At 40.2% G+C, this 72,089-nt stretch overlaps 1 protein-coding gene across 1 annotated transcript; it reads right to left on the bottom strand.

Moving 5' to 3' along the window:
* Positions 1-26,961: 26,961 nt before the first annotated feature.
* LOC114662561 (NACHT, LRR and PYD domains-containing protein 12-like) lies at positions 26,962-54,946 on the bottom strand. Its single transcript, XM_051931451.1, has 9 exons — positions 53,220-54,946; positions 49,758-49,931; positions 48,121-48,294; positions 47,560-47,619; positions 46,813-46,986; positions 40,283-40,456; positions 34,034-34,207; positions 31,846-32,019; positions 26,962-27,067 (listed from the first exon to the last, which is right to left on the bottom strand). Exons 1-9 carry the CDS (start codon positions 54,824-54,826, stop codon positions 26,962-26,964), a joined length of 2,817 nt encoding a protein of 938 aa, XP_051787411.1. The 5' UTR covers positions 54,827-54,946.
* Positions 54,947-72,089: the final 17,143 nt, after the last annotated feature.

The raw sequence follows: 72,089 nt of genomic DNA, 5'->3' as shown, positions 1-72,089 counted from the left end.
TTGAACAACAGAAAGCCGCTGCTGTCAAAAACAAACTTGTAGGTGGCAATAAGATGAGGTCAGACCTGCTCAGATTGTACCACAGGTTTATACTTACACTTAAATTCATTAATATTTGGATAGAGCAGGTCCATCTTGTAGTGCCCATGAGCTGAACACGCCAAATAGACACTTGATTCCTTGCTTGAAGTCCCGCATCATTCAGAATGATTCATCATTGAGATATTGGTATAGAGTGAATCATTTCTGTTGCTGAGTCAGCCAGGATGATGTAACTCCTTTCCTGAGCAGTGAAGTGGACAAATTCCGTCCGCATTTTAATGTCTGGATCACACATTTTAGTTTAAATTCCTTTCATTAATTGAAACATGGGGTTTTCCTTCAACATCCTAGAGACATGCTTGTTTGGTTCATTGTCAACTCTCCGGTGGCCCAGTCTGTGTGAGGCAGTCAGATAAAGGACTTGCATCCCGTCCCAGGTTGATTCAACCTTAACAGGCAAAATACTTTGACTTCTACTGACGATGATGTTAGCGAGTTGAGCATCAGAGTAAAGCTCAACATGGCAACAGCAAGCTGTAGTAGGACAAGAAAGGCAGGAGCTCAGTCAGTGTCTTGTGCACATCACTTTATCGTCTTCACGCTTAATGGAAGTTGGACTTTACAGTACAGTACTGTGAAACTGCCCAGTGAGAGCAACTGACTCTGCCCTTTCTGGTCCCTGACCAATAAAAGCATGATCACCTGGGAGGAGGCGTTACTTCACAACCAAGTGACCAGAGAGAAGGAGCTCCTCCATAACTTAGAGTAACATGTAAAATCAGCCAGTCCCGTGATAACTAGAGGCTATTGTTTTTAACGCCATTGTGTGTTTGTTTTTTGCTCTCCTTTAAAGTAAATGGGGACGGCTGAGTTGCTGCCCAAAATTAATTTTTGTCAAGTCTGTCATTCCCTTGGATGATCACACACTTAAGTCGGAGTTTTATTTGAAAAAAGTGATGAACAGATGTGCTTTATATAAAAGAAAATGCATCTTGTAACGTAATACTGAGAGCAAGGTGTGGGATTCAGTGGGCTCCCTAAACAGCTCCATGGACCCCCTGAAAGTCAAAATTGAAGCATGTGTCTGAAGATGAATTCTGATTTGGTGTTATATGCAGGTTAGGTGGATTGGTGATTCTAAATTGGCCCTAGTGTGTGCTTGGTGTGTGGGTGTGTGTTTGTGTGTGTCCTGCGGTGGGTTGGCACCCTGCCCGGGATTGGTTCCCTGCCTTGTGCCCTGTGTTGGCTGGGATTGGCTCCAGCAGACCCCCGTGACCCTGTGTTCGGATTCAGTGGGTTGGAAAATGGATGGATGGATGGATGGATGTTATAAATCACTCAGTATCCATATAAAGGTTTGCAAGAAAATTTATTAAAATGACCCAGGGGTGCAAGGAGTCGGAGGAAGGAATTTAGCACTCTGTGCAAATCTGGTGGTAGATGGCCCTTTGAAGGACTGTTATGTGGCAGGACCTGCTACCTTATGCATCCGCTGCTGCACACCCCTCAGGTCTTCTGAAGCTCCTCACACTGTTGTCCCTGTGTCTGCACATTCACGCTGTATTTGTAGCACTTCAAGAACCCATCTGCTGCACTTTAGCAGCGGGGTAATTCCTCCAAAGAGCTGTGTCTGCTGTCCCAATTACACCCCCTTGCATGCTGCTACACTCGATCTTAGCCAAAAGGACAAGAAGATGATCTCCCTCTTCCATGTTCTCAGGAGCTGCTTTTATGGCTGGTTTCTATGGGGTAGTCTAGCCCCTTGTGACGGTCCTTGGCCACATGAGTAACCAGAGGGTCTCAGGTCCAGACCGAGGACATCACAGTATAATAGCAGTTGCCTGACAGCTCTTCACAGGCAGTCTGGGAATGCCTGACAGACCTGGGCGGGTGGACGCATGAGTGGCCCATCCAGTGAGGAAGGGAACCCCATCTTTGGACAAGCTTTGAAAGAATTCTAGAAGGAGGGCAGACACTTTGTACGACAAAACATGAATTGAAGCCTCAGGCACACGGCTGTCAGAGCTTGTTGTGGTCTCAGAGATGCTGAAGAGTGTGATGGCAGATTGCTGATCCCCTCATACTGACTGAGCACTGCTTTACCGTCCAAATACCCCGCTGATTACTACTATGGGAGCTGCGATAAACCTGGTTACTCTAAATTTTCATTGACTAATATGATGTGATTATCTAGGAGTACAAGTAGGTGCTGAGTTTTATTAAAGTGCACAATGTCAGTAAACAAATGAAGCATAAACAGCTGTTCCTATTTTTAAATATAAGGTTGGCATCAAGTCCAGCAGGGCAGGCACAAACACTGAAGCGGGTGCCACTCCATTACAGGGTGCACTTCACACTTTACCTAACATGCATGTCTTTGGGAGTAAACCCTGAAGGCACGCAGGGAAAAGACACAGCCAACTCCTTTTATTAATACAGACTCTTTATACAATTGCTTCCATATTTTTGTGCAGGTTAAGCGATATGCTCAGGGTCACACTTGCTTGGTTACTTTTCTTCCAGCACTTTTACACTATGAAGCCTGACTGGGTTGCAGTGCTAAAGTGGAAGAGGCTTATACTGTACACTGTTACTGTTGTTGCTTAACACTGTTATCAAGCACAGAAGCAGCATGTGTTTCTCTTGAAAGTAAAATCATATTTATTACACCTTCCAGACCCAATTTCCGTTTTTGTGTCAAAAGGCTCAGTGGCTTTTTTCAGACAACACAATTGACAAGGTGGGGACTAAAACAACACCCTTATGGGTTTCAGCCCAACACTTCATCTTGTGCAATACACTAACTTCCAAACTTTATTTCATATAACGCCTTTATATATTAAACTCTTCAGATATACTGTACACTACAGTGCATATTGGTGGAGTGTGACTGCTGGCTAATCAAATGAACTACCCAGGGTCAGACGGGTAGGGGTGAAGTGACAGCCTGGCGCTTTACAGTTCAGTGCGTTGACCACCAGCTCAGACCAACTAAACATGCACAGAGCGTTGTTTGTCCCCTGTGAATATGCGAGTTAAAGAGGGATTGCAGTGTTCCCAATAACGGAGATCGCTGGAAGCTGCTGACTTTTCTGTGTTACCTTGAAAAGACTTCCCTGTCGGTGAATATCAGAGGTCACATCGCATTTGAGACGTTTGATATACTTCCGTGGAGGCAGCATTCATTAAGTGCAAGGCCGTTTTCATCAATTTACAATCGTTAATCCTCCAGCCCTGCATGTCCCTCGGGATGAAGGAGAAAACCAATTACAGGGAGACCATGCATATGAACACCGTATCCGTGAGCTGTCAAACCTGAGCTAATCGTCGTGACGCTCGTAGTCTGAATGTTTATTATGCTACCGCTTATATGGTGGAGCCCCCTACCTGCCATTACAGGACACAACTATTAGCCGAACTAGCACACTACGGTCAAAATGGGGCCAGAATTGGTGCATTGATTGAATGACTTAACTAAAATCGATTGATCCCATCATGGTAAATACTAAGATGCTAGAAAAGTATTTCTACGCCAGGCTAAATAAATCAGCAGCACCAAATATTTATTGAAAGGATAAGTCACGTCGGGAAACTTCTGTCTGTGTTTGTTTTACAAGATGAATATCACGGAGTTTAAATATCACGTGTGCAGAAAAGTCAAAAGCGGTTTTCAAAATCCTGTTGTTGCCCACAATACAGGCATAAACTTAAAAGAAGTGGTGAGGCGGCCTTCTGCTGTTATGCACCTAAAATCTGGAATAGCCTGCCAGTAGGAATTCGCCAGGCTAATACAGTGGAGCACTTTAAAAAACTACTGAAAACACATTACTTTAACATGGCCTTCTCATAACTTCACTGTAATTTAATCCTGACACTCTGTATATCCAATTCATTATAATAACTATTCATTCAAAATTTGTACTAACCCCTACTCTCTCTTCTGTTTTCTTTTCCGGTGTCCTATTAGCCACCACCATCTACCCAAAGCACCATGATGTTCCAACAATGATGGATGGATTAAAAGCCAGAAGTCTGTATAACCATCAGCATCAAGTGACTCCGTGAGAACCCTAACTACAAAGAGGACTATTTCATTTATGTTAGGTAGAATGCCCAGAGGGGACTGGGCGGTCTCGTGGCCTGGAACCCCTACAGATTTTATTTTTTTCTCCAGCCTTCTGGAGTTTTTTTTTGTTTTTTCTGTCCACCCTGGCCATCGGACCTTACTCCTTTCTATGTTAACTAATGTTGTCTTATTTTAATTTCTTATTTGTCTTTTATTCTTCTTTTCTTCATTATGTAAAGCACTTTGAGCTACTTTTTGTATGAAAATGTGCTATATAAATAAATGTTGTTGTTGTTTCAACAGCCATCCATCCATCCATTGTCTCCCGCTTATCCGAGGTCGGGTCGCGGGGGCAGCAGCTTGAGCAGAGATGCCCAGACTTCCCTCTCCCCGGCCACTTCTTCTAGCTCTTCCAGGAGAATCCCAAGGCGTTCCCAGGCCAGTCGAGAGACATAGTCCCTCCAGCGTGTCCTGGGTCTTCCCCGGGGCCTCCTCCCGGTTGGACGTGCCTGGAACACCTCACCAGGGAGGCGTCCAGGAGGCATCCTGATCAGATGCCCGAGCCACCTCATCTGACTCCTCTCGATGCGGAGGAGCAGCGGCTCAACAGCCTTTCAACAGCCTTTACCGGAAAAAGCTGTATGGCTTGTAAAAGGTGCCGGCTACGCAGCACCTTAGCAACAGCTGAGCCATGGGCTGTTTCAGCCACTTGCATCAGCAAAGCAGAGCCAATCAGCAAGGTCGGCGGCTTTTTGTGGGTGGTGACTGTCGCGGAGTGCGGTGGTGTGGGCGGTGCCGTGGACAGCCGCGCAAACAGCTGACAGAAGCTTCTTTAATGCAAGGCGGCTGGTAAACAGTTAAAGCTGTGTAGGTTAAATGACTCCTTGCAAATTTATTTAGTAGTAAGTGGTGTCTGTCCGAGTTCTTTTGGTTACAATTCGCTGGTTAGCCAACAAGACAAATTACAAAAACCCCTCGACATCAATCAGTTATAATGATTTGTGGATTGATATTATTGTGCGCATACTTACATATGAAGTGTACTGCTGTAGTGAGGTCCTTCCATTGATTACGAATGCGCACAAGGACCCGTTACTTTCCAAAATGTGTATCGGTGCAGTGATTATACAGTTTGCAATACAGTTTATTTTTGTATAGCCCAAAATCACACAGGAAGTGCCGCAATGGGCTTTAACAGGCCCTGCCTCTTGACAGCCCCCCAGCCTTGACTCTCTAAGAAGACAAGGAAAAACTCCCAAAAAAAACCTAGTAGGGAAAAATGGAAGAAACCTTGGGAAAGGCAGTTCAAAGAGAGACCCCTTTCCAGGTAGGTTGGGCGTGCAGTGGGTGTCAAAAAAAGGGGGTCAATACAATACAATACAGTACACAGAACAGAACAATTTCTCAATATAGTAAGAAATAAAAAATATACATTTTAGAAGTACAGAGCAGAATTTAACAGTAGATGATATATCCCATAATAAGATAATTATGAACTGAGTGATGTACGCCCTCTGCTGGACTTTCTAGTTGCTGAATGCTGCACCTTCATTTCCCGTTATTGTCGGAGATACTCTATTTCTATTGTCTCAGTTCAATTCAAAGTAGCTTTATTGGCGTGAATCAACATATTTTGAAAGATCAGAAGTAGTTACAGTGCTAACAAGAATGAGAGTATAAGAGCAAGTGAATAAAAGATATATAACGAGAAGTGCAGATGATGACGATACAATAATTAAAGTTTAGAAATTATTGAAAAATTATATGCATATATATCTACATATACATTAGCATAACTGCACAATCAATTATACAGTCGGCCAGTCAGTCATTCTCCAACCCGCTATATCCTAACACAGGGTCACGTGGGTCTGCTGGAGGCAATCCTAGCCAACACAGGGCGCAAGGCAGGAACAAATCCCCGGGCAGGCTGCCAGCCCACCACAGGGCACACTGACACACACATCCACACAGCAAGCACACACAATTTAGGATCGCCAATCCACCTAACCTGCATGTCTGTGGACTGTGAGAGGAAACAGGAGCACCCGGAGGAAACCCACGCAGACACGGGGAGAACATACAAACTCCATGCAGGGAGGACCCGGGAAGCGAACCCAGGTCTCCTTACTGCGAGGCAGCAGTGCTACCACTGCGCCACCGTGCCGCCCACTCAATTATACATGAATATAAAAAAAAAAACTAAACACAAATGTGGAGCGGTGGTAGTGCTGCTGCATCGCAGCAAGGAGACCAGGGCTTGTGTCCCAGGTCCTCCCTGTGTAGTGTTTGCATGTTCTCCCCATGTCTGTGTGGGTTTCCTCCAGGGGGTCCAGTTCCTCCCATAGTCCAAAGTCATACAGGTTAGGTGAATTGGCTCTCCTAAGTTGGCCCTATTGTCTGTTTAGTGTGTGTGCCCTGCGACGGACTGGTTCAAGGTTTGTTCCTGCATTGTGCTCCATGCTTGCTGGGATAGGTTCCAGAAGACCCCTGTGACCCTGTTTAGGAAAAAGTGGGTTAGAAAATGAGTGACAAACATGTACATGGTCTATTCATGATATTTTGAGCTCATTTTGCTTTCTTCTCTTGGTCTCTGGCAGGTAGTAATGTATCTGTTTGCTTTCTCTGCTGTCCAGGAATCCTCCCTCAAAGAGTGGCATGTTTTCTTATGGTGCCCTGTGCTGGGAACTTTGGGATCACATCTAACAATGTGGTGAAACTGGAGTGCCTCACTGCCCTATGTTTGGGGTCAGGCAGTTGGAAGTGCTCTTCATCTTCCACCTCTCCTAAATCACACTGCTCACCGAGTCTTTCTTGCCTGTGTCTCCATGTTTGATGGCAATGTCCAGTTTCTACTGCCAGACTGTGGCAACTCAGTCTGTACCTGCTCAGTGTCTTTCTTTTCTTTAGAGTCTTTTATTGTGACCAGATATGGTGCCAAGGAGTAGTCCGCTTCAGGTTCCGGAAGCATGTCCACTTGTTTTGCTACTGTACTTGGTTAATGTAACATCTTCTGATGCTGATGCCTGCAGCCTTTTCCATGTCACTGGTATGGTTCAGTGCCCCAAGGGACTGTCCCAGGGAGGTGATGCCACATGGTTTCATATTTGGCTCCATGGTGTAGGAGTTTGTAGTAGGAGTCTGGGCTGCAGTTTTTCAACTGGTCCCCCTATTTCTTTTGTGTTGTGAGCAGCAGTGTAATGTTTCCATCTCCACTACCTACTCACAGACACACAGATACACATCCACCCAATCCTTATAAGCCATCTCCAGTGATATTTTCATAATGAAAACGAGAACTAGAACTAAAAATATTGTTTTTCATTTTACAAGAATGAGAACTGAAATTAAGGCAAACTGAGAAACTAATACTAAATAAAAATAAAATTTAGTGATATGTGCTAAAATGAGAACGAAAACTGAGTAAAGACGAAAAAAAAACAGCAATAGCATTTTCGTTCAGTCTGGTTCAGTCGTGCAGAGGAGTTGTTTGTAGGTCGCCCTGAGCCTTTAGTTATGTTGTGCTGTTGACAATGCGGTGATCCTATAACTTGAGCTTACTATAGTCACGTGGCACAACTTCCGTAAATGACTGTGTAGCTATCAGTGCAATGGACGTCGTTGCAACATGAACAAATCTCTCGAAATGCGTGCTTGTTTAAAGCTTAACAGTAACGTGCTCACACAGACTGGTTTCTTGGGTTGAAACATTTGATCTTGCTGACTGTACTCATTAGGTCACCTAATCTGTTTGATCATTGATAGTCAAGCTGTGTTTAACAGCATTATGAACTGTGAGTGCATTTTGTTGACTGAAATATTACACTGAAATATGTGTAGGCCAGGATTTGTGGTCTTGCAACAGAAAAAAAAAATAAAATTGTACTAATATTATGTCAGGTTCATAGCTAGAAATTAATTCCAGAGGGATGAGAAAGTACATGAATCACAATTCCATCTGTCAAGAGGTTGGAACAGTAATGAAATATGTCGGGGAGTTTCAAACCTCAAATCCAACTCCCTTTGTACTCCTATTCTCCATATTTTGATTGCTGTTTGCACTACAGTGATGCATTCATGTTTTATCCCTGTTATAAAAAGCTTCTTAAATTTCTCTGAGGCCAAGTTCACTAGTTTGTAATTGACTTTGGAAAAGTTGGTGCAGCGATACTTCATTTCATGAGTTAAAATTCTGGAGCCCCAATGTGCATAAACCATGCCTACATTTAATTGTTCATGAAGAAGAGTTTCAACTGACCCCTAACTAATGCTGTCAAGACCACAAGTCAAGTCAAGAAGCTGGGTTATCTTCAAGAGACTTCTTGAAGCCCATCTCTTGACGGTGGCATATGAAGGGGACTGGTAAATATTGATAAGGCAAGAATGAATACACCAAGTGAATGTTATTGTCCTGTATTAGCAATGATACTTGACTTGGATGTCCTCATTATCCATGTTGACTTGATTGTAAATCTTAAAAACACACACTAAACCAGTGTTTCTCAACCTTTTTGGTGCTGTGACCCTCATTTTTCTCATGTTAGTTTCTTTGCTACAGGTGTCTTCATGATCCATGAGAGTGGGGTGTCCCCCTTTAGGCAGAGTGGTGGCTCTGAGGCTAGGGATCTGCACTGACAATTGGAAGGTTGCTAGTTTGAATCCCGCAAATGCCAATAGGGACTCTGCTCTGTTGGGCCCTTGAGCAAGGCCCTTAACCTGCAATTGCTGAGCGCTTTGAGTAGTGAGAAAAAATGCTATATAAATGCAAAGATTTATTTATTTATTTAGTGAACTGACCATGATTATCAGAGCTACGACCCATTACCATTATAATTTACAATAGAAACTCGTGACAAACCAGCGGCAGTCCAAAACCCACTTTAGCGATTGAGAAACACTGCTCTAAACCACAAATATTATGCACTTTCAGGTTCAGGCTCAAATGTTTCTGATCAGTCTCAGAGAATGCTTTAATAAATAAAATAGAATCTAGTGAGTGGCAGTTTAATGGACAATATTACCTTGTTAATGAAAGGAGAATGAACAGACTCCTTCACTATAACAACAATAACAACAAAAATCTATATATATAAAATCCCTGTTTGCGTCCAGGTGTCCGTGTGTGGGTGTCTTCTGGTGAAGTGCGCATGCGCGGGGCACGGTGCGATGCGCGATATTACTGTCAGAGAAAGTTAGAGGCGTTTTACGGAAATACAAACCAGTATTACTGCGAGAGGAAATTAAAGGTACACAATACAGTGACGCATATTACAGCCACATACAAGCCAGTATTACTGTCAGAGGAGATTAAAGGCATATTACTGACACGCACGCCTGTATTACCGCCAGAGAAAAATAAAGGTATATTACGGACGTACAAGCCAGCGGACGTACGAGACGGTATCCTTCAATAAGGGCGCGCACAAAAAGGCGAGCCTCAAAAGGGCGACCTCAATTGGGCGCAGCGAATAAAGGCGCGCGTAAATAAAGATCTGCACCTTTGTTGCTCTTCACATATTCCAGAGCCATTTGAACTAAATTATCTAAGAACGCCTTTATTCGCCGCGCTTAATTGAGGTCGCCCTTTTGAAGCTCGCCTCTTTGTGCGCGCCCTTATTGAATAGAGCCGTACAAGACAGTATTACTGTCGCAGAAAATTAAAGACACACAATACACGGCGGCAGCCCACGAAGAACGGTCAGCTCAGCAAGTAAACATCAAGAAAAGAAATTCTGAAAGAAAAATATGACCAACAAAAAGAATGAGGTCAAAGTCCCTTGCCGTTTAATATAGACTGTTCCTACTAATGTTTATGCACTACTGTTCTAGCGCCCGTTATTGTAACGGGTTAAATGACTAGTTCATTTATAAAGCACATTAAAAAACAGCCAATTCTGACCAAAGTCCTGTACAATCCAAAATAAAATAAATAAATATCGGTCACATAGAATTAAAAATAAACAAAAATAAAGGAAAATAGAATAAATTAAAATAGCAGCAACAAGATAACAATAACAGAAAGTCAGAAGTTAGTCTTCAGTAATGACTTAAATGTGACTAAAGAGGGGGCTATTCTGATAGACTCTAATAAATTATTCCACCGAGAGAGAGCAGCTACCGGTCACCTCTCCGTTTATACCTTGATCTAGGGACCACTAGGAGCAACTGGCTAGACGACCTAAGTGCCCTCTTTGGGGAGTAAAATTTGAAAAGATCAAAGAGGTAAGAAGATGCCAGTCCATTTAGGCATTTAAAAACCTATAACAAAAATTTTAAAATCAATTCAAAACCGAACTTGAAGCCAGTGAAGACAGGCGAGTACTGGAGAAATATGGTCACATTTGAGAGTGTGAGTTATAAACGCGTGAAGTGCTTTTTCGAGATAATTTATGATAACAAGGCCCTGATCTTTGATAAAAGTCTCAACTGATAAAAACAGGATCTAACTACAGCATTGATTTGTTTATTGAATTTAACGTTCTCTCAAATATAACCCCAAGTTCTTGGTATAAGGTCTCTCATATGATACCAGAGAACCAAGAGCATTATTTAGAGAAGTTGAAATTTCAACATTTCAAAAACCAGTATTTCTGTTTTCTTTTTATTGAGCTGATGAAAATGTATTGCCATCCAGGATTTTATTTCATTTAAACACTCATGTAATAGGTGTGCTGAACCTCCCTGTAATATTTTAAATGGCAAGTAAAGCTATGTATCGTCAGCATAGAAAATGAAAAGAAAAGCCATATTTCTTACTAATGGAACCTAAAGGCAGCATGTAAAGATTAAAAAGTAGAGGACCAAGAATGGAACCTTGTGGAACACCAGAGGTAAGAGGGCTGAGGAGGATGAAGAATCAGCAAAGTGTACAGAAAAACTACGATTTTTTAAATAGGACTTAAATCATTCAAGGGCAACACCCATATACTGCCTCAAATGTGATAAGAGAATTGTGTGGTCCACAGTATCAAATGTTGCTGCAAGATCCAACAGAATCAAGATCAAAACATCACCAAATCAGTTATTAAAAGAAGATTATTACAAACTTTTAAAAGTGCAGTTTCTGTGCTATGATGAGCTCAAAAACCAGACTGAAAAATCATCCAAAATACCATTTACATTTTAAAAATCTTCAAATTGGATTAGAACAAATTTTTCAAGAATCTTGGCAAGAAAATGCAATTTAGAAACAGGTCTGCAATTGGACAGAGTAAATCAATCTAAATTCTGCTTTTTTATCGGGGGTGTTTAAAAGCTGCTGGGACATTACCTGAAGACAAGCTGGGATTTATCAAGGCAAGGATACTCGAACCAACAGTAAAGGGGATATTATCAGTAGGACAATTAGAGGGCCTCAGGCACCTAACCAGTTACTTTAACTGTAACAGTGACATGGGCTGAAAGTGATCAAAAACAGCCAAACACACTGAAGAGCCATAGTTATCATATACAGGTAAAATAACAGATGATCAAGTGGCAGTGATCTTAGAAAGTCTTCACAAACATTAGGAGATGCTATGAACCTGTCTGAATCACCTGAGTTAACTACAGAGTTTATGGTGTTGAATAAAACCTGGGGCCTATGAGAATTATTTGAGACCAACATGGAGAGATAATGTGACTTTGCATCCTTAACTACTTACTGATATTCTCTTAAACAATCAAATAAAATGGCATGAGAAACGTGCAAATTGCCTTTCTTCCATCTTTGTTCAGCACATCTACATGCATGTCTGAGAGAATGGTTTCATTAAGCCAAGGTTCTGATTTAGGCTTACAGTGCTTACTCTAGAGTCTAAATAAAATGCGCATGTATATTCAAACTGGCTGAAGATTTCATCTACACTCAAATTAGAGTATTGTACAGTGTTATATAAAGAAGATTCTTCAAAAGCAGAAGAAAAACAGAAAGTTTGCTAATGCTCAAATAACATCTCTTTACCACAGAGATGTGCAGGACACGCTGGACCTCAAAGTGGACAAGCTACAGCAGCAGACCATGCTGAGGTCCATTACTGTCACCCAGGAACAGAAAAATCAGCCCACTGTGGACATGTGATCATCAAAGCCGGGTGACAGGGGATTGGAAAATATCACCTACTCTGAAGAGACGATAAGAATTCAGGATAAATACCATGAATCTACAGATCCATCTTGCCTTGTTTTGACAGACCAGGCTAACAGCGGCAATGTAATGGCATGGCAATGTTTTCAAGGCACACATTAGACCTCTTAATACCAACTGAAATGCCATTGTGCCCCTAAATTTTGTTACTGACCATGTTTATCTCTTCTTCTTCTTTTTTCGGCTGCTCCTGTTAGGGGTTGCCACAGTGAATCATCTTCTTCCATATCTTTCTGTCCTCTGCATCTTGCTCTGTTATATCCACCACCTGCATGTCCTCTGTCACCACATCCATAAACCTTCTCTTAGGTCTTCCTCTTTTCCTCTTGCCTGGCATCTCTATCGTTAGCATCCTTTCCCAATATAGCCAGCATCTCTCCACTGCACATGTCTAAACCTACGCAGTCTTGCCTCTCTGACTTTGTCTCCCAACCGTCCAACTTGAACTTACCGTCTAATGTACTCTTTTCTAATCCTGTCCATCCTTGTCACACCCAGTGCAAATCTTAGAATCTTTAACTCTGCTAACTCCAGCTCTGTCTCCTGCTTTCTGGTCAGTGCCACCGTCTCCAACCCATATAACATAGCTGGTCTCACTACCGTCCTGTAGACCTTCCCTTTCACTCTTGCTGATACCCTTCTGTCACAAATAACTCCTGACACTCTTCTCCACCCATTCCACCCTGTCTGCACTCTCTTTTTCACCTCTTTTCCACAATCTCTGTTACTCTGAATTGTTGATCCCAAGTATTAAAACTCATCCACCTTCACAAATTCTACTCCCTGCATCCTCACCATTCCACTAACCTCCCTTTCATTTACACACATGTATTCTGTTTTATTCCTACTGACCTTCATTCCTCTCCTCTCTAGAGCATATCTCCACCTCTCCAGGGTCTCCTCAACCTGCTCCCTACTATCGCTACACATCACAATGTCATCAGCAAACATCATAGTCCACGGGTACTCCTGTCTAATCTTGTCTGTTAACTTGCCCATCACCATTGCAAATAAGAAAGGGCTCAGAGCTGATCCCTAATGTAATCCCACCTCCATGATGAATGCATCTGTCACTTCTACCGCAGACCTCACCACTGTCACGCTTCCCTCGTACATATCCTTTACAACTCTTGCGTACTTCTCTACCACTCCCGACTTCCTCATACAATACCACAACTCCTCTCGAGGCACCCTGTCATATGCTTTTTCCAGGTCCACAAAGATGCAATGCAACTCCTTCTGGCCTTTTCTATACTTCTCCATCAACACTCTCCGAGCAAATATTGCATCTGTGGTGCTCTTTCCTGGCATGAAACCATACTGCTGCTCACTAATCATCACCTCACTTCTTAACCTAGCTTCCACTACTCTTTCCCATAACTTCATGTCTATCGCCATCATTTTCAAATGGCTATTTCCTGTAGGATAATGTGCCATAACACAACACACTCAAGCTGGCCCCAAAAACATGACAAGGACTTCAATTTTTTTTTGTTCTTTATTTCACCTTATACAATTTCTTGTATTAGGAATTTGTTAGTTTTTGCATACCCCTTGGGGTCAGAGCGCAGGGTCAGCCATTGTACAACACCCCTGGAGCAATTGAAGGTTAAGGGTCTTGCTCAAGGGCCCAGCAGAGTAGGATCTCTTTTGGCAGTGACGGGGATTCGAACTGGCAACCTTCGGAATACCAGTGCAGATCCTTAGCCTCAGAGCCACCACTCTGCCCACATCTCAGTCCAGTAAAGCACCTTCTTTAGGATGTGGTGGAATGGGAATTACGCATTATAAATGTGAACCAGAGAAAATGGCCACCGAGTAAAGCACTAAAAGAAAGGACAAACTTAGCCTGAGATTTGTAATGGTGGCTTAAACTGCCAAGTCAAAGACCTGAACGGCTAGATTTCATGAAAGAGCCCCTGTCAGCTGGTGCTGCTTACTTCTGTCTTCTCAAGGCTGCCAGCAGGAATGTTTAATCTCTTCACAGATTTTGGGTTTTGTAGGTATTGTTGTACAGTTCTCTGCTTTAGAAAGTCTATATTAAAATATAAAAAAACAAATTCTAGGAAGGCTGCTTGAGGTAGTGATAAGGCACTTTAAATCACAATGTTGATAATCCCCAAGTCCAGGAGACTCCGAGGAGGACACAACTCCAATTCAGAAAACTATGAATCTTAGAAATAAATGTGCAACTTTACAGTGTACTCCATTAACATACAGTATGTGCTTCTTTTTCTAGTATTCTCTAAGATCTTTCTTAATCAGACATTTATGAATGAGTAGAAAGTACTGTCCTCCTTTACTAATCGTACCTCAGAAAGTAGTGAAATAAAAGTAAAAGCTTGGTGAAATGCAGCAAAACGTGACTGAAAAGAATAACACTGATAACACTTTCATTATAAGCTGTGGAGTTTGGTCCTTTGGCAGGGTGAAATAAATATGTTAAATACAATATGAAGTAAATGTGACATCACAATTTAATAACTAATTAAACTAAAGTGTATAAAACAGGCACAAAATTGAATGCCTAGATGAAAGCAAAAAGAAATGACAGATAGGCACTGTAAAAGAGACACGTGTCTTTCTAAAGAAGAGCTCATCATTCTGTCTAATGGATGTCTAAACATGCTTTTTCTCCGCTGAGATTGAGGTCACAGCCTATTGTTTTGTATCTTTAGCCCCTCTAGCACCTGTTTCAATAACCTCGAAATTTCCAGCTGTAGCGATTTCTGTTTTCTTCGGGAGTCTGCTGTTGGTCAGAGGAGAAGGAAAAAAACCCACACCAGACATGGGGAGAACATACAAACTCTAGATAGAAAAATGAGTCACGCACAGGATGCAAACCCAGCAGCACTACCTACTGCAAGGTCCTTGTATTGGTCTTTGGTGTGACAAAGCAAATGAGCAATTTATAAGGAATATGATTGAGGGTCTGATGGGGTCCATAAGTGCAGAGGTTAAAACCCATCCTGACCAACAAATCCAATGAGCTTTTGTGGAGAGTAATGAGTAGTAAGTGCTCTGCTAGTTGGAGGAAGAGAAACCAGAGAGGGCAGAAGGAGACCGAAAAAGTCACATTTAGGCTGGCAAATTAATCAGCTACCTAACCCCATAATCATGATTTTAACTCCACTGAGATAGCCTGATAGAGGTGCATATTTTTTACTGTGTTCATGCATTCTTTGTCTCTAAAACCCTTTTACCCTTCTTTATTATTATTTCTGCTATGTATTATATAAGTATTTTGGCCTCTTAGTCATTCTTTCAGGTCAGGGTCTGTACAATAGTGCCCAATATTTTCCATATACTCACAAATAATTGGACATTAGCTTACCTGCCCATATCATGGGTTGCTTTGAAAAATTTATAGGCCAAGAACAGCTTACAAATATCATAGGTGTTCAAAAAAAATAGCCCAATATCTGAGATAGCCAAAGTTAGGCACCACAAAGCAGGCAGTGACGTGGATATTGAAGGATTAGGTACATTCCATTAAAGTATGTGTAACACCCCAGAGATATTTGAGAGGTTTGAGAAGGACAGAATGGGTATATACCATCACACAATGGGGGTGGGGGGGACGGTAACCCCTTGGAGATTTTCCAACAGTAAAGTACATATACAAGTGTGAATAGCAGGTAATGGAGTGCAACTTACTCACATGATAATGATGCCGGAAAAATACCCCAAAATACCATGTTAAATTTTGAAAAGTAGCTCAGAAAACCACAACCAGCAAAATCCCTTCTTTCACTGCAGACACAGATTAAAAATTGTCCAACTGGGCGGGTAAACTGTGGACATAACAACGCTGGCCCATATGTGAGAAGTTAATACAGATAAATAAACCAAACTGCCACTGGATGAGCTGCATACAGTTAGGTCCATAAATATTTGGACAGAGACAACTTTTTTCCAATTTTGGTTCTGTACATTACCACAATGAATTTTAAATGAAACAACTCAGATGCAGTTGAAGTGCAGACTTTCAGCTTTAATTCAGTGGGGTGAACAAAACGATTGCATAAAAATGTGAGGCAACTAAAGCATTTTTTTAACACAATCCCTTCATTTTAGGGGCTCAAAAGTAATTGGACAAATTAAAGAACTGGAAATAAAATGTTCATTTATAATACTTGGTTGAAAACCCTTTGCTGGTAATGACAGCCTGAAGTCTTGAACTCATGGACGTCACCAGATGCTGGGTTTCCTCCTTTTTAATGCTCTGCCAGGCCTTTACTGCAGCGGCTTTCAGCTGCTGTTTGTTTGTGGGCCTTTCTGTCTGAAGTTTACTCTTCAACAAGTGAAATGCATGCTCAATTGGGTTAAGATCAGGTGACTGACTTGGCCATTCAAGAAGTTTCCACTTCTTTGCTTTAATAAACTCCTGGGTTGCTTTGGCTGTATGTTTTGGGTCATTGTCCATCTGTATCATGAAACGCCGCCCAATCAATTTGACTGCATTTAGCTGGATTTGAGCAGACAGTATGTCTCTGAACACCTCAGAATTCATTCGGCTGTTTCTGTCCTGTGTCACATCACCAATAAACACTAGTGTCCCAGTGCCACTGGCAGCCATGCACGCCCAAGCCATCACATTGCCTCCACCGTGTTTTACAGATAATGTGGTATGCTTTGGATAATGAGCTGTTCCACGCCTTCTCCATACTTTTTTCTTGCCATCATTCTGGTAGATGTTGATCTTGCTTTCATCTGTCCACAGAATGTTTTTCCAGAACTGTGCTGGCTTTTTTAGATGTTCTTTAGCAAAGTCCAATCTAGCCATTCTATTCTTGAGGCTTATGAGTGGCTTGCACCTTGCAGTGCACCCTCTGTATTTACTTTCATGCAGTCTTCTCTTTATGGTAGACTTGGATATCGATACGTCTACCCCCTGGAGAGTGTTGTTCACTTGGTTGGCTGTTGTGAAGTTTCTCTTCACCATGGAAATGATTCCGCAATCATCCACCACTGTTGTCTTCCATGGACGTCCAGGTCTTTTTGCGTTGCTGAGTTCACCAGTGCTTGCTTTCTTTCTCAGGATGTACCAAACTGTAGATTTTGCCACTCGTAATATTATAGCAATTTCTCGGATGGGTTTTTTCTGTTTTTGCAGCTTAAGGATGGCTTCTTTCACCTGCATGGAGAGCTCCTTTGACCGCATGTTGTCTGTTCACAGCAAAATCTTCCACATGCAAGCAGCACACCTCAAATCAATTCCAGGCCTTTTATCTGCTTAATTGATAATGACATAACGACAGACTTGGCCACACCTGCCCACGTTTAGTGAGAATGACCACTGCATACCCACCTCATTCTGCATTTTTATATTTGAGATAGATCTGTGTACATGGAATACGGCTTCTCTCCTGTGTGAACTCGCTTGTGAATATAAAAAGCACTCATCTGCCTGAATTGTTTGCCACATGGTCTCTTCCCGATGTGAATTCTCCTGTGCGTCTAAAGGTGAATTGTCTGCATAAATTACTTGCCACATTCCGGACAGCAATACTGCTTCTCTCCTGTATGAATTCTCTTGTGTGTCTGAAATCCACTTGCATGTCTAAATGTCTTGCCATATTCATGAAAGCCATATGGTTTATCTCCAGAATGAATTCTCCTGTGGGTCTAAAGTTAAATTTCCTGAAGGAAATGCTTGCTACATTCTGGGCAGAAATACAGCTTGTCTCCAGGGTAAATTATCTTGTGTTTCCAAAGTGAATTTATGTGTCTGAATCTCCTGCCACAGTCTGTACAGCAGTACGGCTTCTCCGTAGCAAGTATTTTGCCATGTTCAAAAAGATAACTCTGTTGTCTGAACTGTATACCACATTCACTGCAGCAATGTGGCGTCTCCCCAGAATGAATTCTCTCACGTCTCTGAGGACAGCTTTTCGTTATGAACTGCTTGCCACATTCAGTGGAAGTGTACAGTTTCTCTCTGATGTGAACTCTCATATGTACCTGAAGGGTATATATCCGTGCAAACTGCTTGCCACATTCTGAACAGCAATATGGCTTTTCTCCAGTGTGAGTTCTCCTGTGCAACTGAAGGCTACTTTTCTGTATGAACTGCTTGTCACATTCGGTACAGCTATAGGGCTTCTCCCCAGTGTGAACTCTTTTGTGAATGTAAAAGACACTTATTTGTCTGAATCGCTTTCCACATGCAGTACAGCAGTATGGCCTCTCTCCAGTGTGGATTCTCTTGTGCGTCTGAAGGTGACTTTTCTGCATGAATTGCTTTCCACTTTCAGTACAATGATACAGCTTCTCTCCAACATGGATTCTCTCATATGCCTGAAGTTTACTTTAGTGAAGGAACTGATTTAATGAAGGTGCAGAACAGTCACTGTCATCTTGAAAATCTGGTTTATTGACAAAAAAATAGTTACATTAAAAGGTAAATTGATACCATTGTGTTAAGTAAAACAGATCCTACTTGAGCTTAAACTGAATAGATTAGGTCATGCCATTTTTTTAGCCTGCTTAATCCAGACCAGGGTTGGTGTCTAGAGTCCATTCCAGCTATCAGATTGCACAAGGCAGAAACAAACCCTGAAGAAGGCGAACACAAACACAATTTAGTGTCGCCAATTCACCTAATCTGCATGTCTTTGGACAGCGAGAGAAAACTGGATAACTCTCAGAGAAAACCCAGGCAGACATGGGGAGAACATGCAAACTTCATGTAGTGAGGACCCGGGACGTGAACCCTGGACTCCTTACAGTGAGACAGCAACACTACCACTGCACCACCATGCCACCCTACCTTAAGTCTCATACAACTAATTCTTGCTACAACATTCACAATATACAAGGTGCTGTCACATGGTTTATTTTTAATATATACAGTAAGTAAATGCCCAAGAGATAAACAGGAGCAGGCATTATTCATCAGAATAAATGCCTTGAATGAGTCAAGAGTCCAATAAACAGCTGGTAAAGAGAAATGTTTTGGTCTCCTTGATTGTCTTCTTGTACGAATCTGCCTAATGCATATTTGATTTTCCAACACAAGGGTCTCATAATATGACATTTCACGACTGGCAATGAAATTCTGCCTTTGCTCTTGACTCTACTTGTGACACAGTCATTGCTAACTACTGTAGTGCAATCTAAGTTAATGTCTTATAAATGGCTTTAAAATTAAAAGCATACTGTACTTTTAGAATTCTGCAGTCGATACTGATAATGCCAGCATTTACATGTTCAATATAATAATAAAGACACTTGGGTCAATCATATCAGCCCAGGCTGTATAATTTTTTTTTAAATATTCACTTCTTCCAAAATGACTTGGAGATGATGGTTGAGCTTTTTTCTTTACTCTGCATATTTCTTCAGTCTTTTTATTTTCAAACTTCTTAGGGACAAAATGCGCCTGTGCAGAGCCAAGTCTACATTCATCAGAGCTAAACTCGTCACGTCTTCTTCTGAACACAAACATTTAGAGGCAGACTCCTTTTTAAGGTCACAGTCTTCTTCTTTGACTGCTACTAACCTCATATTTCTGCATGTCAGTACTTACAGATGTCTGCTCACATCCTTCTGTGATACATATAGCCCCCTGTTCACTATCCTCCTCTTTAATAAAAAGATATTCCTGCTTAGTTGGCACCCTGCCCGGGATTGGTTCCCTGCCTTGTGCCCTGTGTTGGCTGGGATTGGCTCCAGCAGACCCCCGTGACCCTGTGTTCGGATTCAGCGGGTTGGAAAATGGATGGATGGATGGATATTCCTGCTTATGGTGGATAGATTCCCTTTCACAGTCCTTTTCTTTTATGGGCAGTACTCCTTTTCTCCATGTTATATGTGAAAAACAAGTCTTTACCTAATTTTGAATTTCTCCCTTCTTTGTCATTGGTCTTCTCTTTAAATGCATTTTCCATATCCAGAGGCACTGGAATAACCTGGCACTTCTCCTTTGTCATGCCCATCTAATAGTTCCTGGAAATGGTTGGTCCCCCTTTGTTTCTGCACAAACATATAAATAATAATTCCTTCAGACCTCCATCAAAATATTTTTTAATCCTTGTAATCTCTTTTCAATAAAGAAATTAGTCAAACTGTCTACATAAGCATTACTAAATGTGCATGAGTTGTGTTTCATATAACATCATGAAGACCTTGGAGAGGCTTGTCCTCTTGTGGTAGACCACCTGGACCCTCTGCAGTTTGCCTATCAGACATAGGTTGGAATAGAAGATGTAGTTATTCATCTGCTGCACAAGGCTTATTTCCATCAGGAAAAATCCGTCAGCTCTGTGATGACTGTGATTTTTGATATACCCAGTGCTTTCAATACTATCCAGCCATATCTGATAAAGGCTAAACTTGGAAATATGCAGGTCAGGTTAGCCTATAGTGTTCTAGATAATGAACCATCTGTTGGGCAGGCTGCAGGACTGTGTATCTTATGTAGAAGTGAGCAACAATGGAGCAGCACAAGGAACAGTCCTGTCTCTTTTTCTCTTTGCTTTGTATACCCATCCATCCATCCATTTTCCAACCCGCTGAATCCGAACACAGGGTCACGGGGGTCCGCTGGAGCCAATCCCAGCCAACACAGGGCACAAGGCAGGAACCAATCCTGGGCAGGGTGCCAACCCACCGTAGGCTTTGTATACCTCAAACTATAAATACAACACCAGGTCATGTCACTTGCAGAAATTCTCTGGTAATTCTGCACTAATAGGGGGTATTGACAAGGGTTCGGGGGAAGTGTATAGGAGTCAGGTGGAGAATTATATGCAACATCAGCAAAACCAAGAACTGGTTATTGATTATCACTGCACAAATAAGTCACTATGCCAAGTCAATATTCAGGAAGTGAATGTGGTGCACTGCTGCAAGTACTTCGGGTTCCATATCTGTGACAAACTAGACTGGTCTTGTACCACAGAGGAACAACAGGAGAAAGGGAAAAGGTAACACTTTTTTCTTAGGAGACTGCATTCCTTTAATGTGGGAAGTGACATCCTTCACATCTTCGACAACCCTGTGATGGCCAGTGTGATTTTCTAAGATGTGGTGTGTTGGGCTGGTAACATCACTTCAAGAAAGGCCCACCAAACTAGCAAGTTAATTAAAAAGGCAGGCCAGTTACTCACCAGTTAGAGAGTGCCATTATAAAAAGCTGTACATCGTCTGACACTGAGGACTTTTGGCCAATGAATCATTCAACAAAAATGTGTTAAGAAATGCTACTGGGATTCTGTTGTACCTATGGCAATATGCCTTACTTAGACGGCTCTATTATCTTAAGCCAAGTCAGAAGTGTTTTTCTTCCTTGTGCTGCTGCTGTTTTTTCTATATTTTTAAGCTTCTGAGAAAGGCTATTTGTCCTGATATGGGAAAGTACTACCTTGCAATTAATAATAAATTAAACATTCTCAAAAGAAATGGTAAAAAGGATATGGTTTCCCACAAGTCTTTGCCAACAGCAGTCAATACAACATATACTGTATGCATTCAGTTAAGCCTGACACGAGCTACAAGATTTTAAAAATGTACCAAGAATTAAAAAGTTAGAAATGCCATACAAAAGTTTAATTAACTTTTTTTGTCTTTCTGCATTTATTGGAGCACACCCAGTAGAAGATTATGTCCACAAAGAACATCGCACATTGACATATTTATGCTTAGGTTTCTGAGAGAACAAACTCTTCAAATCTGGGATCCTGCAAAACTTCTTCAAACAAGTTTAAAATGTATGATTTCAGATTGGGGTGGTAATGGATGGCTTGTCATTAAGTTGGGAAGGGTCAGATTAATCCCCACAGACAACACATTACAAGATATTCTGGGAAGATGATCTTGTAAGACTTGCCTGAAAAAAAACTGTGATTTGCTACACATTTATTTATTTGTTTATTTTTTATTAATTTTATTGTAATCATTCCGTACATGTAGATCAATTTTTACAAAAAATAGGATTGAAAGCAAATCAAACCCCACACCTGAGAAGGAGAGCATGGCCAAAGGAGTAATACTTAAGGCTTGTAAACATGCCTAAATTATTGAGTTTAATAGGGCAATAAAAATAAAGGAAAAGAAATGCGGAAATAATTATTTCTTCTTATTCTAGAGAAAAACCAAGCAAAATGACACCTTTTATTGGCTAACTAAAAAGATATTGATTAAATCCTGCCAGGTTTTGAAAAAATTCTGTACAGATCCCCTAACTGAGAATTTGATTTTTTCCAATTTCAAATAATATAAAACATCGGTTTCCCACTGACTTATTAGAGGAGAGTTAGGATTCTTCCAATTTAACAAAATCAGTCTGTGTGCCAATAGTGTAGTGAATGCAATCACCGTTTGCTTGTCCTTCTCCTTTTCAAACCCATCTGGAAGAACACCGAACACAGCTGTTAGTGGGTTAGGAGGGATTGTGACACCAAGGCTGTCTGAAAGGCACTTAAACATTTTGATCCAAAATGATGCTAGTTTGGTGCAGGCCCAAAACATGTGACCCAGTGAGGCAGGAGCTTAGTTGCAGCGTTCACAGGTTGGATCTTGCCCTGGAAACATTTTGGACAGTTTTAAGCGAGACAGATGAGCTTGATATATAATTTTGAGTTGAATAATTCTATGCTTTGCGCATATGGAGCTCGAATGAATTCTCTGCATTGCTACCTTCCACTCCTTTTCTGATATATTAATTAAGAGATCTTTTTCCCATTGTTCTCTTGGATCTTTAAAAGGAAGGGACTCTAATAAAATTTTATATATTGCAGAAATGGTGTCCAAGTCCTCGAAGTTGAGCAGTATTTTTTCCAGCATGGTGGAGGGTACGAGATGAGGAAAATCGGGCAGGTTCTGTTTGACAAAGTTTCTAATTTGAAGATAGTGAAAGAAATGTGTAGCTGGAAGGTTAAATTTGGAATGTAATTGTTCAAAGGATGCAAAGATATTGTCTATATAAAGATCTCTAAGCAATTTAATCCCAAAACTTTTCCAGATATTAACAACTGGATATGTTTGTGAGGGTTGAAAGAGGTGGTTCTCTTACAAGGGTGCCACAGATAGAAGATTTTCCATCTTAAATTGCATTCTAATTTGGTTCCATGTTCTGAGTGAGTGAAGCACAATTGGGTTATTAGTATATTTGTGATAACTTGCATTTATTGTGTATGTGTACTTTTCTATCTATCTATCTATCTATCTATCTATCTATTGGAGCACAGAGCAGGGAATATAAAGAAGTGCTGCAGGATTTTACTTCTATTGCGGACCAGGCCAGTGCATGTTCATTTATTTGTGTCCAGGATTTTACGGCTTGTATGTTTGCTGCCCAGTAATAAAACTGAAAATTCGGTAGAGCCATGCCACCTTCTATCTGAGGTCTTTGTAGGGTCGCTCTTCGGATAAGTGAATGTTTTGAGTTCCAAATAAATGAGGTTATGGTTGAATCTAATTGCTTAAAAAATGATTTATTGATATATATTGGGATGTTTTGAAATAAAAAAAGAAGCTTAGGAAGGTTATATTCATCATAACAATGTTAATTCTTCCGGCTAGAGTGAGATGAAGGGTTGACCATCTATGCAAGTCTTGCTTAATTTTTTTTCATATAGACGGCAAACTTTTGTTGATAAAGAGCTTTATGTTTACTTGTGATATTTACCCCTAGGTATTTAAACTGATCTGCTCTGGTAAAAGGTAGGGTGTCCAATCTAATATTATATGCTTGTGAATTCACTGGAAAGAGTATACTTTTATTCAGATTAATTCTGAGACCAGAAATCTTTTGAAAATTAGAAAGTGCTGTTAAAACTGCAGGCACAGTGTTTTCTGGGTCTCATATATATAAAACCATATCATCTGCATATAGAGAAATTTTCTGTTCCAGTCCTTCTCAGATAATCCCCATTATCTGATAAGAATTTCGACAGTGGACCGCCAGTGGTTCAGTGGCGATTGCAAACAGCAGTTGTGACAAAGGGCATCCTTGTCTGGTGTCACGTTCTAGTTTAAAGTAGTGTGAACAAATGTTGTTAATACAGACTGAGGCTTCTGGATTGGTATACAGTAGATTGATCCATGCACAAATATTCAGGCCAAACCCAAATTTCTCCAATGCAGTGAAAAGGTAATTCCATTCAATCATATCAAATGCTTTTTCTGCATCCAATGATAATAATATGTCTGGGGTGTTTGACTTTGCTGGTGAATATATTACATTAAACAGGCGTCGAAGATTGGAAGATAAGTGTCGGCCTTTAATAAATCCAGTTTGATCCTGTGATATTACCGAAGGCAGCACTTTCTCCATCCTTCTAGCTATGATTTTTGAGAGTATCTTAACATCATTATTCAGAAGTGAAATTGGTCTGTATGATGCACATTGTAACAAGTCCTTATTTTGTTTAGGAAAGATGGTGATTAATGCTTGATGAAAAGTTTGAGGTAGAATTTGATTGTCTCTAGCTTCTGTAAATGTTGCCAATTTGCCACACATTTAAAGCCACAGTGAACGCAATTCAAACCGCAGATTGTATTTATTATGGTACGGGTCACGAAATGCTGTCCGACTTCTTAGGTGACAGGTAGTTAGTTGCATGCAACACGTCCATGGCGACATGAAAAAGAGCACTAGCACTTGGCATGCCGGACGTTAGATTTAACACGATCTATTGACTGCGGATATCTTCTAAGAGTTTGTGCACAAAAATGCTTTCAAAAAAATGAAGCAGTCCAAATGAGCATGTACCTCTCTGTTGGTTCTGCTTTAAAGCCACCCGTGTTCCAGGCGGCATCTGAAGACTTGCCAGTAATGGCATTCCACCTGTTCACTCTGCATAGTAAACCTCTAAAAATCCCTTCCATCTCGCTCCCCCCAAGCTAAACAAGGAGTATATACATTGAAACAATGTGAGCAGGTGTGCGGCGCTGCGGTCACGTGACAGTGATGAAGCCGATTCATGACGTCACTGGAGTGGTAATTTAACATTTTTACGACATTGGCGCTGCTGCTGTTTCATGTTATCATTGCATACTCTGGTCTGCTGACCAGGCTAGGGATATTATAATGATTGTGGCTTTGTGATTGACTGTTATTGCATTGTGACGACGTGCAGGCAGTTCACTTTGTAAGGGCGGACATTCCTCCTAGGGTGTGAGTGGCAGGGGTAGGGCTTAAGAGGGGGAGAAGTGCAGGATGAAGGATATCTGTATACCTCTATTTAAAAAAACTCCAGCAGCACGACTTTAGAGGCGAGTTCCTAAGCACAAGAAAACATGACATAATTGCAATGTGCGCATGCGCAGTAACCATTAGCGGTGCTGATAATTAGGATATGTCTACAGAGCCCCTGCCGCTATATGAGCTGAGGTCAGTGTGCCACCACTATTAAAGATGGGCTGAGAAAAAGTACTCATGTCCACCTTTGGATTACCTAGGGTATGACTAGTGATAGCTCTAAGAAAGCAGAAGATAAAGATGATAATAAGTAATTTTTTTTTTTTTGGTGTCAACTCATTTTGACTTTTTCTTAGGAAATTTGATTAATGTTTGGCCGTGTTGGTAGTGGAAAGTGCTCTCTTTATGTAACTTGGAAGTTAGTCATGGATCACTATAATGAAGTTTAGAGCCACCTGAATATAACCTACATGCCTGTACAATATGAAGAAAACCCCACATGTACTTGTACATAGGAAAAACATGAAAACTGCGCACAGACTAGTGATCATAACTTGAACCTGAATTTCCAAAGTTGTGAAGCTGTAGTGCCAAGCATAGCACCTTCTGCCATTTATGGCATTTGTCATTCTTTGAGGTTAGCAATGATTTTATCATCCATCCCTTTTGTAAACCTACTTATCCAGTGTAAGGTCACAAGGAAGCTGGAGCCAATCCCAACAAACATCAGGTGCTGGGCTGAAACAATCCCTGCAGGTCGCTAGCCCAGTGCAATTTAACATGAAACAGGACAACACATCGAGTGACTGCTGAGGACTTCTGCGCAGCACCTCCTCCATCGTGAGAGAGTTTCCAGAAAATCTCATCTTGCCTTTAGAAGATGGATGACAATTGCTGAAACCTTTTCTTTAGTAACGATGAAGGTTGTATTTTTCTTTTCGGCCACTGTTCTATGTGAAATTTTCCTCAAATAATCAATGAACTGTGAGGCTCTGCCATGGACACTCAGAAAGGTGAGATCATTTCAGCAAAGGGTGAATTTTCTAATCTACTTTATATGAAACAATGATCAAAAATGGGTGTAAGAATTACTGCAATGATTTAAAATATATAAAACAAAAAGGACAACACCCCTCTCCACTGGCACCAACACACACCTAACCTTAAGTTGCTGAAAGAAAAAGAAAAAAAAAACTATGAAGCCAATGGGAGAACACAGGGGATCCCACAGCAAAAAAAACAAAAGTAGTTTAAAAAAGTGAAATAGGAGAAATCAGATAACTGGTAACTCCTAACCAGTCCTTGACTAAATGCACAGCATCAAGGCCAAATTGGAGTAGGAGCTAGAAGAGTTGTGGATTTGGGATGTGGAGAGCTCAAGAAAGACGGCATCATAGAATAAAAACTTCCAAAATTGAGAGGGCAATATGAGTAGGAGGCTAATGAAAGTTACATGATGTTTAAGTTTTAAAAAGATAAAAAGCAGAGGAAAACCCAAACAAAAGCATTCAGTAGATTCTGTGGGGAAGTGAGCTAGCAGGAGGCCCACTCATGGAATGGCCAGTTTGAAAACGGAAGCAGCTATTCCCATGCATTGACTACAATCTGCAATCCAAACTGGCTGAGCTCCTCTTCGAGTGACTCCAAGTTCCTCTTCCCACTGTTGCTGATTCCACTAGCGCTCAAACTGTGAAAGAGACACAAGTGTGAGATATAAATATTTTGGGGTGCCCCTTCAGTTCATGTTTGCCAACAGAAATCTCTGAGCAGCATGCTGGTATCATATTTATGTTCACCTTTTCAAACTTGCCTAATGCAATGCCAAAGTCATGGAAGCATGGGAGGAACCCACGTTGTATGGTATACCAGTTCATCTCAGGGTACACTCATACACATACCACTCATTCATATGTACCAATTACCTTAACATGCATGAGGAGCACAGAAGTACATGAAGGAATACCAACAGATACATGGGGAGATTGTGCAAGCTGCACACACATAAATGTAGGTTACTGGAGCTGAGAAACTACTCCACAGACCAGTGAGCTACTGGGCCACTCCACCCTGATGACACTTTGAAACTGTAACTGAGGGTCTAACAGGATCCATCTCAATTGGTCCTCGCTGTAGACATCCTAGTAAGACAGTTGAGATGAGGTCCACTTGTGGCAGAGACAGGTTTGATCCACCCAGTTTATATACAAGATTCACATATTGGTTTATTACCTCAGAGGATTTTGAGTTTTTCAAATAACAGCAAACGTTTAGAAAAGATATATCTATATCTGTTACTGCAATGAGAGATTAAAAAAGGCTTGATTGGTCCTAATAAGACGTACTGAGTACCAATGACCCACATTTGCAATAGCAGATACCCATAATGCACCAGTTAGTCAGTACTGTCACCTGAGATGACAGATACCTGGTAATCAGTGAATCACTGTTACTGGAATGAAAATGACTTCCCTGAAGATGACCATACAATTGGCCAAGACCCCACTGACACATCAGAAACTATTCTGTTGCCCTAAGCTTTTATTCAGCTGGATGTAGATGCTGCATTTAAAAGCAACTTAAACATATGCTTTGTTTACCTTAATTTTCCTGCTTTAAAATCTCCACTGTGGTAACTGGGAAGGGATATATTGGTGATAGCATGACTGAAATTCTAAAAGATAATACTCCCATAGTGCATGCATTGTTATGACTGGAGTCTTTCTTTCACTTTTCTCCAGGTTTCTATAGCCCTTCCCTGCAAAGTATACATTGTTTCTGCTTTTTTTTTTTTTTTAACTCCAAAGAATTCAAAATTGCCATTAATAAAATTTTTTGATTTACCATTTGAAAGTTTTATACATTTTGTTTCATTGTTCCACAATGCCATGTTTCTTTTGATGTGTTCTTCACCATCATTAGGAAATAAGATTCCCATTACTATGATGACTCTCCCATTGTTGGAGGTAGAGATTGTTGATGTCATCAGCATGACGGTATTTAGCTCGCCACATGAGATCTGGATTCTAAGAGCATTAAGTGTGATCATTTTTATTTAAAGTTTTCCTGATTACTGAATGTCTGCTTGTTTTTACCATACTTTGATTTTTTTGGTTAGTGGTTAGGATTGATGAAACATCGGTTTGACTTTCAGGGCCTGGCTTTTGATCCTGGTTAGGGCTGGCATCACCGTTAAGGTAAATTAGGCATTCACCTTGGGTGCAGATCATAAGGGGGAGAAAAACCCAGCCACACGGGTTAGCTACTGGTTGGTGCACTAATAAGCTTGGCCTAGGGCACAAAATAACCTAGCACTGGCACTTACCCTGGCACATATTTTTTGACCATGTGTCATGCTCCCAATCCTTTTACTTAAAATCTTATGTCTCTCATTGAGAACAGAACAATAATCACACACTGTTATCTAACAAGCCCTTAACAAAGCCTAAGTAAGACTAATTAATAGATGTGCTATAAGCAGCCCTGGGAGCCCCTCTGACCAAGAGCAGTCCCTTATATTTTTGTAACAATGGCAGATTTGCTGAGCCATCTTCATTTTGGTGTACATTTCCTCAATTCCTTGTGTACCCACTCTATTGATTTAGACAATTTCCATCTGTCTAGAGCAGAATCTAGGCTGACTGTAATATCCATCTGCTTTTTCCAAGCAAAAAGGTGAGAGATCTGGAGGCAATGGTGACCTTAGGAACCTTAACCTACACCCTCAGTTCCACACCACTGGGTCTTGCACCTGGTCATTGGACTTTAACAGGCTTGGTTAAATGCTGTAGGCCTGAAGCCCCTGTTGTTGTGATGGCCATGCTGTCCCTGCTTTAACTGTTTACTGAAATACATTGGGGACAACACTACCCTTCCCCATTTATTTAAGCACATAACAAAATATGGTAAAGGATTAAATAAAAGGTAATATTAAATACAATAAGCTAACATTTCCTATCTTAACACACTGTATAACCTCTCTAGCACAGTTACATTGTATAGGTAATAAAGGAAATGTTTTACAGTCCAGTAACACTGGCACACAAGGTCTGTCCTCTTGTGAAAAATGAGAAAACGGCATTCTGTTCTGGGCTGATTCTTACTTCCCTTGTCCTTTCCGTCTTCATTATCTATCTATCTATCTATCTATCTATCTATCTATCTATCTATCTATCTATCTATCTATCTATCTATCTATCTATCTATCTAAATTTTAGTGGAAAATAATGACATATCTTCTGCTTACTAAAAAAATTACTTTCAAAAATGTACTTCTTTTTTGTTTAATTAAATATTTCAAAGCAGAGACCTTCGAATATGACAGGTCTTATTTTGTTTATGCTGCAGCCCACTAAAGAAGAACATACCCCTGTCATTTTGCAGATTTTGTCTGGTCTGTTCCTTAGATGTTTTCCAATCTTTTCACCTCAGCATTATTGGTGGATTTCCAAATAATTCATATATTAATCATTGTTTTTTAGGTCTTGATTATCACCAGTCCATTTTTGCCCCAGTTTTGCTAATGGACCAAGGTGGCTTGTTTTCCTGTTGCACACTTGTTTTCTTCCGCCTTTCTGATCACGATCACACTTTTTACTCACTCTGTGTTTCATTTATTTGCTTTGCCATTAGTCTCTCTGCTGCTCAGCTCCATGAAACCCAAAATATAACATTTAGAGATCTCTCAAACACATGTCAAGATTTTGTGAAATGACATCCTGCTACCCCCTCAGCCGCCTTCTACTTTTCCATTGCTCATTTTCACGATCCTCCCCTAAGTCTGCTCTAATAGGAGATTTGTGTCTCTATGAGCTCATGAACTCAGCCAGCTGTCGATGCAAGTGGGCAAGACATTTCTCTGATTTCTTGGACCAGTACACTGCTGAGTGTGTGAGCTGTACTGCTGTTTCTCAACCAGGTGACTCCATGGTTCAATCCATTGTGTCCTTCTCTTGCCTTGTCATTTTGCCACCCCAATTTCATTGGGAGTCTTGTGCCTCCCTGCTTCTCCCACCTTTGAATGGTCAGCCTTTCTCTTCTGTCTGCTGTCTCTTGCTTGTTTAGTTGCCCTCTTCAGTCTACAGTTCTGGTGTTCATTTCCTCTAATAGTGGTCCTCTTTCTTACTGGAGGAGTGTGAAAGCAGACTCGGGGAGCTGGGACAGTGCAAGACAGGGAGGTCAGGTGCACAGACTCTACTGATATAAAAAATTTATTGTGTGACACCTGTTCAGATAAAATAAAATGCTGACATAATAAGCTGAGTCTCTTCTGCTGTAAATGTTATGACTTTTAGTTAATTTATACATCCACAAATTTCCTCTCTTATTCAATACAAAGTCTCAGGGCAGAATGTGGGTGGTGGGGGTGGTTAATTTAGGAACCCAACAAAGATGGGATGCCAATCCATCACATTGGATATTCAGTCACACTGGACCAATTTATAGTTACCAATCAACATAATACCCAAGTCTATGAAATGTGGGCAGCTCTGGGGTCATGGAAAGACCACAAAAGATCATTGCAAGGCATGTTAACTTTCACTGGGACAATTTAGATTCACCAGTCAACGTAACATAGAAATCTTCAGGAAATGGGCAGCTTCAGGGATAAAGCAGGAACCAACCCTGGATGAGTTACGTCCATCATAGTACAGTATATCTCACTGGATCAATTTAGCATCACCAATCAGTGTAATATCCATGTCTTTGGGAAATGAGCAGCACATCAGGGGCACAGCAAACAACATCCTAGGAGGGGACACCAGGCAATTGCAAGGCACACTATCTCACAGTAGGTCAATTTATTACTGCTAATTAACCTGATAATCAAGTCTTTAACATGCTGGCAGCACGGGTAAATCAGCAAACCCAAATGGACTGTCAACATTTAGTATCTTTATGAAATTTAAATAATGTGCAGGTATAAAAAAATAAAAAAGGTTCATATTAGATTGCACTCTACAGATGTACACAGAAGAGCTGAATATTTCTATAATGAAATCTCACCCTCTCTTATGCTGACGTATGAGTCACACTGATAAAAAGATCAATAATAAACATTTTATAATAAACAATTTTAACTCATTAAGATGTCATTAATGAATTCACATAGACACACTGTGTGTACTCACCACTATTCTATGCCCCCTATATAGTCCGCTCCTCACATAGCTGAGCCATCCCTAAACCCCTGATTCAAGACACTCTGGCTCCGCGTTAGTGGCATAAGACTGCTTCCCAAAGCCCACCAAGAAGCAACTCATACAAGGAGCATTGGGGAGCCAACATAACCATAGCAAGTAGACACAACATCTGTCCATGAGCGTAGCCTTTGAAATTTCTTCCAGCTTCCTGCTCATGTCAGTGTGCCCTACATCCATTTATTGTTGGATGCTGTAGTCTGACCTGGGTGTGTACTTTTTATTCTGACATTCATAAAGTCCTCAGTCACACACAACATTTACTTACCTCAGGGTCTTCAGTTTACAGCTGGCTTTTGTGAGCATCTCCCTCAGCGGATGCAGTAACAAGTCCTTTAGTTTATTGTGTTCCAGGTTCAGCTCAGTCAGCTGGCAGTGTTCTGTACAGATAGCCATCCAGAGAGCCATACAACATCCTGAAGTGAGTCCACACAGCTTCAGCCTGCAAAGCAGAGGAGAGCACAAATGAAGATGCCTCAGGCCTGCTAGTGTGCTGCTCTGTTTGGTGACTGTCATTTTGGATTGTGGACACTCATGATTTGGTGAACATTTAATGATACAACATTAATAAAGAGTGAACAGGAAAAACAGCAGCAACAGTCAAATAATAGCATCAGTGAACACTGAGATCTCAACTGAGAGACAACAGGTAACCTTTGCATAAGCCAAGCAGAGTGAGATTTCGTATAAGCTTACCTCCCTGGCAAGGTAGGGTGCACCTATGACCGATCATGTCTGGGATAGGATACTCCATTTCACTGAGTGGGTAATGGTGTCAAGTTCAAAATCCTGAGGGCCAGACCTGCTGTCCCTTAATAGCCATTGACAATTGGGATCGCTGGCCTTGTCACTAATGCCCACTCCACTTATGTCCTTATGTGGGGAAGGATGGGTAGGATGCCACAAAGAGAAGTGGGGCATTTAATATGGGAAATATTAGGGTGCAAACACCCACAGTGCATGTCACACGCTGACAGAAAGTCTAAATCAAATAGTCTCTCCCACATCAGAGACACAGGCACCTACCAACTAATACAAAACTCTTAAATGTGAAGGAGCTGCACCCACGTTTCCAATTAAAAGATGGATTTTTTGCCATTTTTGTTTCCATTTTGTTTGTCTTGATATTAATCACACAAAAAGGATAGTAAAACGGGCCAGGAGATGGAAAGAAAGAGCAAAGCAAAACAATCTCTAAACAGGTATGGTTCAAAATCAGTAATTCAAGAGGCAAGATTGTCAAAGTCAAAAGCTCAAATGATAAGACCAAGAGTGTCCTAACTCCCTATAAAATGCTTCCCTAATAGACTAACTCACATATGCAAAGAATTTCATGTAAATCCAGAAACTTAAATGACCAATAAGGCTGTGTTGCCATGATTTATATGTGTGGCATAATGACATCACATGCAGCACTTCTGGGAACCACATGGTAGTAACAAGGACACCATTACCAACAGCAAATGGTGCAACATGGCAGCTCCTGCAAATGGAAACAGTAAATAAAAATGACAATGAAAATATAAACAAAATAAATTAAAAATCTAATAATGTTAAAAAGAGCAACCCGTAAAACAAGAAAGTGTACAAACATTAATATTACAGTAAACAAAATCATAATATTTAGTGCAGATCATCAGGATAGAGACTCAGAATTAAATCCTCAGTAAGGGCCAGAGTGTCATTTAAATATCAAGTTAATGTATGCACATACAGTATATGGGAAATGTTCACAATTTACAGGAGAGTTGTGAAAAAATCTTTAGTTATTTTTAAGTGACAAATTAAAGAGTCATAATCAATTAAACCAAATGACTCTTGTCCAAGTGGAAGGCATGGTGGTGCAATGGCAGCACTTCTGCCTTTCTGGGTCTCTTTACATGTGGAATTTGCATATTTCACCAGTGTCTGTGTGGGTTCTCCTCCAAGTACTGCGATTTAACTTTCAAGTCTCACAGACATACAGGTTAGGGTGACCGGTGTCTATAAATTGGCCTGTTATGAATGAGTGGGCCCTATGGATTACGGTTAGGTTTATTTAGCTTTCCCTTTGAATCCAGTCTGTTGATATGCCCCTTTGTCTCCACTCACACTCTAATGAGTGATTGCACTCTCCACCCTGTAGTTCCTTTTGCCTCTTAGTTTCTCTCTGGCTGCGCCTATTACTTTTCATTTCCTTGTATAGGACAAGTTTTTATAACTTGGGATGTTGGCCTATCTGTTGTTTCTGGAAATATATTATTTTTTTTTATTTGGTACCAAATATCTGACCCCCACCAACGAGAAGGCAGAATGCTTCAGGAGTCTCCTAGATTCTATGTGTACTCCATTAGGCAGGGGGCCCTCTCATAAGGCTGAAGCTTTATTCATCGTTAGTATATATTTTATTAATATGAACATCCAAAGAGCAACCATTACTAAGTTCACAGAGACACACAGATGCAATGCTTACTCACCGCAGTCTCTCTAATTTACAATTTGGGCTCCTTAGGCCCTCACATAGTAGGCGTACTCCGGAGTCCTCAAGCTTATTGCCTGTCAGCTCCAGCTCAGTTAGGTGTGAGTGTCCAGAAGAGAGAGCTGAGGAGAGGGCTTTGCACGATCCAGAGGTAAGGCCACATGACTCCAGCCTGCAGAGACCGGGAGAGAGAAAGTAGACACGGTGAGCTACTGAGACACATGGCCAGGCCCCTGAAACAGTCCATTCTATGCCACATGGTCCACTATACTAGAAAGATACAGTGGTGTGCAAAAGTATTCAATCCCCTTGAAAATCGATTATAATTTTCTGCATGACAAAAGATTTGTGCACATATTTATTCATTCAATGTTTTTAATGTGAACTCTTATGATGTAACATAAACCATTTTATGTAGATATTTAACTGATGAAGAAGAATTCAAAAATTAAGAGTATAAGAATTCACATTAAAAATACTGAATGGATTAATATGTGTACAAATATTTGTCATGCAGAAAATTATGACAACTTTCATGGGGATTGAATACTCTTGCATACTACTGTAATACTTTATTTGTTCCAATTTAGAAGCAATGTGCTATCAGTTTTCCTAAGAGGAGACTCAGTATCAACTCCAGTACCCGTATGGGGCTCCATGAGAATTTTGTGATGCTCTATCCACATTTGTTCTGGAGATACTCATAAATGGGCGGCACGGTGGCGCAGTGGTAGCGCTGCTGCCTCGCAGTTAGGAGACCCTGGTTTGATTCCCGGGTCCTCCCTGCGTGGAGTTTGCATGTTCTCCCCGTGTCTGCGTGGGTTTCCTCTGGGAGCTCCGGTTTCCTCCCACAGTCCAAAGACATGCTGGTTAGGTGGATTGACGATTCTAAATTGGCCCTAGTGTGTGCTTGGTGTGTGGTTGTGTTTGTGTGTGTCCTGCGGTGGGATGGCACTCTGCCCGGGATTGGTTCCTGCCTTGTGCCCCATGTTGGCTGGGATTGGCTCCAGCAGAACCCCGTGACCCTGTGTTTGGATTCAGCGAGTTGGAAAATGGATGGATGGATGGATACTCATAAATGAAAATTTCCATAGTTTCTTCCTGGTTCAGAGAGGGTCATGCCAAGGTTGCCCACTATCCTTCCAGTTTAGTCATAGTTTGCTTTACTGCTGCACACTTGCAAGCAAATACATTAAAATACTGTATACAAAATATATTTTTTATAATCTTCTACAGCAAACATGTAACAAAAATATACTTAATACAATAGTTAATAAAAGGTGGGCTATGCAGCCATCCATCAACAGAAGTGATGTTTTTGGCATTAAAATTCTAATGGGGCCACTCTAGCATTTTCTTAAATGTGTTCAAACGTCTCTGATGTAATCATTAATTCTCCCAACAATATCTGTCCTTCTTTTGCAAGTTCATGCACCTCTAATGTCACAAAATCAACCAAACAATGGAATGATGGTGCCTGGTATGTCACCACTGGCACAAATTCATCGTGATACCTCTGATATTGTCATCATCTGACAAACTAATATTATTTAATAATGAAAGCTAAGTAAAGTAAGAGCATTGAAACTCCAAAATGCTCAGGAAAATCAATTGTCTATAAGCTGTGTGTAACAGCAACACCTCAAGTTTAGAATCAAATGGTTTTGAGGTGAAAAGGGACAAGAGAAAAATAACATGTGGTTAGGTTTGCTAATCCTGACAACACTAGGGGGCTCTGCCCCCTGCTCGCTTCGCTCGCCAACCCCTGGTGTTGGGAATGACAAAGAGCGTGATGTATGAATGAGATATAGAATAGTGTGACGGTGTAGATGATGCAAATAGAAAGCAAACAATAAAGTGTGTGGCACAGTGTAAAGGTTTATTTGAAAATTTCTTTGTACACGCCGTTTAAGTGTAAAAGGTAATTCCAGCTCAGAACTTGTAAGGTCATTTAAGATGGTTATTGTTGTGATCAGAGTCAAGTTTGTCAGAGCTTAGAAAGAGTTGTGTCTCTCCAGGAAGTAATGGAATGACTTGGGTATTAATGTTTTCCACATTAATATTTTTTGGACATAATATAGTGCGTTGTGTTAAAAGGGGCATTTGGTCTAATGAGATTGCTGTTCCAAATGTCTCTGTAACTAAGTTGTCGCAGATAAAGGCTTGAGGAATTGTAATAATATGTGCCTGAAGTCCAGCTGTATTGGTGAGTGTACCATCTCTCAGTTGTAATAAGCAATTGTTATGATCTGGTTCTGGACATCGTATCTTTTTTACTAACTGTATCTTTTGAAAGCAATGCCAATTGTCTGCGTATTTTAAGGTGCACTGAACAATAGCTGAGTGCATGGCATCTGGAAGAATAGCTAATTACTGTCTAAAATCTCCTCCTCATAAAAGTACCTTTCCTTCAAATCGAATATTATTATTCATAAACGTTTGTAGATGTTTATGAATGGTGTTGAGTAAGTGACTTCATGCCATTGAACATTCATCAATAAACCACATTTTTTCAAGACGGATGTCACGTGCAGTGCCACCGTTAATGTTCATAGTGGATACCGATTTGTAGGATCTAATGTAGTTGATAAAGATTTCACTTTCAGGTACATCGTCAGTTATAAGCCTCTGTAGATATTCAGTATATGAATGTAAAGAAGGCAGTCTAATTTGACCCTTTTGACAACAACGTGTAAATGTATAACTTGTATTTCCAGTTGTTTCTTCAGGGAAGTGAACTGAATGACAATGATTGCAAATGACATTCATTAATCCGAATGAATTTTACTGGTGTATGTTTTTCTTGTGCCGTTTGAGAGGCGCGTTGTTGCATGTGTAGTATTTGGGACGTGTTGTTTTGGAGCTGTAATCGATTTGCCTGTGCTGTGTGAGAAGCCCGTTGTAGCCTTCGCTGCCATTAACGTATGTCTGAGACGGGAGGTGTTTCGTTTTGAATCCGTGCCTGTTGCGATGCAGCACTTTGATTGATAGTTTGCGTCATGTGGATCTAGGATGCTGCGGTGGGTTGACACCCTGCCCGGGATTGGTTCCTGCCTTGTGCCCTGTGTTGGCTGGGATTGGCTCCAGCGGACCCCCGTGACCCTGTGTTCGGATTCAGCGGGTTGGGAAATGGATGGATGGATGGATCTAGGATGTAGATTTGTGCATATTTGCGTTGTTGATTTGTTTCAGGGTGCACTGTTCCAATGCGATGCAGTATTTGTGCACATATGCGAAAGCAGTATGGGCCATTGCCTTTTGGTGGCCTGATATTTACTCCGGTATATGCAAAAGCAAATGAACCATTGTAGGATCTAATGCAGTTCATAAAGTTTTTACTTTTAGGTACATCGTTAGTTAGAAGCTTTAGTTGAGCTTTGCGTTTTTGGAGTCGAGACATTTTTTCTTTTAGAAATATGGATAAGTAATAAGGAGAATTGCACTCACTGTTAATATGGAGCCTTTTCTGCGGTTGAACGGTTAATAGTGCCTTATTGTAATGAGATCCACCTATGCTGCATAGCCGTCTATTTTGTTGTTTCTTTCGTTTTCGTGTGTTTGTTCCTGTTATCCTTTCCTTTTCGTTTTGTACCCGTGACCGTGTATTCATGACTTGTTTCTTTCTCAGCATGCGAAATATGGATAAGTAATAAGAAGGATCGCAGTCACTGTTAATATGTTTCTTTTTCTGCAGTTGAACGGTTAATAGTGCTTTATTGTAAGGAGATCCACCAATGCTGACACCTATGCTGTCTAGTGTGAAGGTGTTGATCGCGCGAGCGTCTTCTTTCTTTTTGTGTTCCTGTGTCTTGTTGAATCCCCCTCTTTGTGTGTGTCCCGTCCCATGCTTGTAGGGTCTGTGGGGTGGTTTTGTGTTCTTTTTTTTGTGTTCCATGGGCTTGTTGAATCCCCCTCTTGGTGTGTGTCCCGTCCGGTGCCTGGAGGGGGGGGGGGGTGCCTTGCTGTTGTGCGCGAGCCTCTTTTTTTTTTTTTTTTTTTGGGTCTAGTTTCGTGTGCAATGTGTTTCGTGCTTTGCTTGCGTTTGAATACTTTTTTATGTGCCGTTTCCTTTTTTCGGTGCTCTTTGCGCCTCATTTCTCAATTTTTCCTGTGCTCACTCCTTTTTTCTGTGGTCTTGTCCGCCCCTCGCGGCCCCTCATCCGCCTCTCTCGCCCTCTTCTATCCGCCTTTCTCGGCTCCTCAGCCGACCCTCGCGGACTCTTTTTGCGCCTGCGCAGTACGTCTTTTTGCAGCTACGGCCCATTGCCGGATGTGCCTGCGTCCATCATCCGGTTTAGCATTCTCGGTTAGTAATATGGATTATTCATAAGGATCTAGGAGAAATAATGTACCACGTTGTATGCCAGTTAACAAAGTAACATGATTGGTAGGGCAATAGGAGGGCAGAGTCAGAAATGTGCTGCAGGTGGGCAGTTCACAGGAATACTGGTGCATATTCAGAATTAAGTGAACCTTGATGTCCTCCCTTGGCATCAAAAGACGAAGTACTCTTTGCAATTCTAATCTGATCCAGAAAGACACTTCCGTTGTGTCCTTGGAACCAAGGAATCATTTATCATCAATGATTTCACATTGTGGTATATTTCTTTCTTTCTTCCTCGATCTACAATGCACCCTTTACATGATGACTTTTGGCATAGACCTAAAGGGGTGTGGAGCCTCCCTGTTAAATCAAAGCCTGCAGAACCCAACATAATAGTAAGCAAGGAAAGGTGATCACAGCCATTGCATTACAGAAAAACTATACGTAACTTATAAAATAAAACAAATCTGAACAACCGTGAGATCTCAAGATTCAAGATGACTATTCACAGCCTCACATGAACTGCTAGACACCACAATCCATTCCAAAATGACACCAATTTCCAAACAGGTCTCCACTGATAGTTTAATACAGAACACAGAAGATGTTACTTTATTTCAATGCAATGGACAAAAGTGGCAACCACCTAGACTAAGAATTTTCACTGGAAACTTCATGAACTTTGCTCACAGTTGTCACACGGGTTCAATTACTAGCTTATCTTGAACAAGGCTAAAGCTTTGGTTTATCCTTCTCTGTCAGAATGGCAAGAATCAAAATTAATCAAATTAACTATTATATATGTATCAGTACCATGATCTCCCTATCAACTCCAATGAACTATTGGACCAACAACCGTAAAAGACCATGAACAGAGCATCTCATAATGTCGCATCACATCTGCCTTCTTTCTCCTCACTTCGGAGTGGTGGCTCTGAGGTTAGGGATCTGCACTGGCAATCGGAAGGTTGCCGGTTCAAATCCCGTAAATGCCAAAAGGGATTCTGCTCTGTTGGGCCCTTCAGCAAGGTCCTTAACCTGCAATTGCTGAGCGCTTTGAGTAGTGAGAAAAGCGCTATATAAATGCAAACAATTATTCACTATCCATCTACATATCTTACCTGCTTTTGTCTTTCCTTATCCGACAAATGTTGTGGCTTCCAGGCATTTTATTTTTACCTTACAGAGCAAATTTTTCCAGAGCTCATTCTTTTGCAGATATGCTGTAACCCAGTTGTTCTCAGACAGTAGGAACTGGTTAAAATAAGGGACTGAGCTCAAACTTGCCCTAAAGTGGTTACCAGTAGAACTGCCACATTACTACTACCTGCTTTAGAAGGTTCTTATTGTTACATATATACAGAGTACAGGAAATTCTTACTTGTTTATACTAATCAACATGCTATACGTCGTGATCAGTAAATAGAATCTTCTTCTTCTTCTTTCAGCTGCTCCCGTTAGGGGTTGCCACAGCGGATCATCTGTCCGCATATGGATTTGGCAAAATTTTAGAATAACTTTTCTTATTTTAAAACTGCTCTCTTTCTTGCCTAAAAAATCTCAGAACACTTGCATACACATAGAGTATATTGATACTGGGTACAAACATAAGGGATGATGATAGTGTAGGGATCCTGTTTCAATATAAAGAGTTTACACAACTTATCCAAAACTGAAAAGTAAAACAGCAGAGACTCATGTAAATCCTTTAAAATGTCATTCCTTTCCATAATGATGGATGTCTGACCTCATATCTCTCATTTGAAAGTAATGTTTGGTCTGAATTCCTTAGGCAAGATTTAAAGAGGTCCATAGAGCCACCATTAATAAACTCAAATTCAGAGACATGCTTGGTGTTTACTCATTTGAGCTTTTTTGATTTATTCAGATAAATTCATGGGTTCTTTCATGTCATTTACTCACCCCAGCTTCTTCAGTTTACAGTTTGGACTTCTCAGGCCCTCACATAGCAGACACGTTCCTGAGTTTTCCAGTATGTTGCCTGTCAGGTCCAGCTCAGTTAGGTGTGAGTGTTCAGAAGAGAGGATTGAGGAGAGAGCCTCGCACGATTCAGATGTGAGGCCACATGACACCAACCTGCAGAGAAGATTGGAGAAGAGGTGAATACTGAGAAGCATGAAGAGCTCTATCGGATTTATCATGGTCAATGAAACAGTCCAGTGTAAGGAGGAGAAAAACACAATGAATTACACATCTGACCCAGTGGAAGGTGTACATCCCATAAAGTTCACATACTGGTGTGAATGGGCCTGATTAAGGTTTCCAAATTAAAGAGGATGATTTCACTTCCACATTTGTTTAGAGAATATCTGAGCAAGCTGCAGGGTGGCACAGTAGTTAGTACTGTTGCTTCATTGGTCCAGCTCATCAGCATTGTTTGTATTTTCTCTCCTTGTCTGTATACGGTACTTGAGATTTTCTTCTGGACTCAATGCATAAGAGTTTAACTGCCTTATCCAAACTGGACCCATGTGGGTGTGATGGAATCAGCAAAGGCTTTGAATCTGATGCTACCAGGATGGGCTCTGGCCCCCAAGACCATGTAGAGGTTTGAGAATGTTACATTTTTGAGCATTCTGTGAATTTCTAGAAATCTTCCTTGCTTCATATTCCTTCTGGGTCTTTGGCCCTAGCTCAATATTTTTGCTTCTTTCCCTCTTCTTTCCCATTATTTGTTAACTGTGACCCATTTTCCCTTACGAAGACAGCAAAAGGCCTCCAACCACCATCAGTTACTCAGATGTGCTGCTGATTGTGTCTTTGCCTAAAGCATTTTTGTGTTAGTTCTCCTTGTCTGTAAGCTACATTTTAAGACAATAAACATTCTGTATGCTCCTGTGAAGTTCCTCTGGTTTTCAAATGCTGTTGTAGTCTTTAGATTCCCGGTTAAAAATTTATCTTATACATTTTAAACCAAAATGGAGTGCTCTAGAAGAGACTCCTTACCCAAAAAACACTAACACAGTCCAGATAAATAATGAGAAGAAAATTTTACTAAGAAAAATAAGTGTATAAGGAAAGATTTAATGTAAGGAATACATACAATATAGAAATGAGAAAAGAAACAAGAATGCTTTTCTAGGCCTGCTTACACTTTCCAGAACTCTCTAACAAAAATATATGATTACTAGACAAAGAGCCCGTTTCGACAACGTAAGATGAAACGGGCACGAGTGGAATAGTAATAAGTGTAAGTACCACAAACCTGATATAGGTGTATTGAATGAATGCGTAATTGAATCAGAATGCGTAATTAGGCCTTGAGCTGTAGTCAAAATTGCCTTTCAGGCCTCTAGAGCTTTAATCGAAGTCGCCTTTCTCTTTGAATTTTTGCGGCCGTAAATCTGCCGCCTGCCAGGATGTTGGGGTTGGATGTCGGTCGAAGTCACCTTTCTCTTTGAATTTTCGCAGCCGTAAATCTGCCGCGATGTCAGTCTCGTAAGGTTTTTCGGGCAGCTGCACAGAAGGCGACTGCGCATTCGGCTTTGGACGGACGGACGGACGGACGTGAATGAGTGAGTGAGTGGGTGAGTGGGTGGGTGGGTGAGTGGGTGGGTAGGTAGGTAGGTAGGTAGGCTGGCGAATTATGTATTAAGATTTCTCTCATTCCTGCCTCCTAATCTTTGTCTTCCCCTTACCAGACAAGCCATTGCATCAGCTCTTCTCCCAACTCCAGGCTCATTTGACTGACCCAGTACAGGCCCTAAAAAGGCTAATCTTGGGACTACTTCTGGTGTCAATTAAATCTGGTAGGTGCTTCCAGTTCACTTGTATTTTCTATGGAGACTCATGCAAAAATAAATTTACCAGCAGCCTTTGTGGGAACCCTAACTATAGCAGCTGCAGCTGCCTATCTGTGGACTGGAGTAATATACAGTAGCTCCTTTTGAACTAGTCATCATGGCATCCTGTCTAGATAAAGGTTTCCCTATAGGGATGTATACTGCCACACATTTCCCCTTTTTCTGCCTACGTTCCCATGCAGATTTATAAATTTGAGTGTTCTGACATTTAACATTTTACAAATCTAAACAAACTTTTATTAAGTTTGCTTGGTTCATATAGAATCTTCCATTACGTTATTTTTTAAAAATAGCAAAAGGGTTCAAGGCATCCAAAAGTCCCACAATACCAGGTCAGGGTATTCCCTAGCCTGCCTAGAATAGACATTACTGAAAGTATCCAGACCCCCCAAACCCCTAAGACAGGCCTACAAAAAAAAAAGAAATGGCTTTTTAAGTTACAAAATGCTTAAAAATATACTTTAAATGTTTCAAAAGACACAAAAAAATGCCTCTCTAGGGTAGTGTTTGATCCGTATGAAATATTTGACTTTGGTATTGATACCAGCTTTTGGATCTCAGTACTGGTTCTGACATGGTACTGAAGCATATAAGAGATAACACCCTAGTATATCTCACTTCCTTTCTAAAAGCTACAGTTTCACTTTGAATTCTCCAGTGCGGTGCCTACAGCCTGCCTACTGGGGGCTGCTTTAGGGGGATTTTCTCACATGGAGTCTAGAGCACACCTCCCTGTCTTGCTCTGGGCTGGTTCCATTCTGCTCCCGTCCACATTCCTGTTTTCCCCTTTAAAAGGCATTTGAGTTGGCCTCATAGAATGGTTGGATTAAGGGGGCAGAATCACACAGATGTGAGTAAACCTGTTTATGACTTTCTTTTTAATAATAATAATTCATTACATTTATATAGCACTTTTCTCAGTACTCAAAGCGCTATCCACACAGGGAGGAACCGGGAAGCGAACCCACAATCTTCTACAGTCTCCTTACTGCAAAGCAGCAGCACTACCACTGTGCCACAGTGCAGTCTGAATTGATCTATTGATACCCATCCATCCATTATCCAACCCGCTGAATCCGAACACAGGGTCACGGGGGTCTACTGGAGCCAATCCCAGCCAACACAGGGCGCAAGGCAGGAACCAATCCCAGGCAGTGCGCCAACCCACCGCAGGACACACACCCACACACCAAGCACACACACTAGGGCCAATTAAGAATCGCCAGATCTATTGATATACTTTTCAAAAAAAAAAAAAAAAAGATAAATGAAAAGACAGAAGGTGACCAGACTTTCTCTTTTTCTTGATGATGTTCTCTTCTGTACTTGAAACAGCATTCTGGCTGATATTTATATAATCAAAACATTGTCTGGGACTTTGTCTTGATCATTACTTAGACTGTCTAAACAAACGGAAAACCTTCAGATTTTGTCCAATCAATGTGCTACACATACGTGTTTTGTGGTTAGTTTTACTCACATACAGCGTAGGGTTTGTTTAAAAATAAAAAAGCAAATATGTCAGTTTGACTCGAGTGACAGTTTGGAGGACAGAGCAGAGCCATGTTCCAATAAACATCAATGTAAAAGAACAAAGATTCTAAAAAATCAGAGTACACATTTGAAAACAAGTAAAATACCCATGTCTTTAATAGGACATAACTTGTATGAAGTCAAATGTGTGATCATGAGAGCAGGCTATGTGACTTAAACTTCACATTTACTCTGAAAGCACAAAGCTGCTTTAAAGGAAGCGAGATCATTAGCAGAAGGACTATATGATGACACTTTCCTAATTATATTTCTAAATGTTTAAAAAAAAAAAAAAGAATTTTTAAAACCAACGAGGGTGTCTCCTAGGTTAGAATGCAGGTAGCAATTGTCACTTCTACTTCTATAAAACATTTAACCTTTTAAGGACCATGCAAGTTCTTTAATAGCTTACTAAGTAACTGAATATAAACTTGATGTTTAAAATGATTGGATTGTTTGATTAGAATAATTAATAATGGTCCACTACATATGAAGACATGTGTGAAGTTTTGATTATATCCCTGACACTTTGCAAATACAAAATCTGGCCACCCTTTCATCTAGATGCTGCTTTGGTGTGCATTTCACTAAGAAAAGCATTTAAAAATAAGAAATTCACACACATGTCTGCAAGATGCAAGGTGATCTCAGCACAGCAGACCAAATTGCTAACCCTGACACAAAGGTATGTCGTTACAGGTAGGAAGGAAAACGGTTTACAAGCTGCTATGCGTATGCACTTCTATGCCTGTAATGATTCATCAAAAACTTCAGATTAAAAAAAAAGCCACATGCACGCTATCTTTTCTTCTTTTCTGGTGTATGCAGTTATATAGTAAAACTGTATTGATTATAAGATGAATGATGTATAAAGTTATTTTAGTATTATAATTTATAACTTATTTTACAAGAATTTTCATGGATGTTCATCAACAGTCTGACCCCCTGCTCAAGAATGCAGGAATAAAGTTGACTCGCCCGCATCTGCTCACAACTATTAAATTTAGATCCTCAATGCAAATAAAAAGCCAAAAAATATGAGTCGGGTTTGCAAGAGTGTAGACCTTTAGCCTGCAATGCCAATACCGTGCATCAGAGAGCGGAAAAATGAACATCTGCATCTAAGGTGTTTCAAAACTACTCTTTACTTCTGCTACCTAAAGTAGCGAATTTCTAGTACTGTACCATTTTAGAAATTGGGTTTTACGGTACTTTTTCAGTACTGTTATACCACGCAACCCTACTCTAGGTTAAGGAAACCATAAACCTCTGGCTAGAGAGACAAATCCATTAATGATTCTTTATAAAGGAAGAACTTATTTTAAATAAGCCAAAGCAGAAGAAAAATTATGACTAAAATGGCAACACATACCAAACAAGTCCAAGTCCACAAACCAGAAAAAAAAACAAAAAAACAAGTAAAAACTCCAGAACGACAAAAACAAATAGATAAAATAAAAGCAATCCATAAAAGTCAATGAACCACTGAAGGATTCACTCTTCAACCTCACAGTATAAAGGCTGAGGGCGGCCCTTCACTCGTGATGTCAGAGTGGCTCCATCTCTTGGTGGTTCCACCCACAAAACACAAGGATTATACTCAAGTGAATCACATAGTATATAATTAAAACAATATTTAAAATAATGGTACAATGACAAAAAGTTACATTAAAACAAGGAACACAAAACAAATAATAATTAAATACAAATATCAACTAGACAAAGAATAAACTTAAGCCAGGACAGAAACCTTGACTGAACCATTATATCTGTTCATTTTTCTATTCCTTGCTTCTGTATTTGCTCTTTTACTTTTGGCAGCCAAGAAATTCAACTATTATTCATAGCACATTGTGCTCTGCATATTTAATATACTTTTCTTTCATATGCAAAGCCTGCCTAGGAAATATTCTATCATATACAATGTATATATTTTATTTCTATTTATTATGCTATTTTGCTCGCTTTTCCTTTTTATTATATACTAGGGGGCTTACCCCCTGCTCGCTTTGCTCACCAACCCCTTGCCTGCGCTACTTTGTGTCTCTGCCGCTCGTGTTGTGAAGAGGGGGGCTGAACGCACCCCAAGGAGATGCAGTCGCTCTTCCGAAACCCCCTCTTAAATGGTGACACAATGGGAAACAAATACAGTTTTTTTTTTACCTCATCTTTGCTTGATCAGCTACTGGCTTGCTGCTGTTGCTGTGCCGCGTGATCTGCATCTCGTTTAAAAGCCCGTACAACAGCTGTCTTTGTCATCTACTCTTTGTCTTTTATTTCCGGCCCCGGGCATGGTTAAATCTGTTGGCACAAAGTCTTGTCTTGCGGGACGTGAGTTCTTGATATTTTTTAGTTTATAATTTACAAATGGAATAAGAATCTGAAAATCTAACAACATCACATTAAAGTTCGATAAATTCTGAAAAGAATGATACCAAACATACTGTATATATGTAGGTTTTAAAATAAGCCAGATTTAAAGCATGACAAAAAACATGACAAAAAACGTGACATAAAATTATTGCACTTTTTGGCTTAGGATTTTATATATATATATATATATATATATATATGGTTAAAATAGTTTACTGTCAAATAATGCAAAGAGTACGCGACACGTGTTTCGCCCTAATTCTGCGAAACACGTGTTGCGTACTCTTTGCATTATTTGACAGTAAACTGTTTCAGCCATTCTATGATCTGCTTCTCACAACTGAAAGAGGGCATGTGGCGGATGTTAGCCGACTTGCTGACCAACCACAAGCGTTACCTGGTAGGTAACCACCCATACAATCAGATTGTGATTCAGACTACGAATGCCGTGAATATATATATATATATATATATATATATATATATATATATATATATATATATATATATATATATATATATATATAGTAGATTGCTTCACAGCTCCAAGGCACTACATTCAGCTGATGTTTTGATTTTATGTTTAGCATTTTAAGGAATTGGCACTGACAGATTTATTAAGTATTCCCACTTACCTCTACATTTGATTCACTATGTGTGACTGCCACTGCACTTGAAACATTCATAAATACCCCCCAAAACCCCCTCACTCAGCCCACTCACCACATGGTCTGTAATTTGCAGAGTGGGCTCCTCAGCCCCTCACACAGAAGACGCACTCCTAAATCCTTCAGATTATTGCCAGTTAGTCGCAGGTCAGTCAGGCAGGAGTGTTCAGAAGAGAGAACCGAGGAAAGAGCTTCACAAGATCCAGAGGTGAGGCTGCACGACACCAACCTGCATAGGTGAGGAAATGAAGACACAGTGAAGTTACTGAGACACAAGGACGGACTCCATCAGATCATTCAGGTTATTTCTGGGTCTAGAATAACTGAAGTTGTCTACACTGTGGACTGTGCACCTTACAAATTCACCCCAGTATAAGTGCTAGAGCCTAACTGGAGGAGTCAGTCTAGGATAAAATCAAATTTCCACGCTTGCTTACAAAATATTTGACAATTCTACCAAGACCCACAATTCATCCCTCTACTTTTCCTTTTTGTAAATAACAGAAAGGCTTCTATCAAGTAAATCCTAAAAATGTGTATTTTAAACATCCACAGTATGTACAGCATATTTGCAATAATTTCTTAATGATAATGAAAAACTCAAATAAGCAATTTTCTCTTCTAGTGATCATTTAATGGCTTTCTAAGTTCAGGGTTGTCAATTTCTCTCAGGCTAAGGAAGGGTATCCTCGTTGGCTCCTTGCCTTCAGTTATAGGGAAGCACTAGGAGGCAGGAAGCTATCTATGTGAGTGATTCCGGACTGCAGACATCAGGGAGCAGCTGGTGTGACTCTTTGTGAACCTGATATTGTCTGCATTATGAGGAATCCCTATGTAGAAGGGAAACCTGGCTAAAGGATACCTGAACAGAAAAAAAAGAAAAAGGTTACAAACACGTTGTTGAGCTATCATCAGAAAATGGAGTGAGAGTTTTAATATGGAGGCAAAGAGCCCAAGGCTGCAAGCCAGTTGGCCTTTAGATTTGATTAATTTATATACCATACAAATTTGTATTTTGTAGCTACAGGCCAGTTAGACAAAACAATAACCTGGACACTGACTATTATACTATGAGAGTCTATAAACTGGGGAAAGCTCCTAGGCATAGAGTTGTTTGCAGAGAATTTAAAGGGTCTAAATGAAAGTGATGAATGAAAACCGCAAACAAAAAGACTCATCTGTCCATTGCTTGTGCCAATCTGATTTTTTTTACCATTTGGCCTGTGCACAGATTTAAACACATTGTTTTATCCAGGTTATCTTTAATACTGGCATCCTACAGCCATCAGTGATAGATTCATGGACACTCACACAGAGACACAAACACATACACTACACACTTACTCCATCACTGTTTACTCACCCCAGGGTCTCAAGCTTACACTTTGGGCTCCTCAGGCCCTTACACAGTAGGCGCACTCCTGAGTCCCCCAGTTTATTGCCCGTCAGGTCCAGCTCAGTTAGGAGCGAGTGTTCAGAAGAGACAGCCAAGGAGAGGGCCTCACAAGATTCAGAGGTGAGTTCACATGACAGCAACCTACAGAGATGGGAAAGAAGAAGTAGACACTCATGGAGTTACTGAACCAGGCAGATGGACAAATATGAAGGGTGAAGGGCTCCTTTAACTAAACCATCACTACTCCTAATTCCTAGACCTGGTCCATTGAAGAGAAATCTGCTCCTCCTCCTCCTCCTCCACCACAAGAGAGATATTAAACATCTGCCTCATTGGTGTACCAGTATGCCAGTAACCTCACATATCCTCATATATGAATAGGAGAGGCATTAAGGAGCAAATTAAAGGAAAATTTCAATTCCATGTCTGCTTAAAGTCAATAGTAGTCACCTCTATGTCACCAAAAGAAAATTCCCAGCAGCACTGTGGTTCATATCCAGAATTTAAAAGGTTATCTGCTAAACATTCACATCCTTGAGGAATTTTTTGTAAAAAATCAATGTACACAGAGGAATAAATTTTTTGATCAAAATAATACATGCTGTGATAGATAGATAGATAGATAGATAGATAGATAGATAGATAGATAGATAGATAGATAGATAGATAGATAGATAGAAGCACTTTGAGTAAATGTGAATCAAAATGTTGATAAAGTTAATCCACTGATGCAGGGGGGCTATAAGTGTCAAAGGAAGGATCAGGGAACACTGCTGGAAAAGTTAATCCAGCAATGTATCAACTCTTATATGAAGAAAGGACTTAAATACCAAGTATGACAGCAGCTTCCTCACTCACGGTTATGTGTGGACATGATTACAGTAAATAAAATTTACATATGAGAATGAAGAAATTAGATGTTACTTCTACTGTTTAATATCAACCAAATATCCTCTTTTTTCCTATTAGTACAACAGGTCTTGATCAATGTTCCTTACTTTTGTGGTTCACAACTGATTTTGACCGTTTAATTTCTGCTGTAGGCAATCACCTAATTCACTTACATAGTGTGTCACAGATGAGTACATGGATTCTACGTTGCAATGCAGAAGAATGCAAGGCATTTTTTGATTGGCTTTTTATAATTTCTTCTTCCTTCCCCTTTCCCTTACTTAATCAAAAAGCATAATATCGTTTACTTAAACATTTTATTTTATTATGCTAATAGGCCATCTGTTTTTATTTTTTTTTTACTTGTCAGATAGACCCTAAAGCAGGAAAGGTCATCTTTCCTGTGTCAAATAGACGCGTTCCTAAAGAAACTGGAAATGGTCCTAGGTCAGCTTACTGCACCCTGTCTTATGACAGATGGCTGTATGAATAACCTGCCGTTATAGCAAAACGGCTTTGTCAGCTATTAACCCTAAGTGCCTTGCAAGCAGTTAATTTTTTCTTTCACAATAGTCCAAAGAGTCATGGTTAGTCTCAGTCGGGATGAATTGCTTGAGCCAAGCTAATTGATCCCCAGACCTCTGATACCCATTAATTGTGAAGTGGCCCTCCTCTGAAAGCAGTAGTAGTGGACCTACTCCATGTTTACTCACCTCAGTTGTTTTAATTTACAGGTTGGTTTTCTCATGCCATCACACAGCAGGTGTATTCCTGAATTGCAAATATTGTCACTGTCCAGGCGCAGCAGAATCACCTGTGAAGTTTCTTCACAGAGTACAGAGGAGAGGGCCTCACAACATGGAGGTGTCACGTCACATGCCTGCATCCTGCCAAGGTGAGGAGAGGAAGATAATGACACAGACAGACAGACTGAATGAAGGGCTCCTTCAGGTAATTCAGTACTGTTTAAAATTCCCTTGTTTTAATTTTAGTTATGGAAAACACATATTTATAAAATGCAATGTCTCCCTCTTGCTCTACAGTTAAATATTAAATGTGTGTTATTGGACAGAAGCATTAGAAAAGTCAGAATCAGAATCAAAAAACTTTATTAATCCCAAAGGAAATTACTTAAGCCACAATCATACACTTACTCATTTACTGACCCACTTTAATTTTGTAGGGAGCAGAGGCTTTTACTGATAGCTAAAAGTGCCTACATTTAGAAACAGTCTATTAAATTTATCTTTGTGTAACTGTGACAGTCCTGGTCAGTGCCATGCTCCCTAGTTGAGACTCTTGAAGCCAGATAGTTGTAAAATGAAACGAGGGCACACACAGTCAGCAAGGGGTTGGTGCAGAAACGCCAAGTGCTTTTATTCAAACCAGTCCAAAGTAAACCATGTCCAATAGTGCAAGTGTAAGATCTTCAATAAATAATCCATTAAAACAAAGGTGCTAAATGGAGGTTGAAAACAAGCAATAAATAATTCCATAAAAATGAGGTTAAAATCCCAGGCAGGTCCTTCAATTAAAACACTTATGAGCTCCAATGCCTCTCTCTAAAATCTGGCATCACCTCAGCGTGTTCCCTGAGGATCTTGCAGCATAAGGATATGCCTGACGACATGTGCAGTCATCTACTAAATACTGGATTCGGGTTCCTACTGCCAGTCTGTCAGCGTCCATGTGACTCTCCTCTGAACCCCATGCAGGTCTCCCTCAGACTGTCTGTTGGCATTAGAAAGGAGATGCTACACAACATGACCGCTCCTACTACTATGCGTTGTTCTAAGGAGCGCCCCTTCTCCACCACCACAAATGAGCTCAGGCCTGCCACTCGCTTCCTCAGGTCATACTCCTGACAACCTGTCTCCACTCTTTACAACACGGGCTCCACACAGGGCTTCCTCTTTCTCCTTCTTTAACCTCCATTTGTTTGTTTCTCTCATCCTTTTCTTGATCTCCTCTCTTCTCTGCTGTGTAGACTCCATTAATACTGCCCGATTAGGTGCAGGTATTGTCCTCCACCTACTCCGAGGTGTGAATGAGGCCCCTGACTGATCTGCTCGCATTTGCACATGAATGCTTGATCAGCTAAGCACCCCAATCAACCCTGGAGCAGCACCGGCACGTGCACACCTGCACCATTTTGGAGCCTGCACGCTCTCTACCTGATTATTTATTTAAACTCGCTATTTGCCATTGAGCTCTTAGCACAATAACCTGGGTAGGTTTTAGAAAAAAAAACCACATAGCTTTATTAAAACAACTTGCATTCTAATTCAATAAAGCAGAATAAGAGAAGAATAATGAACATAAACAGCATAAAACTGCGTAAATTCTAGCTTGATAGTCACTAGTGCCCAACTGGTCTATCCACTGCCTGAGTAGTTACAGGGATGGGAATGGAAATTAAAAAAGAGGGTAAGAGAAGTGAGACATGAAAAAAAGGCAAGAGGGGAGAAAGAGGCAACCATGCCTACGGAGTAAAACAATTCTAGAAGAATCCTGAAGCGAAAAGGACTAGACAGGGAAACAAAACTTTAGTAGAACGCTAAAAACAACAAAGAGACAAAAATGAGAAAGCTTTAGGAATATGCTAGAAGAAAGAGAAAACATTTCTAGTAAACCACTAAAGTGAGAAATCTATATCAAAATCTCTATCAAAATGGCAAAAAGATGCAGAAAGGGAAAGCCATAGCAAAATGCTGTAGCAGCACACTGAGGTCCTGCAAACCCCTAAACCTAACCTAAACCTCAGCTGTGTCTTAACTTAATCACACTGACCTTACAGAGAAATCAATTATATTTGTTACAAAATAAGGGAAAATGCCTAACAAACCAGAAACAAAGAAAAAGATTAAAATGCACAGAAATAATTTACAAAATGAAATAGCAATCCAGGGAAATTGATTAATTCAGTAAAGTAGCAGTTATCAATGGGAGTAAAATGAAAAGGATATTGAACATCAAAAATAGTCAATCAATGAAAACTAAACTAAATGTTTAGCTTCTAAAAGGGAAGGAGCAAAAGACACTTGATAATGTAAAAAATATGAAGTGAAGAACCCAAAACTTAACTCCTGCCTAGCAGAAGAAACTTAAGCTAAAGCAAAAAGCTAGCAGAAAGCCAAAAGGTTGGATGAATTACACAAGCAATCACTTTCCTGACCTACTCAGTAACTGGAGTGTAACTAACAATACACCTGCCTGGTAAACACTCAAAAAAGAATATAAAATGTAAAATAAACATAAACCAGGGGACATACCCTCAACATAAATGTGCAAATGGAGATGTGTTCATGGGCCCAAACAGTAAAGGAACACTCTCAATTCAAGAATGCGGGCATTGCCAATTAGCCCTATGCTCACTGGTTATTTACTGAGATCAACAGAGAAAAAAGATAATGCTCTCATTGGAAAGAATCAAGACGTGACAATCAGAGAAGTTGCAGCAGAGAATGGAATAGGGTACGGTGCAATTAAATAATTTATGCATGGCTATGATAAAGTTCTATCATAAGAAACCTTTATACTTCCAGAAAGGTAGTGTCAGTTGGGATGGGGTATTGAACATCTTGAAAATGATTAGGGAATGAAAGTAGCAAGGCAACTGAATAAAATAAAAATCAAAGATCTGGCTGGGGTCAAAATGAAACAATCATCAGAACCAGAAACAACTAAAACTGAAAGCCAGAAAATTGTTGCCAGGGTTCTGATACTATTTTTTTTTAATTGAGCCAACTAATTTCTTAGCAAAGTTGTTTAATTTTAGAGAGGATCAGAAAACTTTGATGCTGGAAGTTGCACAATGCCATCTTATATTAGCATGGAATGATGACACAATTTGTCACAAAATGGCAGCAACAAACATTGCAGAAGATGGAGTCACCTGAACAACAAACAAAAAAAAGTAAACTGCCAAAAATTAAACAGAGCATAACTCAGGATGCCAAAGGCTGGATTCATAACAGATACATACTTTTAATCATTACTTTTAGTACATCCCTCACTCTTCAAAAAGTGAACTAGAATTTAAAGAGGACACAATGCCTCAATATTTGATAGGGGCAGGATTAATATGGCAGAAAACACTGGTATTAGTAACTCTCATGGAAAACATCTGTTTGTAGAGACAGGAAAAGTAAAGTCTTCAAGGTTTTGTTACTCACAAGACATTGCGGCAGCAGCTGAGCCCTGGTGCCAGTCTTTTCATACTCTCGTGGGTCAGATTTATTTTATACAGCCGAAGCTCCTCAAGTTCTCCACAGCATTTGATAACTGAGCCCAGCACAGCACAGTCCAGAGGTGATAATATTATGCTACTAAGGCTCAGCTTTAGGTCCTTTCCAATGGCATCACGAATTAACTTTTCATTTTGAGTCTCATAGAGCCAGTGGCACACTCGTAGTAATTCACTTGTATCCCTGCTCCCCAGAGCTCGTTCAGCTTTCTCCTTCACCCATTGCAGGATCTTCACTGACGACTTCCTAAGAAACCAGCCAAGAATTTCTTCCAGTTGTTTCGTCAAAGAATATCGTGCCAGTCCTGCAAGGAATCGAGTGAAAATCTCAAAACGACCATCTGTACAGGAGTCTAGCCTCTCAAGCAGCTTCTCTATGTCATCTGATGAATCTAGGAAGAAGGAGCAGGCAGCCATAAACTCCTGCAACGTAAGGTGAAAGAATGTGTATGTTATGCATTCCTCAGTATTTTCTTCCTGCAGGATTTCTTTTAGGAACCCAGAGAGGAATGGAGAAGAGTCAACTGACTTGAGTCCAAAGGAGAACATCTCAAACTTGTCATAAAACACAAGAATTCTGTTGGCTACCCCATGAAAAGCCATCTTTCCTAGATTCACCAGAATCCCCCTCTGGTCCTCTGCCTGTCGCTTATGATTGGTCAGGATGTTGTAAAGAAACATGACAAAGAGTTCAGTAACAGTTTTGGGGGCCTTTTTTCTGTCTTCCTCATTCATAGTGAAGTAATTCCTTAGCACAGAGCAGATGATCCAGCAGTATGAGGGGTTGAAGCACATGGTGTAGAGGATGGCATTCTCCTCCACATACTGAAAAGCCTCCGAGCCCAGATCTTCATCACCAAAGAATTTCTTAAAGTACATCAGCCTTTGTTTGGGGAAGAACCCTAAGATCTCTGCAAATCGGTCAACTGTCCCCATATCCAGGGACTCCAGGGCTGTTGGTCTGCTTGTAAGCAGGACTGAACAGCCCTTCAGTAATGTCCGTCTGATCAGGCTGGTGATAAGGACGTGGACAGGGAAGAATTGTTCAGGGTCTGAACAGAGTTTCTTGTGTGTGAAGTCCAGTTTATGCTTGTACTCATCCAGCCCATCTAGTATAAAGAGCAGATGTTTGGGTTTCTGCAGGATTTCCCTTAGTTTCAGGTCATTGAGATATTTATAGTATCTCACAATCAGTCTAGTCAGATGCATCTGAGGCTCTGTCTGGTCGTCTAGGAGATTGAGATCCCGGAACTTAAACAGGAACACAAATGTAAACCTCTTGTTCTGAGTGCCCCTGGCCCAGTCAAACATGATCTTCTGTACCATGGTAGTTTTCCCAATCCCAGCCACTCCGCTAACCACCACAATGTTAGGTGCAGATTTACTGCCTGGACTTTTTCTGAACAACTGTTCAGTCCAGATTTTCTCACATTTCTCCTTTGCCCGCTCTTCCACCATTTCTGCATGAGTTCTCCCAGTCTTCTCAAGTTCATGGTGAGTCTCATTATAGGTCCTTGTGTACTGCTTAATGACCATCAACTCTGTGTATTGAGTCTCAAGGCCCACAGCATTGGCATGGGGCACTCCAGGGTGGGTTTGGTATTCCAGATTTCTTGTTGACCCAAATATATGATCTCTGTGGGTCTTCTGCAAGCCTGAAAGTCACAATTAGAACAACTGAACAAAAAGAAGAGCATAAGACTGGAAGAGTGGCCTCACAGAAAGGGAGATACCTTGAAGGTCTATCCAAATAGGAGGGGACTGCAGACTGGCTTCAATTTCCTTCAAGAGGTGTGCTCCTGAAAAGACAAGAAAAGAAACCAAGGAACAAGTTACAAAATTTAGCAGGTCTTGAGGAGGAGGAAGGGTGGTCTTAATGAACCCTCTGAATCACCTGAAAGCATGAAAAAAAATTGTGGAGGTCCCTAAAAATGAATACTAAAAACAATTTGATAGTGTTGTAAATCACTCAGTGCCAATTTCTAGTTTTTGTGAGAAAGTATTGTAGCAGCTGGCTGACAGCTCGTCACAGGCTGAGCAGAAAGTCAGCGAGTCTCTGAGTACCTGGCAGGCTAGCTGCCCCATACTGTAGCTCACTATCTACACTGGTGATACCATAATGCCAACAGTGTTGAAATTGCCTATCTGTCAAAACAGTGTGCACCTGTCTTCTGTACTTTTAACAAAATAGAACTGCACCTCTGGTCTGTGGCTAATAAGTTTCCTGCAGGCTCTCATCATCGAAATGAGGCTAAATCTCCAAAATTTAGTCCTGAGTTCCTCTGAGGCTTAAAAACCATTATCAGCCCAAACTTCAAAGCAGGCTTTGGCCTACACAGATTAGGAAAAAGATAATACACAAAGAATACTAAAAAAACATGTGAAAAAAATGTTAAAATGAAGAAAGGAACCAGCAAACCAACTGGGTCATAGTAACACAAAAAGTTTCATTATTATTTTAGTGAATCTATGTTGTTTCTGTAGACCAGGTGTGGGAAAACCTGTCTGACTCATCCCTGAAGACATCACTTCCGGTTCTGGTGCCCAGAACAACGTTGCCAATGACTATGTCACTTCCGCATATGACGTCGGAAGAAGGTCACTTCCGGTCTTGGCATATAAAGCCGCCATTTTTACAACCTATATTCAGTTCATTTATGATCTCCATAGAAGACACTTCTATCTAATTTTCAAAACCCAGGGACAATACACGGGTGGCTGTCCCAAACATTTATGAGTGTGTCAAGTCTGATCATTTCATAGTACATATATTGTGGCTGTTGAAAATGATATACATTTTCTTTTGGCCCCTGCTGTAGTTCCACTTTATTCTTGTGATCTTAGGTTCCTGAACTTTTCTTAAACTTCTACAGTATCTCCTAATCCTTATTCTAGATGTTTTCTAATGCACTTTTCTGTCTGTGCTTCATTTTTCTTAAAAAATGTTTTATTAATTTTTATATCAGAATAAATGCAATAAATATAAATTATGTATACAGATCACATCCATCCATCCATCCATTTTCCAACCCGCTGAATCCAAACACAGGGTCACGCTGGACGCAATCCCAGCCAACACAGGGCACAAGGCAGGAACCAATCCCGGGCAGGGTGCCAACCCACCGCAGGACACACACAAACACACCCACACACCAAGCACACACTAGGGCCAATTTAGAATCGCCAATCCACCTAACCTGCATGTCTTTGGAAGGAAACCGGAGCGCCCAGAGGAAACCCACGCATACATGGGGAGAACATGCAAATTCCACGCAGGGAGGACCCGGGAAGTGAACCCGGGTCTCCAAACTGCGAGGCAGCAGTGCTACCACTGAGCCACCGTGCCGCAATATACAGATCACAGTGCCACAATAATTAACTATATTACAGCACTTACCCCCCTCTGTCACCTCCTTCAGTATTCTAGTGAGGTTAGGTGATGGATATCTCACCATTTCTTCAGCCATTGCCTCCCACAGACCCAACAGCAACACTCCACCCTTTGTTATCACCTCATTGACAAAGGACTCCACGCCTTCTGTGCCTTCAGACTCTTCTTTGTCTTTGGATCTCTGAAAGATAGATGGCCACATACTGATGCTTGTTTATTAGAGGGCAGCGGGTCTAGTCTGAGAATCTCCCATAATGGAGAGGGAGATGAGCACCATGCATAGAACAACAACAGTTCATTTCTTGTATACCCCAAAATCAACCAAGGAATGTCTCAATGAGTTTTAACAGACCCTGTATTTTGATATTGTCAAAGGCCTTGACTCCCTAAGAAGACAAGAGAAAATGTCTAAAAAAAACTTTGTAGGAAGATAAAAATATAGAAGCAATCTTGGGAAGGGCAATTCAGAGTGAGAGACCCTTTCGGGAAGGTTGGCCATCAATTTGTGTTAAAAATGGGGTAAATACAACACACAAAATAGAATACAAGTAATCATTTTTACAGAGCTAGATGATCAATCTATCATTGCCACCTCAGAAATACAATACAATAGAACAAACCTCATTGTTCTTGCACAGAACTCCTCCCCAAATGTAAGTTCAGAGCACTGTGACAACTCTCAAGGAAAAATGCAAGAATAGATTTCACTACTCGCTAAATACAGAACTGTCACATATAAGGGCACATATTTGTTAAAATACATTAAAAACAAAGCAGAAATGATGTAACATAAATGAAAAACAACATCTGATCATCAGTTAATTGTAGAGCCACTGCCAGATTGTAGAAAAGGAGTCAGACAGAGTCAGAGCCGTGGAGACCTCCGCCAACAAGCCACCTCCTGCCTATTGGCCATTCTACAGCTGACCGATTTGATGAAAGCACCCTTCTAATCAATGATTCCAGTGCTCCTTTATCTGAGATGATGCACCTATTTGTATTTGTGGTCTTATTCTTTCTGTCAACACCTAGAGGCTGTAACCATTGGTGAAGACGAGCATGCAAAATGACCAGTATTTTGACATAATCATCTACATATTTAGTTTCTGAATCTCCAACACCAGTTCATGGGCATTTTCACCTGGGGCCTCATATATAAATGGTGCGTACACACAAAAATGTTGCATACACATGCTCACATCGCGGTGTATAAAAACTAAACTTGGCGTAAAGCCACGCACATTTTCATGCAAGCTCAATCCCTGGCATACGCAAGTTCTCTACTCGGTTTTGCAAACTGGCAACAACCAGCGTCAAAGCAGGGCTTTTGTTCCCGTGTGGTTTCCCTTTCTTTTTTAGATCCACATCCCTGTAGCGGCTTTATCAAATGCACTGAAATTAACCGCATATTGTTTATTAGTTTAAGGGATCTGATTGTAACTAACCTGTAAGAATATAATGGTCTATGGAATGGCCTAACTATTCCAAATACCATAGCTGCTTTAGCGTTGCTACTCTCAATGCACCACTCAGAGTATTTATCCCACTGTATCTGAGTGTGGAATCACAGCTCTACAGCTTATTGGGATATAGCATCGAGCACACGCTGCCTCGGCCATGCCCACAGTCTATTTGAACTGCAATCATACGACAAACACTTCAGAGCCTTTTCTGTAGGGACAACGCGGTTGAAAAACAGTTACATCCCAAGAACTATAAATGCACTCAATCAGTCCATCAAGTGCCCCTTGTAGAACCGTTTGTACTTGTAAGTACAATTACCTCACTATAAACTTGCGATACAGTTATAATATTGCACAAACTGAGCCACTTTATAAAGCGCGTATTTACATATGATGATGATGATATCATTTTTAAGATGAAATGTGGCAAAACATGTTTATTACATTGTACAGATAAAATGTTAACATCATTTAAATAATTTATATTGTTAATAATTAAACATGTGAAGACATGGTGTCGCAGCGCTAGCGACGAGCTGGTGCCCCGTTCAGCGATTGTTCCTGCCTCGCGTTGTATTCTTGCTGGGACTAGCGCGACACTGGATGGATAGATGGATAGAATAATTAAACATGTACTATGAAGATATTTCAATGTTCCTTAAAAGTTTTGAAGAATCAGTGTTCTAAGCTTACAGATGGCTTGACATCTATTACGGAGATGATTGTGTGGCGATTGGGTACTTGGAGAAAGAAAAGGAAGGACAGCAATTGGGTGTTAGTACATTTGAAAGAGACAGTTCTGCTGCAATAAATTATTTCATTGAAGGTCGCGCATGGTGCAGCAAGCATCTTGCGGGAGACAGGAACAATCGCTGGGCGGGAGCCAGCTTGTCACTATCATTGCGCCACTGTGTTCCCATGTTTAATAACATGCTTTAATTCCTATCATCATGAACATGATATCAAGTATAGATCTCAGTATTTAAATTATTCAGAGAGCTGTAATATCACGAATGTAATGGATTCTGTGTCCTGTTGGAGGAAGAGAAAGCCCATTTAAGAAGCATGTAATGATTCACACACATAAAGCACATAGAAGAACACATACAATACAAAGCATTTAACGTGCTACTTTAGTTACGATAGTAAATTAAATGATTTTAAGATGAAGTTTATGATGTTCTACTTTAATGACAAAATAAACTATGTGATTAAAGTGGAAATTTAGAGATTAAAGTGCCTATTTTTTTTCTTTTCTCTGTACCCTAATACGCTTCAATATGGCACATCAGATTGTGGGGATATGACTCACCTTATCACGGTGACTTTGATATCTGACAACTTTTTTTTTATTTCAGTCACTTTCAAGTTTCTCCGCCACTCTGTTACTCGATCAACTTCCTTTTGTTGTTTATGCCACCATTTAAACCAACAAATAGTATGTTTTTCCTTGCCTCCACTTGGTATTCGCTGAATTTCTTCAATTTCCCCCCATGGTTTTGCCATTGTCTTTTCACAGAATGCTGAGCTTAAGGGCTATTTATATTGATTTGCATATTCAAAGAGGCGTAATTCTGGGAGTAGTCTGGGAGGAGTGACAGGCACGTGCGTTACTTTTCATGCTGACAGGGATTTATGGAGCAGAAAAACGTGGAAGTTGGCGTACGCACAGATTTATGCATCTGGATTTTTTTGTGCATACGCACATTTCCGCTTTTGTCCATACGCCATATTTTAGTATGAATTCTAGCCATGGCGTTATGCATGAGGCCCCTGGTTCTCAGTCTTTGACTTGTAGATGATGAGCTACCACAGCTGCTCTACAAAGCTACTTTTTGGAGTAGCTCAACCATTCTACATGGATCACCCAGCCTCAAGGCTGCACAAGAGGACAGAAAGTTTTATTTTTTAAAGTTTAAATGTTATATCCATCCATCCATCCATCCATCCATCCATCCATCCATCCATCCATCCATTATCTAAACCTACTTATCCATAGAAGGGTTACGTAGAAGCTCGGTTCTATCCTAGGAAACACTGGGTACAAAGAAGGACCAACACCTGCATAGGGAGCCCATCCCATCACAGGGTCTATATGTTATATTATTATTATTATTACATAACTTGCTAAGCACTACTCGATAAAAAGGCTCTGCATCCCACAATAAGAATGCAGAAGATTATACATATAGCATAAATACTATAATTATCATGTTAAATAAAACTACATCTTCCATTTTGACTCACTGACTGACTGATAAGAAGTCTTTAGGTATTTGAAGTTGCATGCCTGACTGCAATCCAGTGCCCTAGAAATTCAAATCCTGATTGTGTCTTTTTTTATACTCTGGTCTATCATTGTTCTTTATTCATTCACACGTCCGACTTGTTCTTATATAGTTATTTAACTGGGATATTAAAATGATCACTCTGATTTATAACTATATTGATAGTATTCTATAACATTCTCTATATATATACTGTCATGATAATTGTGTAATTCATTGTATGAGAAAAAACAAATGACTTGCCAAATGAAAGCCTTAATTGCTACAAGTATGTATGTATTAAATGCATATATACGATATGTGTGTAGTCGCTAGTGTGTGTAGCTAGCCAGTGTACTAGCAAGATGTAGTGGAGCAGGCAATAGCTTGTTTCATTTGGCCACCTTATTGCTCTTTATGTTTATTCAATTTCTTGGGATTCACAAAGGAAATACAAATATATGATTGTTTTTTAATATATGTCATGTTTTTGGCTTTTGATAAAGAATGAATCAGACAAGGGAGGGTTCTAAATTTCTAAAAAGAATAAAATAAAAAGGATCACAATCAAAACCCTGCTGTTGTGATCTTGATAGCGTGTTTGCAGGTAGTGTGAATAAATAGACTGTAAAAGGTAGGTAAAAATGTATGAAAAAAAATGTAGTACACAATACTAAACTGAGGTCATCAGCAAGATATTAATTTAAAGATACTTTTTGATGTTTCTTTGATCCAACAATAAGATACTGAACATATATGAAACATCTTTTATACTTGCTGTACTCGCCCAACCGACCCAGTAATCAATAACACCATGGATTCGGCCATAAAACACTGTAAACAAAACTGACAATTGTTAAACAACAAGCAAAATGATATCATGGTAAAATAAATAATTATAATTAAAATGATAATTACAAACAAAATATTACAAAAATAAAATTCGTGACACCTGCAGCCCCTTTGTGCCCGTCTGTCTGGTGGTTTAGCTCTCCAGCTTGCCCACCTCTTTACTGTCAGGTCAAAGTGTGTACTTTCTTTCTCTTCTCTTTCTTTTATTCTGACATATAATCATGGCCTCTTCCCTCTGCCCCAGACTCTCTACCCAACACAAGACTCTATTAAGATCGAATAACAAAACCAGTTTTTAAGTAGCCGAGTTACAATTAGATTTTTAAATCTTAACTCCTCAATATTTTGGAATATTTAAGCAACTATGAAACCAAATGAGCTGTGTTAGCCAAAACATTGTCCCACTAAATACAACAACTCTGCATTCTGAGAGGGGATATGTTTTTATATACTGCAAGCTCATATTACTCCATTTATCTAATATATTTTTCTTAATTTTTTTAGGATGCTGTTCCCGGTGGCTCCAACCTACCTTTGCTTCATCATTAGTAAGGATTTGTTTGGTGACAAGGTTCTGCAGGATACTGGTGATATCATATTCAATCACATACACCAGGTCAGGCTTGTAGTAGTCGGTGATCTTGAGGAGATCTTTCTGAGGGTATCCTCTTACAGTACTCAAAAACGCCTGTGTCAAAGCTGTAGCAACAATGGAAAAAGACAGAAGATAAATGGTGACCGAGCTGATGAAACTCAGAGATCACTGGTCCATCAGCATATAATTTAGCAAACAGAGGGAGGAGGAGGGCTGTTGTGCTCAGGTTATTTTATTAATATGGTTCTAATCCTGCTGAGTGCTCATCTAACTGGTCTCTGCTTTTTCTACAGCTCTGGTTTTCCTGGTGTCATGGTCACTAGTCAGTATAGACCACTTTTGAAATTTTTCAGACTTCTTAACCTTTTTTAAGTTATTTTTATTTATTTCTACAGCCTTGGTTACCATGTTGATGGTGTCATTCACTCTGCATCTAGGAATGATTCCCTGTCACTATGATAAGTCAATCTTTGACATGTCAGACCTCATGTTATTTAAAACTGAGCAATTTTGTTTAACTATTTGTCCAAACCTTTAATAAATACAAAGTTAAACAACTGACTCTTTATAAAACATAATTAAATCAACATTTTTATTTAAGAATAAAACCACAGATTATAATATCAGTGTCTCAACTACAGTATCTAGTTTTTTCCCTTATGAAAGCTCACTTAGAGAGTGAATTAGAGTCTCTGCTGTCCAAATGTCAACCCCATCTTTCTGTGGTGCACCCTGTTTTTACAAGCGAGGCTCTGGCAACTGAGTATTGGTGGTACAACTATAATATACAGGAAAAGCAGAAGAGGAAATGCTTCTGAAACACTCACACAATAGCTACGTGAGAAATGGTAGGTGTTCAGGCCACACGATGGCATCACAATACAAGTCTTAGAGAGCCAGTGTGCTAATAACTTGCTACTCCTGAAATGTATCAATTATTTTTCAAAACATTAAGAAGCAGCCTTTCTGGAAACCTATTGATGACTTTGGGCATGAAATGGATCATAGTTTTTGTTTTTTGTAATGTTAGCATGAAAGCACAACCAGTTAATCAGAAGCTGTTTGCCTTGTGTAGAAGCTTCATAATTCATTTTGTGCAGCCATGTCTGTCACCTGCGAATTTAAAAATCAATGAAACTACCACCGATGTGCTCTTCTCCTGAAAAGGTCAGAAATGGATGTTTAGACGTTAAGTAAAAGAATTGCAATTCCATCTCCTGAGCTTCGAACCTGATATAGCAAGTCCATAAATATTCTGCAAAAAATTCAGTATTTGAAAAAGCACACTTATGAATACCTTAGTTTTCAGAGTTCGTAGCATACATAAAACTATATGCATGACGTAATTTTCAGGTACAGTACCTTTGTTTTTTGTTTCCTAGGTCCTGAGGTTTTCTTGGTGCCTCATTCCCTTTCTTAACATTTGAGGCATGTTTGAACATTGTTGAACCTTTTTCCTTGTGTGTTTTTTGTAAGCCAAAGTCTACTTACAGCTTTCAGATACAGGCCTGTTTTTTTTTTTGTACACCCCATCCTAACCTTGCTAGATTTGGGATACCAGGCCTCATTTTCTGTTTGGAGCCTTTGAGTCATAACACTCAGTAGGACCGTTGTTAATCTTTTTTCAGGAAGCTGTTTGCTAGGGGAGAATTTTATGAAGTCTTCTGATACAAAAAATCAGGTTAATTCACATCTGGATTCACATTACTTTCCTTACAGTGAAAGACTTTCTGAAATGTGAATTTTGGTGTTTGTACATCTCTCTATTATAAGCAAAAATCTTGCAAAGAGACGTGAGAGATCTTTTGAAGAGAGACACTTTCACGTCCCGCGAGATGGCCAAGTAACGTCATGCTTACAATATTTGGAATCAAATCCCATGATACACATGCAGAGCAGGTTAGAGATAATGGAAATAGGAAAATTTGAAAGTCTCAAAAAAATGAGAGTAAAGATCGCATTAGTGCAAACAAATGGAAAATATTACTCGGTGAAATAACAGAACAGCAAAAAGAGATGGCATAGTGTTTGAGGATGTCTGGGGGACAAAAGAGACAAGGCAGTGAGACAAAAGGATAGGTGCTATACAGGCTTTTAAACATTTGAAGTGCTGCACAAAATGCAGATCACGCGGCACGGCAGCAAGCCAGCAACTGATCGAGCAAAGAGGAGGTAAAAAAAACAACTGTTATTTGTTTCCCATTGTATCACCATTTAAGAGGGGTTTCGGAGGATCGGCTGCATCTGCTTGGGGTGTGTTCAGCCCCCCTCTTCATAATGGCACATAGCGCTGGTGTTCTAGGGGTTGGTGAGTGAAGTGAGCAGGGGGTGAAGCCCCCTAGTAAATACATATTATTCATTTGTGGTGTTTGCAAATGGCTATATAACTTTTGTTGCTTTTCTCTAGTAATATAATATTACTATTTAATCTTATTTTAGTGTGATTGTCTTCATAAGCAGGCTGGGGTATGAAATTTGCAGTACAAGTTTGGTGTTGCCCAACATCATCCATCTATCTTTATTAAAGTGTATCAGTAAAATCATTTCACAAATCTGTTGGTTACTTCCTAACCCCTTAAAAATTAAGGGCTCCCTTCACAATTCTCTATTATGACAAGCTCTTCACTTTTATAGTGTGAAGCAAGCAGTAGTTTAGCTGCAAGAGAGGAAAGACAGAGAAGCCCCCTTTATTGAGATGTAAAGAGTGGTGAAGACAAAACTTAAAGGAGAAGAATCTGGGTATCAACAGACTAAACAGGAAAAAGAGTGTAGAAAATGGCATGTGTCTCTGCTAAGGGATTTGCTCAGGGTGACACCACCCTCTCTTAGCCACTTGTCTGCCTTGAGATGGCACCAGTGATGGGAATAACATGGATTAGTGCATTCAATAGCCACCTGTTCTGCCACTGTATTAAAGGAGAACTCAGTCAGCTAGTGATCAATGAGGTTGCCTGAAGCAAAGGAGCCTCTTCAAAGTAATGAGCTCTCCCTCTGTTAGACTCACAGCGCTCACCCCTCCAATTATAGCATAAATGTATTCTCACCAGAATTATCAGCAACATCTTTATCAGATCTTCTTCTCCTAGAGAACATCAAGCCTGAATGCTTAGAGCTGTTGTGACCCATTTTGATTGGAGAGACAGTCAGTCTGTGTTCTTCCCAAAGTCCTTTTCACTAAAGCTCATCTGACCACTCAGCAGCCAGGGCCTTTAGACAGAAGAAGACATAGGACTGGAGAATTACACAAACTAAGGAAGAACAGCTATGGCTAGAGGTTGTATGCATAGCCTACTTCTAAAAGCCCAGGAATGTCTACAGCTAAGAAAATATGATTACAACTGAAATGTGCTATTTGAACATCATGAAGGATTGTAGGCCTAAAACTGTACTCTATTCAGGGCTTATAGGCATCTAGGATTAGAAAACAAGTAGGCAAATTGGTTAAACATGACACTCACATAGCTTACAGTCCCTTTCTGTGTTTACCAACAGGTCACCATTACTTGTCACTTTAAGCAAGCATCACTCAGTATTTCAACAGGTCCTCCCTACTGCAGTCACTCCATCCAAGCTCAATTATGTTTACTAAAACGTTGGTCTAAAGAGTAGGGTGCATGACGGTAATTCTGTATGTTATGTCGTATGAAATCTCTGCCTCACCTACCATCCGGAATGCCAGAACTACGAAAAGGTCTGTTCACTTTATGAACGAATGCAAATTTTGGTCCTTTGGATTACAGAGAATCCTGCTTAGCCATTGGAGATCAAGGAACATTTCTTTTGTTACAGTGACCTGTCAGGATAATAACTAAGAGGGAGCCATCTACATAACACAAGATTCTCTCTTTTCTGTCTCAGCCTCTCTACAGTAAAGTAGGCCTAATGTTTACTTACTGTTTACCTCTTTAGAGTTATTCAGGTTGTTATTGCCTTCCAGAAAAGCTCCATTCTATCACAACAGTATATATTGTGTGCTATTTTTAAAAAAAAATTAATGTTGGTATTAGAATAAGAGACTAATACTTGACATTATAGAAAGTGAAATTGATCATTTATTAATACAATATTGTGATACCCATAACAGCAGCAAACCAAGTCTGGCCATAGATTAAAGAAGTATTCCTCAGTCGGAATGAGACTTAGTTATCCTCAAAGACAAAAAGTCCTTAGAAGCTATAAGAACTATACCAAACATTTTGCTTAAAAAAGTCTTCAGCATTTTCCATAGACCAGTGTCTGTATTTATCAAGCGTCTCAGAATTACTCCCAGGAATTGCATTAAAAGTCTGATTAGCATAAGAATTTGTCATATCCCAGAGGAGGACATTAAAAGTAATTATGAAATGTCCTACTCCCACTTTCAGCAAGGAGTAGGAGTTCATGTGTGAGATGGACTGATGTCATGATTTGACAGCACCTTGAGCTACAATATGGCATGAATGAAAGTACTTTGTAGTTTCCTTGGAAATCACAGTGCTGTTTTGAAGTCTTCTGATACTAACACTAAGACTTCACCCTAAACATAATAATAATAATATTAATAATAATAACCAAAGGGGCATGATTATGTTCAAATAAAAAGTTTATGCCACTTTCATGGAGTACTCTAGAGTCCTGCATTGAACTGGGTTGCTTTACGACAATATCAAGAATAACACAGTTATAAGCTCTAAGAGACACACATGGGAGGGCATGTTTATTTAATCATGAATGATTAAATACTTTTAGAAGAGTCAACTTCCCATGGTCATGGCCACAGGAAATGCCTTATAAAGTAACAGTTATACTGAAACCAGCCACAGCTGTTCTTGCGCCGTTTTTGAGTCACATCCACACTTCCAAAACTCAGGGTCGAGTACCGTATTGCTCTACATGATCCCCTTCCTTATGTTCTGCGATGCTATATTATCTAATGCCCTTGGAGGGTCCACCTGCCTTCTTAAACCTTCTCAGGTTTGTAAAGTGTAACATGAATGTTCCACAGGTTTGTGGAATGTTGAGCTCAGCACACCTGTGTAACATTACACTGTCCATCACCCATCCACAAACTAACGTCAGGGTAATAAGCTGGCTACTACAATACAGTTTGTAGTTCACATACATGTGCTCATCCACACTAGGAGCAATGATCTTTACATGCATGCCATTAATCAAACTAACAACTCCAGGAAAACCAGCGATTTACACAACTGCAGCTTCTTTAACCTTACCTCACAATGGAGTGGTGAAGAAATGTATAAATCAGCGTATTACCAAAAACCTTTTAAGAGCTTTCAAAGTGTGCTGCAAAATTGGTTGTGTTGTGACATACCCACATCACTGCTACTACAAAGCTGTATTGTCCCCATGGCCAAAAAACATAACGTTACCAGCACTTTCATTTTGGCTGAAAGCGCATGGCTTCTTTACATACAGTAGATGGATTGATCATGCAATCCATCAAAAATATTATAATGTTATGAGTATTATTCTACCTATTTTTACGAGTTCACTATTGTCCAGTGTTTCCAAAACATTACACCTTTCGCAGAATGTGTGTGCTGATCTCTGCCTAAAAACGATCTTCTGGAAGCACCGAGTGAATTAGGACAGCTCATGAGCTCTCTTAAATTCTGGTGGTTAGGACCAGCTTTCTAAATTAGGAAAATTGATAAAATGCTTTGACTTCTGCTTCTAAGAGTAGGACTAATTTTGCATCACTCTGAGATTTTTGACTCAATTAGAAACATTTTTCTACTCTTAGGTGCTTAAAAATTACTACAAAACACTTGAGAAGAAAAGCCAGAGACCATTCTTAACCCAGCTTTTCCTTTTCTTCTTTATTGCACTCTTCTACAGGTATTTCCTTCATCCATGTTTTCACAATCTAAGAGAATATTGCTGCACCTCCACAGAAATGCAACCCAAGTCTCAGAATGCATGAGAGGATCCAGTAGTTAACATTTTCTCTAGGACTTTATTATAAACTAACTGTGCTAACCATCTGACGGGCTGAAATCTAAGTAATCAAAGTAGACCTCATTGTACTCCGTGGTAATATTTGCAGTGCATTATCTGCTGGGATGTATTTTATAATGCATGTAGTAATAAAATGCATTCCAACAGATTCCACATCATAAACATTATCATTGATTTTACAAATCCCATATGAAATGGCATATAATGGAGACACAGCCCCAGACGGACACACAGATATAAAACAGACACTTGTCCTTTGATAAATCTAGCTGTTTTATCCAAGATGTTATTATTTGTTCTTACTCCAAGCTATTATCTGATAATTACATGTATTGAAAAGTATTCATTCTTTAAGAAAATGTGTGCATGAGTTTTCTACTCTGACTAGCTATGGAAAATAAACCTCTTTAGTCTTGAGCAGAGAAGCTTGTGAGGGGTCCTAATCCATGACTTCAAAATGGACTCAAAAATGTCAACATTTCCTACGCAGGTATTATGATTCCATTTTTTAAAATGTGTTTATAACCTTAATTTACAGCTTTTTCTGTTCTTTATGTCTATTGGGATTTTTGACTCTGAAGATTTTAAATATTTGGCTTATTTAGGTACAAAAGCTTATATCGCTTTGTTAAAAAATATTTTCCACCATTTCTGATGCCATTTTGATTTTGTTAAGGGCACAAGAGGTTGCTGGGGTTGTGGTCACAGATTTCAAGTTATTCAATGCTGTTAATACAACAGGTTTAAAGATCAGCACTGGTGGCCATGTTTTCATCCAAATTTGTGGATATTTCCTTAAAACTCTTGCTGCTATTCAGTGTTTTTAATACTCTCAGGCTTACAACATTTTGGCAACATTTTTTGACTCCAGATATTGTTTTTGATTTCCATGTTTATTTTCGGATTTTTTAAAGAAATTTACAAATTAATTTGTGAATGGGCTGAAAAAGGCTGTTCACTCACGAGCCACATGCAACCTTTCAGAAGAAGAATGGAGTAAAATGGCAGTGTCCAGAAGTGCAAAGCTGACAGAGAGAGACCTGTGCACTCAGACTCAAGGCTTGCATTGCTACCAAAGGTGCATCTGCCCAGCCACAAATTCATTTGGATTGAGTTCTGGACTCTGATTTGGCCCCTCCAGGACTTCGACATGGTTGATTTGAAGCTAACCCTGTGTTGCTTTGGCTTTATGCTCGGGGTCATTGTCTTGCTGGAAAACAAATTTTCTCGCAACACAAAGGTTTCTTAAAGATTGTATCAGATTTTCTTCCAGGGTTTCCTGTATTCATTTTCCCCTCTAACTTCAGGGTCTCCCATTTGCATTCTGACAAATCCTAACCAAGAAACCCTGTGTGTGTGTGCATGCTTTCCCTTAACAATGGCTTTATTCAGTGACATGGATACTTTCTTGTCTCTATCCCCTGACTTACACTTATCAGTTCCCTTTTCATGCAATTGCCTGGAGTGTTTTTTTGTCTTCTTTGTGTATGTTAGATCACCATACTAACTCACCACAAGATGGCCCTTCCACATACAGGTGCATTTATGCTACAATGAACTCAAAACCTAGACAAGTGATCTCCTTTGAACCAATCATGGGGCTTCTAAAACTAGGTGGCTGCACCAGTGATGATTTAGGGTTAAAGGGGGTGAATACTTATGTAACTTTGTTAAATGGTGCGACTCAAACCACCTACAACTGAACACCAGCAAAACCAAAGAGCTGATGGTGGATTTTAGGAGGCCTAGGCCCCTCCTGGACCCCGTGATCATCAGAGGTGACTGTGTGCAGAGGGTACAGACCTATAAATACCTGGGAGTGCAGCTGGATGATAAATTGGACTGGACTGCCAATACTGATGCTCTGTGCAAGAAAGGACAGAGCCGACTATACTTCCCTAGAAGGCTGGCGTCCTTCAACATCTGCAATAAGATGCTGCTGATGTTCAATCAGACGGTTGTGGCGAGTGCCCTCTTCTATGCAGTGGTGTGCTCGGGAGGCAGCATAAAGAAGAGGGACGCCTCACGCCTGGACAAACTGGTGAGGAAGGCAAGCTCTATTTTAGGCACGGAGCTGGACAGTTTGACATCTGTGGCAGAGTGATGGGAGCTGAGCAGGCTCTTGTCAATAATGGAGAATCCACTGCATCCACTGAACAGCATCATCTCCAGACAGATGAGCAGCTTCAGCGACAGACTGCTGTCACTGTCCTGCTCCACTGACAGACTGAGGAGATTGTTCCTCCCCCACACTATGCGACTCTTCAATTCCACTGGGGGGTAAACGTTAACACAATACAAGGTTATTGACTGTTATACCTGCCTCACACTCTCCACCTTGCATTTTTTAACTTCCACTGCATTTTTATCACTCTTTAATTATTATTGTTTTTATCAGTATGCTGCTGCTGGAGTATGTGAATTTCCCCTTGGGGATTAATAAAGTATCTATCTATCTATCAATTATTTTGTGTTTAATATAAATAATTAATTTACCATAGACCACTTTGCAGAGATCTGTTTTCACATTGGCATTAAAAGAGAAAAAATTAACTTCACTGTGATTAAATGTTGTATAATACTAAAGTATGAAAACTTCAAAGGGATGAACACTTTTTATAGGTATTGTGCCTCATTAACACACCAACAGAGGGCCAATTCAGAATCGCCAATTAACATGATAAATATAATAGACTAAGGCCAGCTGGTAATGCAAGAGAGCACACAGCTCCAGTTTTGCAGGATTCTAGAAGTAATAAAGTGTGGGGCCCAAGTTCAAAGTCTATGTGATATGAGCCACCTCACCTTCCTGCCACTTCTCAGGTTCATCTACAATGTACTATGGCCTCTCTCTTTCTCTGATAGTTTATCAGCCAGGTTTTTCAATTGTTTCGTTAGGGGGTTCAGGGTATTGGAGCAGACTTTTTTACAGGTGGATGCCCTTCCTAACAGTAACCTCCTATAGTTGCCCTCTACAAATATTCAAAAAGGACTCAGGGGCTTACAGTGTACTACAATACTGCCAAATAAACATTAAGGATTCTGACAAAGATCTGATATTAGGCCCATCAGTCATGATGACAAATCAATTTTAAGGTCAGGAATGAAAAAGTAATGAGAATGGATACAACTGAGATACTCACGTTTCAGGTTCTACAGCATATTGTCCATTGACATGGAGGGGGTGAGTTAAATAACACAAAGTTTTAAAATCAAGACCATCATCAAAGTGTTGTTCCCTTAAATAGAGTACAAAAGTCTTGAACTCCAGTAAGAAGACAAGAATGCAGACAATACCAGGGAACATCAGAAAATTTTCATTTGATTATTTGCAAGGTAAGTGGTCATCACACAAAACAGTCAAGTTTGCTTTAAAGTATAAACATCAAAATAGTCAAATTAATTTTGTTAACTTCTTCTTTCGGCTGCTCCCGTTAGGGGTCACCAGAGCGGATCATCTTCTTCCGTATCTTTCTGTCCTCTGCATCTTGCTCTGTTACACCCATCACCTGCATGTCATCTCTCACCACATCCATAAATCTTCTCTCAGGCCTTCCTCTTTTTCTCTTGCCCAGCAGCTCTATCTTTAACATCCTTTTCCCAATATACCCAGCATCTCTCCTCTGCACATGTCCAAGCCAATGCAATCTCACCTCTCTGACTTTGCTTCTCAACCGTCCAACCTGAGCTGACCCTCTAATGTACTCATTTCTAATCCTGTCCATCCTCGTCTTGCCCAGTGCAAATCTTAGCATCTTTAACTCTGCCACCTGTAGCTCTGTCTCCTGCTTTCTGGTCAGTGCCACCGTCTCCAACCCATATAACAAAGATGGACTCACTACTGTCCTGTAGACCTTCCCTTTCACTCTTGCTGATATCCATCTGTCACAAATTACTCCTGACACTCTTCTCCACCCTGCCTGCACTCTTTTTCACCTCTCTTACACAATCCCCATTACTCTCTACTGTTGATCCCAAGTATTAAAACTCATCCACCTTTGCCAACTCTACTCCCTGTATCCCCACCATTCCAGTGACCTTCCTCTAATTCACACACATGTATTATGTTTTGTTCCTACTCACCTTCATTCCTCTCCTCTCTAGAGCATATCTCCACCTCTCCAGGGTCTCCACAACCTGCACCCTACTCTCACTAAAGATCACAATGTCATCAGCAAACATCCTGTCCAATATCATCTGTCAACCTGTTTATCACCATTGCAAATAAGAAAAGGCTCATAGACGATCCTTGATGTAATCCCACATCTGCCTT

Source organism: Erpetoichthys calabaricus, chromosome 1, assembly GCF_900747795.2.
Source record: "Erpetoichthys calabaricus chromosome 1, fErpCal1.3, whole genome shotgun sequence".
Classification (NCBI taxonomy): Eukaryota; Metazoa; Chordata; class Cladistia; order Polypteriformes; family Polypteridae; genus Erpetoichthys; species Erpetoichthys calabaricus.
Note: the sequence above shows the minus strand (reverse complement) of the source record. Positions and strands in the feature narration are given on the sequence as shown.

Bases quoted from the DNA above. Each gene is read 5' to 3' on its own strand.
- LOC114662561 (XM_051931451.1), bottom strand. From the start codon at position 54,826: ATGGTCATTAAGCAGTACACAAGGACCTATAATGAGACTCACCATGAA. The intron at 49,932-53,219 runs GTGAGTAACAAA...TCACCTTGGCAG, and splicing joins AGCTGCTGCCGCAATGTCTT to GATGCAGGCATGTGACGTGA. The intron at 27,068-31,845 runs GTAAGTAAATGT...TCTCTTTCACAG, and splicing joins TGTAAACTGAAGACCCTGAG to TTTGAGCGCTAGTGGAATCA.